The sequence below is a fragment of the Euleptes europaea genome, chromosome 4 (assembly GCF_029931775.1).
Source record: "Euleptes europaea isolate rEulEur1 chromosome 4, rEulEur1.hap1, whole genome shotgun sequence".
Classification (NCBI taxonomy): Eukaryota; Metazoa; Chordata; class Lepidosauria; order Squamata; family Sphaerodactylidae; genus Euleptes; species Euleptes europaea.
This window is the reverse complement of record NC_079315.1, coordinates 122,774,946-122,843,529: the sequence shown is the minus strand read 5'-3', so window position 1 is coordinate 122,843,529 and position 68,584 is coordinate 122,774,946. Positions and strand designations below refer to the sequence as shown.

The following is a 68,584-nucleotide window of genomic DNA, read 5'->3' as shown; positions in this document are numbered from 1 at the left end:
TGGCAGGATTGTTGTGTGAGCCCGCCTTCTCTTCTGTCCTCTCCAGGCGCTTGGCATCTATGCGACGCTGAGCAAGTCTCCGGTAGTGAAGCAGGGGGAGTCCACAGCCCCCCTTACTCCCCGGGCAGAGCAGCCCTCCAGCACGGAGCACCCAGAGCCTGAGCAGCCGCACTCCAGCTGACCGAGGAGCCTTCAGGGACCATGAAGAACCCTCTCCGCTGGTGCCTGCACCCCTGTTCAGCCCCCTCCTCCCAGTTTCTTTTTAATGTGGATTTAATCATGTAATAAAAGGAAATGGCCTGACATCAGCTGCCTGGTCTGGTGCGGTGCTAATCCAGCGGGAGGTGTAACAGGCAGAGGAGTTTCCATGGGTGTGGTTGTGGAATCAGAGCACTCTTCAAGGGAGGTGGAGAATACCTGTGGTGGGGCTTATGGTGTCACAAAAAGCAGGATCTTGCCTCTAAGAGGCACGGGGGCAGTTCAGGGGGTGGGGGAGAGCCCAGCTGGGCTGTGGTAGGTGACCTCCCAAGGTCTGTCTGCTGTAGCAGAGGGGCATATTGGAAGGGAGGAACATTTCACTGTTCCTTGCAGTGAAATGTGAACATCTTCGAAGCCCAAGGAAGAGGAGAGGAGCCAGAAATCCTAACAGGAAGTGTATGTGGGGGGGGGGGGAGAGACTCACTGGAAATGAACCCACTGAGAGAAAGCTGATCTGTTTGTATGTTTGCAATAAATGGTTACTGAAAAGTCACAGAGTCTCTGGCATTCATCTGACGCTCCCACCCCGCTTCCTGCACTCCCCCGTCTGCCCCTTCCTTGTTTGCTGGGGGCTTTACAGGAGCATGGAAGCCAAACAGGGTCTTGCCCCTCTCCCCGCCCCCCCTCCCCGGTCTCAGGCTTGTCAGTGGGGAGAGACCCTGGCCACGGCTGCCTTTGGCCTTGGTGGGAGTAGGCGTATACACACCAAATGGGGCTGTATAAGCAATACATGTGTTTAACTGGCTTATGCTGTATGAATAATAAATCTGATCCTGAACCACCAAATGGGGTGGTGGGCTTTCTCCTGCTTTCCCCTGTCCCTTGCTGTTTGTGTGTGTTGGCGTGGCGGGGGGGAGTTCTCCTGGGGTTCTGAGATTACAGAACACATTCAGCGGCCTGATAGGGAACCAGACCCTTGGTCCATCAAGGTCGCCTTCACCTACCAAGACTGGCAGCAGCTCTCCTGGGTCTCAGGCGGAGGAGGTCTTCCACGTCACCGACTGCCTGGTCCTTTTTAAGTGGAGATGACGGGGTCTGAACCTGGGACCTTTTAGAAATATTAAGATGTTAAATCGATTATTGTGATACGTTTAATAGCTTACATTTTAATATTAGTATTTTATCTAATTTTGTAATTATTAGTTTTGCAGTTCTATTAAGTCAGATAATTTTATGTATTAACTTGTGGCTGGTCAAACACACCGTATCAATACATACATACATACAACCTGCCACCTTGTGCATTGCAATGAGAGGCTCTACCACGGCCCCCTGCTCCTGGGTGTGTGTGTTGGGGGGGTGGAGAGGGTCTAAATAAGCATCCCATTATTGTTGCAAACCGCCTTGGACCGAGAAGAAAGGTGGCATAGAAATGGTTTAACAAGTATCGCTTTACTCTGCTCTGGTTAGACCTTAACTAGAGTACTGTGTTCAGTTTTGGGCATCACAATTTAAAAAAGATGTAGACAAGCTGGAACGTGTCCAGATGAAGGCAACAAAAATGGTGAGGGGTCTGGAGACCGTCCTATGAGGAAAGGTTGAAGGAGCTGGGTATGTTTAGCCTGAAGAGGAGAAGACTGAGAGGGGATAGGATAACCATGTTCAAGTACTTGAAGGGCTGTCATATAGAGGAGGGTGCCGAGTTGTTTTCTGTTGCCCGAGAAGGTTGGACCAGAACCAACGGGTTGAAATTAAATCCAAAGTGTTTCCGTCTAGACATTAGGAAGAATTTTCTAACAGTCGGAGTGGTTCCTCAGTGGAACAGGCTTCCTCGGGAGGTGGTCCGCTCTCCTTCCTTGGAGGTTTCTAAGAAGAGGCTGGATGGCCATCTGTCAGCAAGGCTGATTCTGTGACCTTAGGCAGATGATGAGAGGGAGGGGCACCGTGGCCACCTTCTGGGCATGGAGTAGGGGTCACTGGGTGTGTGTGGGGGGGAGGTAGTGGTGAATGTCCTGCATTGTGCAGGGGGGATGGACTAGATGACCCTGGTGGCCCCTTCCAACACTATGGTTCAATGATTCTAAGTCAACGAGCGAAAGGGCGGCGGAGTGCGCAGGCGCCTCCCCGGGCGGGGTGCGGCGCGGCCTCCGTCCTGGCGGGGGCGCTCTCGCTTCCTGGCCCGCCCTTCCGCTTCCGGTCCCGGGGTGTGTGCGCGTGTGTGCGTGAGGGCAGCCGCGGAGCGGAGCGGGTCGCGGGCGGCATGGCGGGCCGGCCGGCGCTGGCCGTGGCGGCGTGGGCGGCGCTGGGGGCGTGGGCGGCGCTGGGGCTCTTCGCGCGCGGCTTCCTCCTCACGCGGGTGGAGCTGCCCGAGCGCAGCGCCTGCCGGAGCCCGCCGGGACCCCCGCCCGCCCAACACCCCCCCCACGGGCCGGGCTGCTGGCTGCCGCGCCGCTTCGCCCGGGCCGTGCTGGTGCTCGTCGACGCGCTGCGCTTCGACTTCGCCCGCTACCGGGAGGGGGAGGGGGAGGGGGAGGGGGAGGGGGTCCCGGGGCCGCCGCCCTTCCGCAACCGGCTGCCGGTGCTGCGGCGCCTGTCGGCCGGGCCTCCGCCGTGGCGGGGCCGCCTGTTCCGCTTCCGGGCCGACGCGCCCACCACCACCATGCAGCGCATCAAGGGCCTCACCACCGGCTCGCTGCCCACCTTCGTCGACGCCGGCAGCAACTTCGCCTCGCCCGCCATCCGCGAGGACAACCTCCTCCGCCAGCTGGCCGCCAACGGTGCGGGACCCCCGGGGGGGGCGAGGGGGCGGTTTGGGGGGGCCTCCCGGGGCCGGGCCGCTCTCTCGCTGGCTGGCGCCTGACCTGGCTTGTCTCCCCTCCGCCCCGCAGGCAAGAGGGTGGTCTTCATGGGCGACGACACCTGGGACGGGCTCTTCCCGGGCGCCTTCTCCCAGGCCCGCTTCTTCCCCTCCTTCAACGTGAAGGACCTGCACACGGTGGACGACGGCATCCTGCGGCACCTGTACCCCACAGGTGAGCGGAGGGGAGGGGGCTCAGGCCCCCGGTGCTGCGCTCGCAAGCTCCGCAGGCGGGGTCCCAGGGGGCAGCAGCCCTGCTGGTCTGCAGGGCAAGAGCTGGATTCGAGTCCAGGAACACTTCGGAGGTCCTGCTGACGAAGGGGGCTCTCTCGAAAGCTGGCGCCCAAACACCTGGTCGCTCTCTAAGGTGCTCCTGCACCTGGATCCACAGGCCAAGTCAGCTGCCTCTGATGGAGAGCTGTGCAGGCCTCGCCCCACCGCCTGCCTGCCTGGTGGAGAGCGGCCGAGGAAGGAAGGTTACCTTGAGAACAACCTTGAAGAGCCTCATTTCCTGGATCACTTTAGGCTCCAGATTGGCTATAGTCCTGGCCTGCAAACCGCGCTGTCGGACGACTGGCAGTTAAACACAGGCTCTTTCTGCATGCCTGTGAACTTTACTGTGGGCTTCTCAACTTCCAGATTGAGCACCAAACAAACACGCATCCTGCACTCATCACAGGGCTGACGGTGGATGATAGCATCAGTATAAAGCAAGGCAGCCACAGAAACACGCTACAAATAAACAGTTGAAAATGTCAGATACAAATATAAGCACACAAAATTTGAAAGTGCATCCGTAAGCAAAACAAATTGCCCTTAATAGCAGCAGTGATGTTTTGGAACTAGCGACACACAGAGAAAAAGAGAAAATGTAGTCAGAACAATCCTGGGTGACACAGAAAGCAATTAAAAGACAGAGTTCTCGATCCTAACAGCTTTTCTGCAGGTACAAATAGTGGAGAAGGGTCCTCTTTTGACACCCCCCCCATGCTCTTCTAGGGATCAAAAAGCTAGTTCTTCTCCAACCTGTCCTTTTGTGTGTGTGTTGGGGGAGGAAATGCTCAGAGGAACCCAACTAGGTGCTGAGATTTCTGATGTGCTTTCGGTTTTGACAGAATCCAAGGAAGTGTCATTCTCCTTTTAATAGCCACATCTACAACAGGTGGCCGCCACAGGTTCCATTTATACCCCACTTGTCAGCAGAGAGGGCTTCCCACACACTCCTCAGACCAAATTGGTGCTCTGGTTTGATTCAGATTTTTCTTACAAACCTGAAAGAAGACCAGAGTGTGTAATTTAAGGCGCGCCATCTAGTATAAGCTGCTAAACCAAGGGTGTCAAATATAAGGCACTTGGATCACCCGCCCCCAAAGTCAGGAACAGTGGGGGAGGGGATGTACGCACTGGGCTCGCCAGTCAACGAAGCCACCCCCTGCTCATGATCTGGACTGGCAAGCACGCTGCCGGCTAGCCAGCCAAGAAAGCTGCCTCCCGATCTGGGCTGGCGAGCATGCTGCGGGCTCGCCAGCCAAGGAAGCCACCCCCCCCCATTCTTCATCTGGGCTGGCGGGCATGCTGCAGGCTGGCACACATGGCCATCCATGCCTGACCAAATGACATTTATGTCATATCCGTCCCTCGTAACAAATGAGTTTGACACCCCTGTGCTAAACTATCGCAAGTGGGTTTTTAAAATTATTTTGGCAAGTGTTATATTCTCACAGTGGATTTTTGTGTGTGGGACACAAAATGGCCATCTGTCAGCGATGCTGATTCTATGACCTTAGGCAGATTATGAGAGGGAGGAAACCTTGGCCATCTTCTGGGCATGGAATAGAAGTCACTGGAGGTGTGTGTGGGGGAGGTAGTTGTGGATTTCCTGCATTGTGCAGGGGATTGGACTAGATGACCCTGGTGGTCCCTTGCAACTCTAGGATTCTATGAAATGGAATGCAATGCTGCCTCTCCTAATACAGTCCCCAGGGACAGCCTAGCTGGGCCTCCTGGCTGCTCATGTGGGGAGGAGTCCCCCCTCCTCCTCCCCCCTGACCCGTGCAGCTTCAAAGACTGCTGTTTTTTGAATGACACAGAAGGGAGGGGGGGGGGACCTGGCCTGTTTCAGTCTCTCCTCTCCCCCCACCTCTCCCCATTGATGAGACTCATACAGCTTCAGGGAGGGGTGGTGGTGAGATAGCCGCCCCTGTCCTCTGGCTGCTCCTCCTGCACAAAAAGGCTCTTCCTCATGCTTTCTCCTTGCCTTTGTCCTGTGACACAGTGGATGGTGGCGAGTGGGACCTGCTGATTGCTCACTTCTTGGGCGTGGATCACTGTGGCCATAAACATGGGCCAGATCACCCAGAAATGGCCAAGAAGCTCTCCCAGATGGACATGATGCTCAGGTGGGTTGTGTTTTGGGGTGGGGGGCATGTTCCCCAAAAGCCCCGCTGCTTTTATTCCAACCATTTATACCATCACCTTTCACTACATCTCTCCTAATAGCTTGAGCTGGTGCCAGTTAGGTGCTCCTCCCCCCTTCCACTGACTCTCCCTGCGCCAGGGTGGATTAGGCTGTGCAGGGGCCTGTGAGCAGGATCTTCTTGGTCAGATGGACTCTGTATATCCCGGAGGTGCCCATGCGCCTGGTCCCTGGAAGGGATGTCTTGTGTTTGTATGGAGAATGGGGGGGGGTGATGGTGGGTGTTCTTTTGTTCACTTTGTTCTCTTCTGCTGGCTTCAGCTGCTCTGGACGCTGCTACCGTCCCGCTGGCCAGGTGCTGGGATCCTTGTGGTCTCTTAGGGCCCCTGAGCAGCTGCCCCAGCTGATGGGGGTAAAGCTTCCCGTGGAGCAGCAGCTCAGGTACCCTTGGGTAGGGTCCTCGTCTAAAAACTCAGCCCTCTTCAGGTTGCTTGAATAGGGAGCTGATTTGCCTCCGGTCACCCATGCAGGGGCTGACCTTGGTCGCTCATGGCCACATCTTCCAAGCGCTGCACTGTGGGAAACGGAGGAGGCGAACGAGTTCCAGGGTTCCGTGATGGAGCGTGTCTTTTGCACGCCAGAGGTCCCAGGTGCCTTTCCCAGCAGCGCCTCCTGTTCCAGGATCTCTGGTAGCCGGGCTGGGAAAGATACTTTTGCCTGGCACCATGGAGACTGTCAGCCGGTTGGAGTAGACAGTTCCGAGTTCGATGGATCGAGGGTCGGAGTCAGTGTCAAGCGACACCCTGGGCTCATTTTGCCTCCTGGAACATGCGGATCAGTTCACTCCAGAACTGGCATATGGTGTGTGAGCCCGACTGCTTTAGCCGCTAGATCGAGACCAAAAAATGCGCCCCCAAAATGCTCTGATGTGCCAAGTATGGATACCACCAGGCGTCCACCCCAGCTGTGGGATTGGTGCGGGCGGCTAGTGCAGGGCAGTAGCTGAAGTCCGGCTTTGTTGATGGACAGGTCCTTGGTTGACCACCTGGCGAATGACACGCTGCTCATTGTGGCAGGGGACCATGGCATGACGAGCACCGGGGACCACGGCGGAGACAGTGAGGAGGAGGTCAACGCGGCCCTCTTTGTCTACAGCAAAGCCCCGCTGTTCCAGAACCCTCCCCCTGAGGTAAGCAGAGGGGCGGAGGCAGCGCATGCCTTTGAGCTGCTCTGCAAGGGAATCTTCGCACTCCCTGGTCTCATGACACCTTTTGGGGTGATGCAGACAACCAGTTCCAGAACAGCACTGGACTAAGGTGTGGAAGACCCTGGTTCAAATCCCCACTCATGCCACAGAAGCTCACTGGGTGGCCTTGGGCCAGTCACACACTCTCAGCCTAGTCGACCTCACAGGGTTGTTGCGATGATAGAATGGAGGAGAGAACAGTGTAAACAGATTTGGGTCTTCCTTGGGGAGAAAGGTGGGTAAGGGCTCTTTGCCTGTGTCCTTTACCTGGGACAAACAAGAATTACTCTTGGGGAAGGAGCAGGTGGGGCGGAGGATGCACACTCACTCGCTCCCCGGCCCCATGCTCTCGATTGCTTTTGCTGTCCTTTAAGCCTGGGTAGTGCACACGCAGCGCTCTCTGGCTGGGGGAAAAGGTCTAGTGGTTGGGGAGTGCTGAGGCTGAATGTTGAGCCTGATGCTTCCTGAGGGTTTCCTGTGGGCTGTGCTCTCCCCCCCTCCGGCACAGTTGAGGGTTGCCTCCTGGATTTTGAAAGTCTACTCTGCCGCATTCCTTTGCACGTTCCTTCTTCTCTCCCCCCCCCCCCCCAGGAACCAGAGACTGTCCCACAGGTAAACCTGGTTCCCACGCTGGCCTTGCTGCTCGGTGTGCCGATTCCTTACAGCAGCATTGGAGAGGTGATGGCGGACCTCTTTGCGGTGGAGGGGGATGCTGCCTCCTCAGGCCTGGCCCAGCTGGCAGCATACAGCGTCAATGCCCGTCAGGTGAGTGCCACTGCCTCCTCCATTCCGCTCTTTGCCCAGTAGCCTCGAGGAGCCGAGGTACTGGTTTTCCTTCATGTGGAAGAGAGATTCCCTCGGTGTGACGTGCTTTCAGTTCTCAGATGCTGATTGGTGCTCAATCCACCCACAATGCATCACTGCTTTGGAATCTGATCAGAATTCTTTTGAGAAAGGTCCTGTTGAAGCATCTCCACCCCTTAATTCAGACTTTGGCTGCCGGGATGTTGGCTGATCTGCTCCGGGGTTCCTGCCTTAAGGGTGCCTTTTTCGGGGCATGTGGTGACTTCCGTGCTTTGCCTTCGCAGGTCAACCGCTTCCTGCGCTCCTACTTGCTGGCTGCTCAGGACCTCTCGGCAGAGAAGCTGCAGCGCCTCCAGGACCAGTTTTCTTCCACAGTGGAGGACTACGAGAGGCTCCTGGCGCAGGCCAGCCCTCCGGCGCTGTCGGAGGTGGAGCGCCTCCAGAGCCGCTTCCGGCGGTACCTGCGAGAGGCCCGGGCCGTGTGCGAGGAGTCCTGGGCCCGCTTCCAGCCCGCCTGCATGGTGGCCGGCTGTGCGCTCCTGGCCTCCTCCTGCCTGCTGTGCTGCGTGGCCTCCCAGGCGGCCTCCACCTTGAGCTTCTCCTATCGACATCTCCTCTGCTACCCTCTGCTGTGGGGACTGGCGGGGGCGGCTGTGCTGGGCCTGGCTCACCTCTGGGGCTGGGCTGGAGCGGACGTCATCTTGGTGTCTGCCTGGGGAGCAGCGGCGTCCCAGTGTGGGTTCTTCTGGCACTGCTGGGCGAGGCGACCCTGGAGGTCCTGCTCTGCCGGCACCCGTCCTTTATCCGGAGGTGCCAGCCTGAGGCAGAAACTGTGGGCGTGGGCGGGCCCGGCTCTCCCCTTTAGCATCCTCCTGATTCGCTGTGGGGCGATGCTCTCGGATAGTTTTGTGATGGCCGAAGCCCAGGTGGCTCCTTTTCTGCTCTCCTCCTTGGCGCTCCTGCTGGTCGTGCAGCTCCATTGGGAAGGGAGGCTGGAGGACTCGTCCTTGTCCCGGCGGCTGCTTGGCATGCTGGCCGTCGTCCTCGCCTGTGCACGCCTCTCGGGGCTCTTCCGGCAGTGCCGCGAGGAAACCCCCCAGTGCAGCTCCTCGCCCCTTCTGGCCCCTCTGTCCAGCTTGCAGGACCCGCGAGCCAAGAACTTCTACTACGTGCTTTGTTTGGCCGTGCTGGTGGGGCTGGCGTGGGGGGTGCGTGCCTGGCTGCGCCACTATGGCAACCTGAACAGCCCCAGCGCCCCGGTGCTCTTTGTGCGCTGGGGCTTCCCCCTGCTGGCCATCTGCATCGGCGGCTACTGGGCCGTCACCTCTGGGGCCGAGGAGGCCCTGGCGAAAGCCCACCCATGGGTGCAGCTGGCCCTGGTTGGTTTCCCACGGGGCGCCTTCGTCCTGGTGGCCGCTGGGCTGGTCCTGGTCCTTTGGGACCCCGTGACGGTCTTTGCGAAGGACAGCCGCCGGGAGGCAGCCGTGATGGGGGGGCCCATCCTGCTCCCCAGCTCCCAGGAGGAGCTCCGGCAGGTCATCCCGCAGCTCTACCGCCGGATGCAGGAGTCCCTGAAGAACCGGCTGGACGAGGCCAAGACTGGGGGCCGGGCTGCCGTGGCCGCCTATGGACTGGGCAGCGTCTACTCAGCCGCCCTGCTCATCTGCGTGGCCCTGCTGGCCTTCTTCCTGCTGGTGCTGCATGGCGAGCGGCTCAGCCTGGCCTTCCTGCTGCTCTTCCTGGAGGCCTTCGCCTTGCTGGAGATGCGCGCCTGTGCTGTGGCCCTGACTGCGCAGGCCGGTGAGCCAAGGGGCTGCAGGGGAGGGAGGGGGCTTTTTGGCAGAGCCGGGGCTTGGCACTGCTGGGTGCTGGGTGGTGGGCCTGCCCCAAGCCCCCTGTCCTCGTCTCAAAGCGCCCCACGCTTAGACAACAAGCCAGCTTCATGGGGCGGGGCTGCAAAGGCTGAACGGCATGGAGGGGAAGGCATGGAGAGGGGACTGGAAGCACAGATGGCTGGCGGGGCTCAGACCTCAGGGTCAGGTGGAGGCAGGGGGCTGCAGGGGGAAGGGTCTCGGTGGAATGGACGATTGAATTTGTGCCTGAGTCAGGTGATTTACTTTAAGATCAGTTGCATGAACGTTTCTTTAGCTGAACCCAGGGCAATATCTGAGGTCTGTGAAGGTAGCCTTCTTTTGAATAGAATTTGACTCTGACAGCGCAGGGTGATTTGTAGTGGTCCAGCCCTTGAGCGCTCATCAGAGCGAGCAGAAATATTTTTAGATAATTAGCTTTGTTGACACAAAGTTGAACCCTTTTTATTAAGAAAGCAAGCAATAAAATACTACTGTAAGGAATCAGCACGCAGAATCAGCAAAGGGAAAACTTCCGAGAAACAAACCAGGTATTATTTTGGATCATTATTTACCTCTGTAACAGGTAAAAGATCTCACTAAGTAAAGACAAGTCAGCTTTCAGGTCCTGTGTTTAAAAACAGCCCCTTGCATGAGAGATGCTTAGCCAATGAAAGGTCTCCATTCACAGAAAACGTATTAACTTTCCCCAAGAACAAAATATGTTTACAAGCTTGTAGCAGAGAACAAAGAATTATCAAAACTTTGCAGGTACATATAATACTTTTCTTTCTTTACCATTCTTCTAATTTTGATAATTTGAACTAAAGCTAATCCTAGACACAAATCAAATGAAGCTTAGCCATTCAAATCGACTCCCATTCAGACTTAGGAAAGTTCCCTGCAGGCATGGCCATTTCAAGATGAAAAATAATGAGGCTGTAAAATTGTTACCTTGCGTAGCAAAGAAAAGACTTGAGAACACGCAAGAAGCATTTCTTAATGAGCTTGCGATTAAAACTGCCTTTAAGAATACACGGATCATTTAAAAAATGTGTTGTAATAAAAATCATAGTATTGGACTGCATAGGGAGAGCTTTTTCCTCAAGGCGCTGTCAAAGTCAGGGGTGAAGAGTAACCTGGCCTCTTTTGCTGCTGAGCTAATCCCAACCGTATCTTTACTCTGCCTGATTTGTGGGAGGCGGGGGCTGCATCCCTGTTGCTCTGGTGCCTGTTGCATCCCTGATGGTACATGAACAGCAGCTGTAGTCCTGGGTGTCAGAGCAGCTCCACAGAGGCAGATCCTGGGACGGTGGGCGTTGTGGGCCCTGTTCTGGTTCCAGGAGGCAGGTGCAAACCCCTTCACAACCCAGAGAGTGTCGTCCTGCATTACGTCTTCCCCCAGGGGTGGGGGTGCCGAACATCACAGCAGGTTGTCTCTGCCTTCCCTGTAGTGGGTGGGGGCTTAGCCACTGGGCTGCCCCTGGAGAACTGGCTGTGAAGGAGCTGTGTGGTGTGGGGTTGGCGTCTGCAGTGCTTCCTCACCATGGTTTTCTTCCATTCCCCCATTCAGATCCCTTCACTGTGCCATGGGAAGCCCTCATCGGCTGGTCTCTGGCCGCTGCCCAGTTCTTCTACGCCACAGGCCACCAGCCCGTCTTCCCTGCCATCCACTGGAATGCAGCCTTTGTGGGGTTCCAGCAGGGGCACGCCACCAACCTGATGCCAGCTCTCCTGGTTGGGGCCAACACCTTCGCCTCACACATCCTCTTTGCAGGTGAGTTGTCTGAGAAGACATAGGGGTTGGCTTTCATAGTTCCATGGACTGGGACATGAGGTCTGTTGAGTGCCTGAAGCAGGTAGGGACTGGGGGATGCTGAGTTTGGTCCCGAGGCTAAGAGGCGGGGCTCCTTCCTGGCCTGCGTGGCTGGTGAGCCCAAGAGCGGGATTGGGAGGGGGGTGCTGCACTCCGCAGGTTACTTCCTGGTCCCCTGACCGTTGAGGGGATGCTTGTAGATGTGCTCATGTGGCAGAGATTCTGGAAGTGCCTGTATCATCCCAAGTAGTGGGCAAATGAGGCCTGTGTTTAAGTGTTAAGCTTGTCCCCGGGACCCTGCCTGGGAAGGGAATGTCCCAGGGGGAGCCAGAAGGAGGGGCCATCTCTGCAAACCCCCAGGGGGACGTGTACACTTGCTTGTTTAGAGCACTGCCAGTTGAAGCGTGTGGGGAGACGTGCCCTTTGCCGCTCGCCTTTCTTGGCCTGTGGCGTCTTGTATCTGGAGTCCCGAGAGCTTCCTGTGACCCCCTCCTTCTCTTGAGGTAGTTGGCTGCCCCCTGCTTCTGCTGTGGCCCTTCGTCTGTGAGAGGCCCCCTGGCTCCAGAAGCAGGACGCCGGAGAGCGGGACGGAGAGCGGCGAGCGGCTGATGGAGATGAGGCTGCGGGAAGCTCCAGAGCGGTTTTCGGCAGCGCTGCTGCAGCTGGGGCTGAAGTACCTGCTCGTTCTGGGGCTTCAGGTACGCCAAGCCAGCCGTGCCCGCGTTGCCCTGGTTCTGCAGCACTTCTGGAAACTTGCTGCTTGCTTGTGGCCTGCACTGCCGTGCCAGCGGGCTTTTTGGGAGGACTGCTAAATGCATCCCACATGCCATCCACAGCCAGGCTGGGGAGAGCTTTCTTTTGCTGCTGTTATCTGAGGCCTGTAGGTTCTCTTGGACTTGGCATTGCAAACTGCGACTAGCAGTTTAGTGAGCAGCTCACCCAGTCTTGGAAGATATGCAGGATTGTGTGACCTGGAACAACATCCCTGCCACTGGGGAACATCATCGGGGATTGCGGGCTGCAGTAGTCAGGTTCTGTCTTCCTGGCAGGTGGGGGCCCGGGCAGCACGTGCTTGTGTGGGAGCTCTTTCTCGGTGGAAGCCCTGCCGGCGGCACCACCCCCTTTGTTGTGGTGCCGCCACAGGCTGTGCCATCAAATGCCCAGGTGGGTTTGTGTCCCAGAGGAATCTTGCCGCTGTGCTACATAAGCCAGGGGTTCTGGCTTTAGGTGAAACAATCACAGCCCAGCTTACGGATACGACTGAACATTTATATCATGTGTTCAGCGTTCAAAGCACTTCACATACTTACCTTGTTGTGATCCTTCCAGCTGCCCTGTGAAAGGTAGATCAGCATCATATGGCAGAGGAGTGCTGAGAATGGCCTGCCCAAGGTGGCTCAGTGGATCCATGGCAGAGGTGGGAGATGAGAACTGAGCAGCTCCTGGAGTTCCTTCTCACAGCCATTCTGCTGCTCTGGGCCCTGCAGGGGTGCTGGAGAGATTTCCGCCCCTCTGCCAAAGAGGATAAGGGGAGGAGCGGCTGTTTTCTGAGGGAGGTCTCATTTGTTGCATGAGCTGAATAGTGTAGCTATGAAGATGGCACTAAACAGCATACAGTAGTGTTTATCCCACAGGGAGTCTGATGAAGGAAACCTTCGTCCTTATAAAGGACACCATACTCAGTCTCTCAGTCCAGACAAGTGCAGTGGATTGGGTGTAAAGCCGATTCAGGAACAGGTGCATAACCGGGTCAGGGTGGAGTTGAACTCCCCCCTGAAAGAGCAAGAGTGTAATTGGGTAGTGGCACAGAATTCTCGGTCGCTGGAGAAACAGCTGGTGGGAGTGGGAAGGAGAGCCCCTTTTCTAGCTGAGGTTGGTGTGCCAGCTGTGGCTTTCTTGGAGAAAGTGGCCCTGGTCACTGTCACTCAAGCCTTGGTAATATCCTGATGGGGCTGCTGCAACCTCTGTTACGTGGGGCTTCCCTTGAAGGCAGTCTGGACACGTCAGCTGTTTCAAAATGCAGCTGCCAGAATGCTGACTGGGACTTGCTGCAATGAACCTGTTAAGCCAGTCCTAGACCAGCTACGCAGGTTCTCAGGATGTTTCTAGGCTCCATCTGGAGGGCTGGTTTTGCCCTGTGGAGCCATTCATGGTGTTGGCCCAGGGGAGTTGCCTCCACCCCCATGTGTTTCTGCCTGTCCTCTGAGGTCTATGGAGGGAACTCTGCCAAGGGGGGCTGCTTGGTTGGGGCTCCGTGTGCAGCCGCTCCTCTGCCCCATAGAGCTCCATCGTGCGCCACCTAAAGACCGGCCTCTTCTGGAGTGACTTTGTGCTGCGGTTTGGTCCCCGGCATTTATTATTTGGTTGAAGAATTACTAATTTTAGGCTGTCTGTTTTAATTCTCGTGTAGACTTTGGTTTTATGCATTGTTGTGCATTGCTTTTTCTTTTTACTTGTAAGTTGCTTTGGGCACATTTATTGTGGAAAGGCAGCTTGTTTAGTGGCAAAATAAAGAGAGAAATCCACCCTTTGGCAGTGTTCGATGCGCCCCCTTCCCAGAGACAGCTGGGCCACCAGATGCAGTTTTCTCATTGCTGACTCCTCTCGTTTCCAACAGATGCTGGCTTGTGTCTTGGCGGCCATGATCCTCAGAAGGCATCTCATGGTGTGGAAGGTGTTTGCCCCAAAGTAAGTTTCCAGCCAAAGATCTGGGGCCAGAGTGTGTGCGTGCCGGGGGGAGGGGGGCTGGCCTTACATGCAGAATCCAGACTTGCAGCATGGACAGTTACACACTGTGCAGGCATGGGTGCGCTTTTATTTTATGTTTTAGCATAACTGAGGCTGCTTTTTCTAGACACATGGGGATGGGTACAGGAGCTCTGTGGAACACTGAATGTTCTCCCAGTGGATTTCTTGCATTGAAACCAGGGGGTTGGACTAGATGACCCTCTGAGGCCCCTCAGACTCTGTGACTTCAGCCTTTGCCTACTAGAAGTCCAGCCGGTACCTCCGATTTCTGAGATCCCGCTAACCATTGATCCCCCGCATTTGTCACATTCACCTTCATTGCTGCTCTGTTCTTTTTGTTATTGAAGTTGCACAAGGACCAAAATCCACGGTTGTCCCAAAGGCACAACCCTGGAGCTCCCTTCATTCAAAGAGATACACATGAACACGTGAAGTGGCCTTATACTGAAACAGACCCTCGGTCCACCAAAGTCAGTGTTGTCTACTCAGACCGGCAGCGGCTCCCCAGAGTCTCAGGCAGAGGTCTTTCACATCACCTACTTTCCTGGTCCCTTTAACTGGAGATGCCCCTGGGGATTGAACCTGGGATCTTCTGCATGCCAAGAAGAGGCTCTATACCACTGAGCCACGGCCCCTCCCCAGATACAAGAAGCCGAGCCCCAGGGAGTCAGACTCAGGCCTTGTTCTTTCGGCTCTCCACCCCCGGAGAGCAGGCAGAGGCCTGGCGCTGGACCAGGACTTCCTGCCTGCAGAGGGAGGGGGGCCTTCACCCACCTTCAGCCACTGCCTCTCTTCCCCTTCCAGGTTTCTCTTCGAGGCGCTGGGCTTTGTGGTGAGCAGCTTCTTCCTCCTGTTGGGCATCGGCCTGGTGATGCGCGTGGACTGCGCCATCAGCCTGTGGTTCAAGCAGGTCATCCTGGCTCAGCCGAGGTAGCGGGAGGAGAGAGAGCCCTGCGGAGGGATACCGGAGCCACCAGGAACAAGGATTCACCTGGCTGCCTTGTGTTGACCAGGAAGGAGCTCAGCTGTATTCTGCCCCATCCGAGGCAGCCTGTGGGACTTGGGCTCCCCATTGCCAGCAGCCTATGAGCCAGCAGCCTGTGAGACTGGGCCAAGGCTCCACTCTTGTGGAGGGGGATCCATCAGATACTCTGGAGGGGCCTCGTGTGCTGCTCATGTTCTGTGGGAATTGCTGTGAGAGGGCCTTTTGTGTCACTCGGCCAGGCCGGAAGTGTGACTGGTGTGGGTGAAGAAATACAGGGGTCCAAAGTGAGCGCTCTCATCTCTGTGTGCGTTGCTGGGACGCCGGTCCTTGCCCCCCCCCCCCACTGACCACCTTGGGTTCCTTCATGAGGCGCGAGCTGCTGCGAGGGGAGGTTGGCTGGATGGTTCGTGTGTCTGTTGGGAAAGATTGTGCCGGAGGCAGCCGGGCTCCAGGGCACATCACTCCTCTCTCCACTGCTGGCCTTCAAATACTTCAGGCAAGCAAACCTCCCCCCTCCCCCAAAAAATCTTGCTTGATTTGCTCTTTGGGTGCTAAGAACAGACTGTGTTTGTGACAGTCGTTCTGGGTGAGTAGCTGTGTTGGTCTGCAGTAGAAGAGAAAGGTTCGAGTCCATGAGCACCTCAGAGACTGCCAAGATTTCCAGGGGGCGAGGGTCTTTCGGGTGCTACCGGACTCAAATCTTGCTTACGATAGGTGATTGTGCACTTCTGCGGGGCGGGGGCTTAATAGCCACGTGGCTTCTAATTGTGCCCAGGGGTGGGGGTGCTGAGACCTCTGCAGGAAACGCATTGTTGCTGGACCGAGCAGCACGCCTTCTGGGGAGGCCTCTTGGCAGTTGCGTGCAGACCGGTGCTGCCCAACCTCTGCTCAGGACTGCCGTCTGAGTTGGCTCCCGTGTGTCCTGTTGTTGAGCCTTTGCTCAATTTCAGGACTGAACTTCATTTTCCTGCCATTTCTGGCTTTGAAAAAAAAAACTCTTGTGTTTATTTCAGAGCTCAGTCTGGGGTAGCCCTCTGGATGCGGCTCCACCTCCCTTGGTTCTGTGGGGCCTGAGAAAGCCAAAACCGGACAGGAAGGGGGTCTCCCATGCAGTGGGAATGTCGGGAGCTACCACAGGCACGCAGGGCCCTCTGTAACTGGCTGGCTGAGTCCCAGCGGCTGTTATTCCTGCAGGGTTGTTGTCCGGGATGGCCCCCTCCACAAGGAGGCCAGGCTTCCCTGCTGCCGGCGAGTGAGTCCTGCCTTGCTGGCCGCTCTGGGCTGCGAGGGGTGGCTGAGATAAGACCCCCAGCCCTGCTTCTCTGGGTGGCCCAGGAAGCACCATGGATGGCTCCTGTGGCCTGGGCAGCCCCAGGGGGGAGGCATGGCCGCCAACCCACCAGCCTTTCTGGCAGTCCAGAGAGGAACCTGCCTCTTCCCTGGCTCTGTCGAGGCCCTAGCTAAAGACACACGTGCAAATGCTGCTCCTCCCTTTGAAGGCGGGGGTGGTTTGGAGGCTGGCTCGGCTGCCCCCTCCCCACGTGGCCTTTCTGTGGAACAGAAATGAATCTGATTTGGAAGAACAGAGAGGTGCCGGGGTGGGGGGGGACTTGTGGAGAGCGACACCTCCCCGGTGGGATCTTGCTGGGCCATTTCGGGAGCAGCTTTGCACGGGCCCCGTGGGACCTTTAGAGACCTCCTCTCAGCTGGATTTTGCTCCCTTGCAGCAGCTCATCCATGGACAGGGGCTATTTTGAGCGGGGGGTGGGGGCTGGCACCCCTGAATGCTGCTGGGCTAGCTGGGAACTGTCTGAGCTCTCATCTTGCAGGATTCCCAGAAGATGGGCTCCCCCTGGCCAGGCCTGGCTGCTCCTCCCCTTTCATTAGCTTTGCCGGCTACTAGCTGCTCCGTGGAGGTGAGCTGAACGCTGCCGGTCTTCCTCTTCTGGCTTTGCAGGCACGTTTTTATAGCACCTTGAGAAAACGGGCAGCGAATGACTCCAGCACAGCAGGTCGATGCAGCCACTGTGATGTTCCGCGAAGGTTAGAAAAAGTCTGTAGTTCCTGCCAGGATACTTTTGCTTAGGGGTGGAGGGTGTAGCTGTTCGGCCAAGAGATTTTGGTCCAGATGGCCTTCCCAGCCTGACTTGTTCTCTTCTCTGCTGTGTCTTTCTCCCTATGTAATGCTAGCGAGGGGCCAGGGTGGGAAGGAGGTGTGTCCTGCTGCTTCCCTAGTCCAGGGGCTTTGGCGCTTCTGCCTCTCTTTGCAAAGAACTGGTGCCTTAACATTTCTCCTGAGTTGGGGGCTGCCCTCAGACAGCAGCGCAGCTCAAGGCTCTGTCCTCACCAGGACCCCTTGCAGTGTTGTGGTGGGTCTTTGGGCAGACCTCCGTGCCTCACGCATGGCTGCTTTGTGGCCTTCCCTAACAGCAACGCCACTCTCGAGCAAGTGCGAGATCGGTTGGCTCTTTTCGTAGATCTCTCCTAAATGAGGCCGACGGAGAGCAATTGCCTTACGCAAGCTCTGAGCTTGACGTTAATCCATTTTCATGTCAGAGGGCTCTAGTGCTTGCTTTCTGAGGCCGTCATCTCTGTTACTCCCTGAAAAAAGCAGGAGCTCCGCTGAGGCGACGGAGGGTGGAGTAGACCCCGTGTTGCTTGATCGCTGCCCTAGAGCTGGTGTGGGCATGGGGCTGAAGCGAAGTCATTCAGGAGGTCTCGTGTTCAACCGTTGCTTGTGCAGTGAACTCACCTCATGGCCTTCCACAAGCCACCCTCTCAGTGCCCCCCAATGCATTATGAGGGGTAATACTGACCTACCTTTTAAGGTTGTCGTAAGGGTTGCCGCATAATCAAATGCAAGTGCTTTGAACACTTGAAAGTGCTACCTAGATGCTAAGTATGGTAAAAACTGTTTTGTTTTTGCTAGTGAACGGGCATGTCTCTGCTCATGCCACCATGTTTATTTATTTGAAATATTTATATATCAGCCAGGCAGCCGGGGACCCAGGGTGGTCAAAAACAATATAAGCAATTTAATAAAACAAAACATTAAAAAGTAAAACTACCATCTCCTCTGGTACCCAAATGGATGCATGCCAAATAATGAGAAGGATCCTGGATGGTTGTGTTAATCTTTATTTTAACAAACAACAAAGAATCTAGTTTTTACTTTTTATGCCAAGCTGATTTCCTTGGAGAAAGAGGAGCTTTTGGAAGCTGCTTCTTCTGTCCTCAGATTCTAGAATGGAATTGTGTGCAGCAGAGCAGAAAACTCAGGGTGAAAATTCACAAATGTTTTTTTGTAGCTGTTGTCCTTCGGGAAGAAATGGATGGTTCTCACCATCGTGAGTGCGTTGTTTTGGGTGATCTCCCTTCCCCTTGCAAGGGCGTGCTCTTTCCCACCCACCCTTCATCTGGTGTTGCTGCCCCTTTGGGTCTTCTGCGCTTTACTCTGGGGATTTCCGTGTTTGAGTTTGTTGTGCCTTTCTCTTGTTTGCTTGGTTTGTTGCCAAAGATTCTGGTTCCGGGCCTTCCCTGCTTGGTGATTCGACTTCTGACGTGCTGTTTGACTCTTCTGGGCATCTGTTAATTTCTGATCCAGACTTCTCCGTAAACGTCTGCTACACTCTTCTGTTGCTGCACCAACAACAGCCGCGTGCCTCTTGGAGGAGTGTAGCAAACTGTGGCCTGAGCTATGAAGAAGGCAGGGAGACACCTTGAGCAACGTGGCAGAAGATGCGTGCCATATCTGTTGAGCCCAGTGGGAGGCCTGTGGGGAGGGGGCTACGGCAGCAGAGCAAACACATTCAAAGCTGCCTGAGCTGAGTGGTGTCCAGCAGCATTATTTAGGGTCCTTTGAACATTCATGACTCCAAAGGTGGAGTGTCCAAACACTAGTGATCTGGTTTTTAGCTGGAGACCCTTCTGCTGGTAAAATCTCTCAGATCTGAAGTGGCTTAGAAGCCTATCTGGGAACCGACTCAGCTGGGTAGGGGGTCTCCTGTGCACCTTCTGCTCCTTGCCTTTTGGATGGCTTCCTCCTGCTGCCCCTGATCAGTGGTGATGCAAGATCTGAGCAAGGCTGTCAAAGATAGGACATTTTGGAGCACTTTGATTCCTTGGGTCGCCATGAGTCGGAAGCGACTTGACGGCACTTAACACATCCTGATACATGCCAGGCTTGACTACTGTGGCACACTGATATGTGGGGCTGACCTTGAAGCCTACCCAGAAACTGCGCTTGGTTCAAAATATGACTGGCTGTCTTCTGATAGGGACAGATCGGCAAGGACATGCAATACCCATAGTTAAAGCTTTGCACTGGCTGCCTGCTTGTTTCTGGGTCTAGTTCAATTTAACTTTTAAAGCTGTTCATGACTGGTTGGGGGTACATGCTTGAAGGACGAATGCCTCTGCATCCCCTGTGCCCTTCCCATGAGGGTCTCCTTACCCCCCTTTCAATCTGTGTGGACTGCCCCCACCCAACCTTGGCCATTTTCTGTGGCAACTTTGGCACAGCTAAGTAGCCTGGTGGGAGCCACGCATCCTGCCCCAGGCTTAAAGTGGAGCTCTTCCTTTGAGCCTTTAGTTAGACGAGACAGGTTGTTTCTGTGAAATCTGGTGGCCCACTTACAGCCCTGGCAGCTAGGGTCTCTCCTGGGGGTGTTTAGTCTCTTCTGCTCTTTTTAGTGATGTTCTGAGCAAGCATTAAGAGATTACTACTTGGAAGCTGGAGTTTGGCAAGTCGCCTTGGGTTCCCTTTGAGGGAAGACTGCTTAAAAACTCATTAAAATGAATACGTTTTCTTGGGGAGGGACTTATCTCAAGCTGCCTGAAGCAGGCTGTTGCCTTCCTCTGCTCACGCCACAACAAAACTTTATGGTCTTTTTACTTACTTGCTTTTTAAATTGATTTATAGGGGTCTCAAAACTGCGGCTCCAGAGCCGCATTCGGCTCTTTGGCCCGTTGAGTGCGGCTCTCCGAACTTGGTTCGGAGCCCCTGCTCTTGCGCCCGCTCACGCTGGCAGCCGGGCTGTGGAGCCAGCGCGCCTGAGAGAGAGAGAGAGCGGGCGAGCGGGCGCGCTGTCTCCCCCCACCCTTTCCCTCAATGGTTGGGAGGCTAAAGCCTCCCCTCCCCTCTAGCCGCGTGATTGCTGGGCGGGCGGTTCCTGCCCCCCCCGCCTATCAGCTGTTGGGCGGGGCGGGCTTCCTTTGGTAGACCTGGCCTCCGGCTGAGTCCCACTAGCTTTCTTGGCAGTAGACCTGGACTCCGAGGAGGGGAAAAAGTCCCCCTTCAGAGGCCAGGTCTACCAATTGGCTTCTATGGGACTCCGGAGGCCAGGTCTACTGCCAAGAAAGCCAATGGGTAGACCTGGCCTCCCAATGGGACTCAGCCGGAGGCCAGGTCTACCAATAGGCTTTTATGGTGATAGACCAGGCCTCCAGACGAGGACTCTGGACGGGGAGGGGGAAATGGCAGGGACTTACAATTTAATTTTTATCAATAAATAAGATCACTATTAAGTATGATATCAAGTTTTATTCAGTGTTAAGACTTAAAACTTTAATTAAAGTTTATTAAGTTGTCGCGCCTCCCCGCCGTCGCCTTTGGGGTCTCTGCCCTGGAGGAGAGCCTGACTGGAGGAGCCTCCTTGGCCTCAGACCAGTCCGAGGGGAATCAGAACTTGTCTCCCCCTCGGAGGCAGCCAGGTTGCTCTGGGTCAGCTCAGCCCCTGCCACCTAGTGCTGCTGCTCCTCCCTGGCCCAGGCTCCTCTCTGGCCTTATATCCCCTCCAGGCCAGAGAGGCCCCGCCCCTTCCTCCCTAAGGCCCGCCCCAGAGTTCCCAAATAAGGGCCGAAGTCGGGCCACGTGGCTGGCCTTGAGGCTGCGAGCCGGCGCGCTTTCTCCTGCCCCGCCCGCGCCCGTCCGAGGCTCAGCTGTTGAGCGGGGCGGGGTGTAGGCGCGCGGGCCGTTCCTGCCGCGGCCGGCGCTGCGGCTGGGCGACCCTGGGCGTCCTCTCCGGTGGGCCCTGGAGAGGAAACCAGGGCGGAGATTCCGCCGACATGTCTGCCGTCGGCGGGGCGGACCACCTCGCCCTCGGGCCCCCTCCCTCCACCGGTGAGTGTGGACCCTTCTCCCGGGGGGGGGGGAAGGCTTCGGACGGCCCGGGCGACTCTGGGAGGGGCTCGCCCCGGGACATAAGTTAATAAACAGTGTACCTACCTATATAGTTTAAGTTTAAGAAATTTGGCTCTCAAAAGAAATCTCAATCGTTGTACTGTTGATATTTGGCTCTTTTGACTAATGAGTTTGCCGACCCCTGATTTATACAATTATGAGTATTAATAGACATGTTCTGAGTAGGAGAGGGTTAATTAATTTAATAAAAATGTTAATGTTTCATCATTCTAGTAAGTGGGGGGGCACCGTTCTTATTCTTTGGGCCTTGACATTTCTTGAAGGAGAGGGGGTGGGGGGGCCTTGGGGCTAATGAGTACTGAGGAGAAGCAGGCAGCCTGGAAAACTCCATGGTTTTTGAGGGAGGGGGGCTGGCACCAGTTCAGGGCTGGACTCTACACAGATGCACCGTTGCAGTCCCTGTCAAGGCTCTGTGTTGCCCAGACTGCTTATCCAAGATCAGAGGCTAGCACGGCCTTGTTTGTATCATTCGGAATGGGCCCCTGTCATACACAGGGGAGCCTGGTAACCCTTGACCAGGGGAAGTGCAGATGTTCCTTCCCTCCATCAGTTGCCAATCATGCCCCGGCCCCTGTGCTCCTCACTCTTCCAGCTCCTTGTAGGGGGGCAGGATCCACCCCTACAGCTTCGGGTGTCTTTCTGTTGTTTTTCTCCTGCTCTTCTGGCTCCTGGGTGCAGAAGGTCTTGTCAGAACATTTGCTTTGAAAACAGCTCCCACACTCTAGCCAAGAAGGGTGCTTTTTTTTTTCTGTGAGGGCAAGTTGTCATTGTTTAAAATGTACAGATAACAAAGGGGAGAATTTAAGACTTTGAAATAATTTGCATGAACAGGAAACAGAACATAACAGGAAATCAGTTCACTTTTAGAAACATTATAGCAGTTAAATATAGTCACTTACAATTGTAGCTGTCAAAAAAGTGAGAAAGGGGTTCCAAGTTGCCAGAAACGAAGGCTTTAACTGTCCTCCATCTTTTAGACTATATTTGCGTTATTTGTAGTCCGTCTCTCTCACTGGGACTCAAGGCAGATTATATAGAGTGAGTCAATACAATCAACAGGTTGGGGCACCCAATAAATAATGCAATAGAATTTGGATAATAGAAATCTGGAACCAAGCATTAAATATTATATCGACACATTAAATGATGCAACCATTACATACTAGGATCTTACTTAACAGCAACAGACAGTACAAACTGTGCACAGTAGTATAGTCCACAGTCTCTAACCCTTTACCCAAGTAATTTTCTGAACAATTTTGTTACAATACAACCCTATTACCCATGGTAGAAAAGCTGTTTTAAATAACTGAGATGAATAATTTCACATATTTTTAGAAGAGTTGGTTTTAATATGTCGACTTTCTCTACCACTTATGGGAGAATCAAACTGTCTTACAATCATTTTCCCTTCCCCTCCCCACAACAGACACCCTGTGAGGTGGGTGGGGCTGAGAGAGTGTGACTAGCCCAAAGTCACGCAGCTGGCTTTGTGTAGGAGTGGGGAAACCAACCTGGTTCACTAGATTAGCGCCTTGTTGCTCATGTGGAGTGGGGAATCAAACCCGCTTCTCCAGATCAGAGTCTACCGCTCCAAACCACCGCTCTTAACCACTACACCATGCTGGCTTTTAGAAGTTTGGCTCTTTGCTAAACCTTGATAATGTTTTGGTGCTCATATTTACTGCAAGTTTCCAATTGTGTGCTAGCCTAGTACAATTTTGGCTGCCAACCTAGGATCTAAAACAATGCTCACATGCTGTTTCTTTTTAACTTTTTCTGGTACGAGACTCCAAAGAATAATTTCGCACTTCTTGGAAAATGAGGAATCAGCATACAAATATGAGCTGGTATTACTTTTCCCGAAAGCTTTGCATAGTTAGACCAGGGTGGGTTTAGAATGCCCAGTCGTCTCGGTCTTCCTGGATGGCCCAAGACAAGGGGGTTGTGGCCCAGCTCAGTGTTAGCCCCTCACCAGCAAGAGGGGAAGGCAGGTCTAGTCTACAGAGTCAGTGCAGGAAAGGCGCGCAAAGCAGCCGGGCCGCGTGGAAGCGCCGCTGTGCGTTCCCGCCTTCTGGTCCCATCCGGGGCGCCGTACCCGGCGCTGGCGCTTGATTTTGCCGCCAATCCGCGGCTGCCCTGGCAACCGGCGCGCCCGGCCAATGAGGCGACAGCCCCGGGGGGAGCGCAGCCTATCAGAACGCGGCGCCGGGAGGGGGCGGGGCGGCCCCCCTAGTTCCGGCGTCATGGCGGCGGCGGCGGGGGGCTGCCTGAGCCTCTGGCGGGAGGAGAACGACGGGCTGGTCCGGCGCTGGCGGAGCCGCCCCTGCAGGGTAGGCGCGGCCTCTGCCCCGAGGAGCGCGCCTGGCGTCGGGGGGCCGGGAGGGTCGCGGGGCTTGGCTGGGCGCTCCTTCCCGCCGGGCCGGGCCGGGCCGGGCGGTGGGGCGGGGGCGGCCCCGCGCAGCAGCAGCCCCGGGCACGCGGAGCTGCCGCGGCGCCCTGACCCCCGACTCTCGTGCGTGCAGGCTGCGGAGGCTTCCGGATTAGAGACCCGCCGAGCCTTCAGCAAACTGCTGCAGAAGATCCAAGGTAGCGCCGCAGGGCCTCCGCCGGTGGGCAGTGGGCGGTGACGTGCAGGATGGGGAGGGGCCGTGGCTCAGTGGTGGAGCCTCCGCTGGTCATGCAGGAGGTCCCAGGTTCAGTCCCCCCCGGTTGAAGGGACCGGGCAAGAGGGTGACGCGAAAGACCCCTTTCTGCCTGAGACCCTGGAGAGCCGCTGCCAGACCGAGTAGACAACGCTGGCCTAGATGGACCAAGGGTCCTGATTCAGTAGAAGGCCGCTTCAGGTGTTCATGAGACCCCCAGAGCTGCGGGGTTAGATCGGTGGCCCACCTAGACCAGCATCCTGTTCTGCACTGGGGCGAGTAAAGAGGGCACAGAGACCAAGGCCGCCTTCCCCTGATGTTGCCTCTCGTGGCGCTCGGCTGCCTCTGTATATGGAGGTCACCGTGGTTGGTACCCACTGATATTATGTATTATTGTTATGGTTAAGCTCAAGACCTTTGGTCAAAGGAGCTAGTAAATAAATGGAAATGGTACCCACTGATGCATCTATCCCCAAGGTATCGGTCTAATCCCCTGTTAAACCCATCTGTCCTCAGTATCATTCCTATACCCACTGTCATGCTGTAGAAATGAGAATCCCAAACCTTATAAATGATCCTGCACTGGGACTGTTGGCCCCAGAGCCAACCAGAGGGGTCGCGATCTCGCACGTGGTTCTGAGCCTCAAGACCTCTCTACTCTCTCGCCTCGAGACGTGGTGAGAAATGTAGACTTTGTTGCACCAGTTGGGAACAGTAACCACAATGCTAATAATTAAGCGTTCATGTCAATGGAACGTTACCTCAAAGTCCCAAACAGTACCATTTAGTTTCAGAACAAGGAACTTTACAAAAATGAGAGGAATAGTTAAAAGGAAGCTGAAAGGGAAACACAAAAGAGTCAAATCCCTAGAGAATGCTTGGAAGCTATTTAAAAACACACTAATTGAAGCCCAGGTGGAATGCATTCCTCAGGTTAGAGAAGCGCTCCCAAGTCTACAAGAATGCCTGCATGGTTAACAATACAAGTCAAGGAAGCCATAAAAAGCAAAATGCTTTTTTTTTTAAAGTGGAATTCTTCCCCAATAAATCAAACAGCAGGGACCATAGGCTCTGGCAAAAGAAATGCAAGTCAATAATTAGGCATACAAAAGAAAATTTGAGGAACAGGTTGCTAAAAGAAACAAGACAATCTAAATAACAATTTCTGTAAATATATCCAGAGCCAAGATACCAGCCAGAGAATGAAAGGATTGCTAAAGGAAGATGGCAGAGAAGCTCAATTAATTTTTCACTTATGTGCTCACTGTGGAAAGCGTGGGGCATATACCCATGCCATGGCCACTGTTTTCAGGAAGGGTCTGAAAAACAAAGTCAAATTGTGGTGACAAGAGATGCAATTCTAGACCTACAGGGGAAATTAGAAATCAGTAAGTCTCCGGGTCCTGATGGCATACACTCAGGAGTTCTTAGGGAACTCAAAAGTGAGATTTTTGATCTACTAACCCATATATGTAACCTATCACTAAATTCAGCCACTGTACCAGTGGCAAATACGATCTTGGCCTGCATTAACAAGTATAGTGTCCAGATCACGTGAAGTGATGGTATCACTTTACTCTGCTCTGGTTAGACCTCACCTAGAGTATTGTGTTCAGTTTTGGGCACCACAATTTAAGAAAGATGTAGATAAGCTAGAACGTGTCCAGAGGAGGGCAACAAAGATGGTGAGGGGTCTGGAGACCGTCCTATGAGGAAAGATTGAAGGAGCTGGGTATGTTTAGCCTGAAGAGGAGAAGACTGAGGGGATATGATAACCATCTTCAAGTACTTGAAGGGCTGTCATAGAGAGCAGGGTGCCAAGTTGTTTTCTGTTGCCCCAGAAGGTCAGATCAGAACCAGTGGGTTAAAATTAAATCAGAAGAGTTTCCGTCTAGACATTAGGAAGAATTTTCTAACAGAGTGGTTCCTCAGTGGAACAGGCTTCCTCGGGAGGTGGTAAGCTCTGCTTCCCTGGAGGTTTTAAAGCAGAGGCTAGATGGCCATCTGTCAGCAATGCTGATTCTATGACCATAGGCAGATCGTGAGAGGGAGGGCACCTTGGACATCTTCTGGGCATGTAGTAGGGGTCACTGGGTGTGTGTGTGGGGGAGGTAGTGGTGAATTTCCTGCATTGTGCAGGGGGTTGGACTAGATGACCCTGCTGGGTCCTTCCAACTCTATGATTCTACCAGAAGACTGGAGAGTAGCAAATGTTACACTGATTCTTTAAAAAGGGTCCAGAGGGGAAACAAGCTATTATAGGCCAATTAGCCCAGGCAAATTAGCAGAAACTGTAATCAGAATTATTAGGCAACCAGAGGAACAAAGCCTGCTGAGGAAAAATCAGCCTGGCTTCTGCACAGGGAAGTCCTGCCTCACCTACCTTGTGGAGTTCTTTGAGAAAGTGAACAAACATGTAGGTAACAGTTACCCAGTAAACATGATATACTTGGACTTTCGAAAAGCTTCTGACAAGATACCTCACCAAAGACTCCTGAGTAAACTTAGAAGACATGGGATGAAGGGACAGATTCTCTTATGGACTAAAAATTGCTTAAACAACAGAAAGCAAAAGAGTAGGAATAAATGGACTTCCAGCGGAGGAAAGTAAGTAGTGGGGACCTTTTGAGGCCCCTTCTAGGCACTCACGCCGGTCTTGGTCTGTGTCATTACAGGGCTCCCAGCGGTGCTTCCTGCTCTGCCGCTGGAGTTGACCATCCTCTGCAACTCCTTGCTCTTTGATATTGGTCTGTCCAGTGAGTCCAGCGAGCAGTTGTTGGCAAGGATAGACCATGGGCTCAACAGGGGTAAGGTTTACACCTCATACTTTCTGAAGAACAGGACTGTGGGTGTCTGGCAGGATGGCGCTTTCTTCAGAGAAGTTGCCATGCAGGGCCTGAAGGGGGGACCTCCTTTAGTGTCAACTTCTGTCTGTTGCAGCAGATGCAGCTGTGGTCCTTGTGTGCACAGCAGGTGCTGGAACATTACATTTTGCTACCCCCCCCCCCCAAGCAGACCTCAGCAGGCTTCTTTGTCCCTCTCTCCTAGTTCTGGAGGCTCATGCCGTTTCCGGACAAGGGCTCACCTCAGAGGACCGCTGGCAGAAGGTGCTCCAGCAGGGAGTCCCTGAAGAGCTGCAAGGCCCTCTGCATCAATTGGCTGCCCTGCAGGGCTTGCTTTGGTTGGCAGCAAACCACCTGAGAGCTGCGGAAGGCCTCTTTCAACATCTCTGCAGTGCTGAGGTAGCTGAGCTCCATTCTGGGCCTGCCTCGCCCCTCAGTCCAGGTGTTGCTCAGTCCCTTCCTTCCTTCTGGAGGGAGCTTTGCTTTCACAGCTTGGAACATTCAGCAGACCCTCGGGCTTCTTTATTCTTCCTGCAATGGACTATTAACTGAAAACTACTTAAGGTGCGGGAAGGCCCTTTCTCCAAGCCTCTGGCCACATGACACGCTCAATGCCACCCTGAGGGCCTGAGACTGGAGGAAGACTTATCTTGAAAGGCTGGGGGCACACAAAGAAGCCCCATGCTTAAGCAGCTGCCTCTGTTAAGCCGGGTTGCTGGCACAGAGTGCAGGTGAGTCCCCCCATTCCTGGGGGCCTCCAGTGGCCCTGTCTCTTGGCTGCCCTGCGGTTGACCTAAAATGTGGGAGGTGGGGAACTGGAGTGGTTCAAGAATTCTGCTGGTGTTGAGGGTGACACAGGACTAAGGTGGTTCCTTTCTCAGAACCCAGGGCTGCCTTCGCACAATGGTTGTGAGGATAAGCTCCTTTCCCTGCTCCAAGGATGGCATCCATCTGACTTGGGAGAATCTGACCCCCTCGTGCTGCAGAGAGCCAGGGACTTAAAAGACGTTCTGTGGACTTCTGCTGCTTTCCTGCAAGGTGTGACTGGAATTGCTTTTCTGTTTATATTTGTGTATTTAGTATATTTTTATGCTTCATAGTCCTGCTCAAGGCAACTTACAATAAAAACACAGTATTAAAACAAGCTATTGGACATAAGCAGCATAAAAGCAATCTACAGAACAGAAGCAGACTAAAAAAAAACTAAGATTTTTAAAAACCCTGTGTAAAAAGATGTGTTTTTGCTTGACACCTAAAAGAAAGTAAAGTCGATGCCAGGCAAGCCTCAAGGAGAAGGGCATTGTAAAGATGTGGTGCCACCACAGAATATGAGGGGGCACAGAGAGCAGAACTTGAGAGATCTTAACTGGCAGTGTGGATAATATTGGGAGGAGGTGGTCCTTCATAGAATCATAGAGTTGGAAGAGACCACCAAGTTTATTTATTCCTACCCCCTGCACAATGCAGGAAGTTCACAACTACTTCCCCCTCCACCCACCCAGTGACCCCTACTCCATGCCCAGAATATTGGGCGGGGGGAACCCTCCAGGATCCCTGGCCAATCTGGCCTGGAGGAAAATTGCTTCCTGACCCCAAAGTGGTGATCAGCATTGCCCTCCCTCTCATGACCTGCCTAAGTTCACAGAACCAGCCTTGCTGTCAGATGGTCATCTAGCCTCTGCTTAAAAACCTCCAAAGAAGTACATAAGAACATAAGAAAGGCCCTGATGGATCAGACCAAGGCCCATCAAGTCCAGCAGTCTGTTCTCACAGTGGCCAACCAGGTGCCTCTAGGAAGCCACTAACAAGACCAGTGCAGCAGCACCATCCTGCCTGTGTTCCACCGCACCCAAAATAATAGGCATGCTCCTCTGATACTAGAGAGGATAGGTATGCAGCATGACTAGTATCCATTGTAACTAACAGCCATGAATACCCCTCTCCCCCATGAATATGTCTACTCCCCTCTTAAAGCCCTTCAAGCTGGCAGCCATCACCACATCCTGGGGCAGGGAGTTCCACAATGTAACTATGCGTTGTGTGAAAAAATACTTCCTTTTATCTGTTTTGAATCTCTCACCCTCCAGCTTTAGCAGATGACCCCGTATTCTAGTATTATGATCTAGTATTATGGGAGAGGGAGAAAAACTTCTCCCTGTCCACTCTCTCCAAACCATGCATAATTTTATAGACCTCTATCATGTCTCCCCTCAGCCTCCTTTCCAAGCTAAACAGCCCTAAGCGTCTTAACCGCTCCCCATAGGACAGTTGCTCTAGTACCCTAAGTAGAACCCACCACCTCCCGAGGAAGACTCGGGATGGCCTTTTTAACAGGGCAAGGAAGCCAGGAGTGCCACTTTCTATGTGGCAGCTGCTGTGCTCAGAGGTGTGCTCCTGGGTATGACAGTGGGATGTGGGCAAGTGAATAATTTATTCCCCTGACAGGATCTGGCAAGCCCCATTTAGTAATTTCTGATGGCTAACTGGTGAAACTGAGGTCTAGTTCACAGATGGGTGTGCAGGTCGTAGGAGGGCTGCTGGGGGAGAATCGCATTGTGCCACACAAATAGAAAACAAGAGTGGGTGGAAGTTTTGCCCCTGTTGTGCTTGTTTTGTGTTTGCATGGTGGGCTTTTTAATGCAAAAGACCATTATAAGCAGGAATCCGCCACCTGGCCCTTTGTTTGGCCATCTCCTTCTCTTGCATGCAGGACCCAAGCCTGAGTCGGCCCATTGGTTGTCTTTGGGGGTTTCTAGCACCGGGCTCTCGGAAGGCCGCTGCTCCAACTTGGCAAGGCAGGGTGGGGCTCATGCTTCAGTCTTGCCTCTTTCCTCCAGGCTTTCAGGAACTGGATGCCGGCAACCCCTCTGCGGCTCTTGCCTTTCTCCAAAAAGCTGCCACCGGGCTGTGTCCAAAGAGAGTCCTGGCCCAGATCTTCACATTAATGGGATGCTGCAACCTGAAAATGGTATGGAGACCATTTGTGCGAGAGAGTGTGCGCACAACGGATGACAGCAGAAGAGGAACTGAGAGGCAGGGTTAATAGGACAAAACAGTCATGCGCCCAAGGCTAGCTGGCTCTCAGCATGGGATTGCCAGCGATGCAGATCTGGAGATGGAAAGACCAAGTGTCTTTCTGCAAAGTGCAGTCGAAGCAGCTTCCTGGCCCTGCTTCTCTTTTCCCTCCTCCTCCTCGTCCCCCCCCCCCCGCTGTGCTTTTTATGCAGTGTGCAGAGGCCACCCAGCCGGGCTCAGTTTGTTATTAAGTAAGGTGGAGGGGAGAAGCGATATTCTCCCCTTGGGTTCCTTCAGAAGAACCAAAAGGGCAGCATTTTCTCATAAGTGTAAAGAGTGCTTTTTCTTGTTTTTGTAATTTGTCCCTGTAAAGAAAAAATCTGTCCTGCAAACTGCCTGAATGATCCAAAAAATCAGGATATTATTCCTGTCTCATAAATAGATTTTTCTTAAGTTATCAGAGTGGGAAACTACCTACAAATATTCGTCCAGCTTTATTAATAAACATGCTACCTGTTGTGTCCTTCCTCCAAGGAGGTCAGGGCAGCATAGAGGTTCTTCCTTCCTTCACTTCATCTCACTGCAACTCCACGGGAGTGCCTGGCCCCAGGTCACCCACTGAGGAGTGCAGGGCCTGGATCACGCTGGTCCTAATTCATCATTCTGCGTACTGCACTACAGTAGCTCTGAAATATGGCAAAAGTGTTGCAAGGGAGAAGGGAAGGGGGTTTGGGGGGGATGGCATCCTGCAACACTCTCCTGGACCCTGCGGGATGCCCCCATTAGATCCCAGCAGCGACCGTACATTCTCCTTCCCTGCAGGGGAAGCCACAGACGGCGGTACAGTGTCTGAAACGAGCTCTGCAGGTGGATGCCTCCTTCCTCCCTGCCCTCTACCAAGCAGCTTTGTTGTATCGCCACCTGGGATTCATGGAGGCAGAGCTGGAGGCCTTGGCGTTGCTTTATCAGGTCTGATTGGCTGCTTTTCTGGCTCGATACAATATAGTCCCAGGCTACAAGGACTCTTCTGTTGGCTCCATCCAGAGAGGGGATCCCTGGCTGCTCGTGCCCCCGGCCATGCCTGATCCTGATCCTAGGAGTGGGCAGCAGTTGAGTCAGCTGGAGCCATCCCTTTGCTGGGCCCGGGTTCTCCTTGGATGAAGGGCAGGAGCAGTTTACAAGCTAATCCTCCGGCCAGAGGTGGAAGGGTGGGGGCTGTAGCCATCCTGGCTGATGGTGAGCAGAGGTTCTCCCCTGTCTAGGCCCTGGATGGCCCAACACAGACGGCTGCTGAATCCCTCAGTCCATCCTCCCTCGTCGGAGTGGAGCTCCTCATCTGCACGCCACGGCTTCGTACTTGCTTTGGCCGGAACTCTCTGTCAGAAGTGAAGTACCTTCTGGCTCAGAGGTGCCTCCAGGCAGGAAGGTGTGTGTCCCTTCCTCTTATAGAAGACTCCACTGTTTCTTTCTTGGGAGTGGAGAGAACTCTTCTGTTGAGTCTCAAATAGCTCACTGGACAGTTTGTGGGTGGATGGGGAAATGGCATCCCAGCTTTGGAAGTCAAGTGGCAGTCGGGAGGGGGGCATGCTAAAGGCAATGGAAGAACTGCACATTGCACAGCCCCCCATATCAGGGTGGTCCATAGGGCAGCTTCCATCCCCCTCTTCTTTTTCCGGCAGGGCGAGGGAGGCAGCCGAGCACTACCTGGACCTCTTGGCTCTGTGGCAGGAGGGGCCTCTTCACCAGGTGGGTGCCTGGCAGCTGTTCAGTCTTTGGGGCACGCTTTGAATCTCCTTTGCTCTCCTGCTGTCCTCCCACCTAATTCAGAGAGGGTCTCTTGGGGTTCTTCAGGCTGCTTGCTAGCTTGGCCCTAAATACCTGGGCATGTTGGATTCAGTGTCTGAGGTAGGTATCACTAGGACCAGATAGGTTCTCCAGAACTGGATCCTCCCTCTCTGGAGAAATGTGCTCTAATCTCTGTAGTGCTGGCTTTAACTCTAAGGCCCAACAGTCTGGGGGATGGGTGGGGGACGCGCTAAAGGGGTAGCTGCTCCAATCTGGCTGTCTTCATCATAGTCCCTGTTCCACTTGAAAATGTGCTATGCGACCCCTATGGAAGGGCCTTTTTGGTTGTGGCACCTTGCCTGTAGAGTGCCCTGAATTCGTTCCTTCCCCCGGAACTAGATTTGTAATTTCAGTATCACTCTAAAACTTTATTTTCCCAGTCATTTTAACTGACTTTGTGCTGATTCTATTACCTTAGGCAGTTCATGAGAGGGAGGGCATCTTGGCCATTTTCTGGGCATGGAGTAGGGGTCGCTGGGGGTGTGTATGGGAGGTGGTTGTGAATTTGCTGTGTGGTGCATGGGGTTGGATTAGATGACCCTTGTGGTCCCTTCCAACTCTATGATTCTATTTTTCTCTGTGTTCTGCTGTTCTTCTGTTTTTCGTATTAGCTGCCATCTTATGCTGTGCTCTTTTTGTCTGTTCTTGTAAGATATTTAATGGGTCTGTTGTTGATTTTAGTGCTTCCTGCTTCCCAGTTTTTCACTCTATTTAATTTTATTGCTTTACTGTTTTCAAGTGTGGGTTTTTTTTTCCTTGGAAGCCACCTTGTGTGAGTTTTTAGAGAGTTGTTGTATAAAAAGACTTGAACAGTGTGGAGGATAATACCAAATTCTCCCTTCTCCCCAGGGACTTCTGTGTGGCGAACTGGCCTTGCCTAGGATCCCAGAGGTGTTTCTGGAGGCTGCGTCCGCCCTGGAGGAGACGGCCAGGCACCGAGATGCCATTGCCGTCTGTGAGGAGGTGGTCACCCAGACAAGCAAGCTGATCCCTAAAAGTCTGCGGATTGACGTAGGCTCGAGCCCCCCAGAGGACAGCCGGGGGCCGCCCGCGTCCTCGCTGACACAGCAGGAGCGGGAGAGACTGCATTGCGCTCTTTGGCGGGCCGCTGCCTACCTGCTGCAGGGCTGTGCGTGGGCAAGACTAGGAGAAGCCAAGGAAGCCGTTGGCCTCTTGAGCAGGTGAGCTGGTCTATGAGCACCCAGCCGGACAAGTTGCCCACCAGGTGCAAACCCCCCCTTCCTTCTCAGCCATGTGTTTCCCCTGTCTGTCCCAGCAAGCATCCTGTCAGAATGTTTGTTAGTTCCTGAGTATTACTTCCCCCTTCCCCCACTCTAAAAACTGCCCTGAGGCAGCCTTCCTTGGTAACTGAATAGTTCTCGTGCTGATTCTCCTTGCCTCCCTGCTCAGGGCCCACCCCATTCCTCGGCCATTGAGTCCCCCTGCTTCCAATTCTGAACTTCTCTTTTCAGGCTCCAAAGGTATTAAGCACACACACACAGTGAGACCCTCAAGACCTTGGTTCCAGATGTGTGTTTCTAGACTGGGGTAGTCTGGTTAAAGGCCAGGAGGAAATGCACCCCCTGCCCAGGTCTCTCTAGCCCTCTTCTGGGGGTGGTAAATATTTGGATACTTCTTCAGAGCCTGGTGCTGGTGAGGTTATTCTGACAGCTCTGAAATGGTTACAAAGCAGAACAGAGGTCCGGTGGCACCTTAAAGACTAAAATTTATCTCAATATGAGCTTTTTTGAGTCACAGCTCATTTTTTTCAATATGTGAAGGTGGAAATCACACAGAATTCTTATGGGCAAGATTATAGGGTGGGAGATCATATTGAAATAAACTTTGTTATTCTCTTAGGTACCCATGCGCCTTTTATTTTGTGGAGCTCTGAAGTGACCCTGCTTTAATCTCCCCCCCCCCCCCAGGTGCCTTCATGATCTCCTGAGGATCCAGTTTGTAAACACAGGTAGGGACGAAGGTTGGCTGCCTGTTCCTCCTTCCCTCCCTCCCTCCCGGCTGGGGAGGCTACTTGAGCTGAGGAGAGCCTCTCTCGCAGGAGGAGCCGGAGCCTCGGTCACTGCCAGAAAGTAGGAATGGGTCAGGCCTCCTTTTCTCATTGCTGCTCAGAGGTCCCCTTTCAAGGCCAAAAGTGCGGAGAGCCCAGCCTGGTCCTTGGACAGCCTGGGGTGAAAGGATCTTGATCCTTCAGAGTTCCTGCTCTTTTTTTCCTTTACCGTTTAGACGAGCTTGGGCTCCTTTTTTTACCTTTGCTGTACTCTGACTGCACAAAGTTTTTAGGGGAAACATGTTCTGTGTTGTGGCTTTTGCTGGACCCTGACTGTGGGGTGGACTTCCAGTGACAGACCCCTTTCCCCCCCACTCCGGGCAGGCAGCCACAGCACTGAAGAGGAGCCTGCCCTGTTCGCTCCATCGGAAGCCAAGGTGCTTCCCCGAATCAGGCAGCTGGCTCTGACTGTCCGAGGAGCGGAGTTCCTGGAGCTGGGGAGAGACAAAGAAGCCTTGATGGATTTCCAGCACAGTTTGCACTTCTGCCCAGGTACCCTACCCCTGGGGGGTGGTTGTCTGCAAATAGGGCAGAGGGAATTCTTGGCCACAGAGCGTCGGACAGTCGGGTGGTGGTGGGGGCCTTGTGCGTGCCTCATAACAAGCAGAATCACCAGTTAACAGCAGCATATTGGAGCACTTCTGCAATGTTGAGCATGCAGATTCTTAGCACAGAATCAGGGCCAGGTCTGACTGATCTCAACAGTCATGGGATAAGGCTGCATTTGGAATCCTGTGCCCAGTTCTGGTCACCATGTTTCAAGATGGATGTTGAAGGGCTGGGTAAAGGGCACTATGATTTGACCCCTGGTACTCTGGGCCCTCGTCTAGCCCAGACCAGCTCAGGTGGCTCCTCCTTGGTGTGTTGCAGAGAGCCCTGCTGCCCACTGGTATCTGCTGCACACCCTCTGGAAACTGGACAGAAGGCAGGAAGCACTGGCGCATTGGCAGAAGTTCCGCATGAACCCTGCGTTGACGGAGGGGGAGGATGAAAGGTACACGTTTGTTGCTGAGCCTCTCTTTGCACTCTGTACACAACAGCTGTACTCAAGCAGGGCCAATTTGAGTAAAAAGTGCCTTCTGACTGCCAGAAGAATTCTGTCCGAATTACTGCCCAGAGCTGGCTGACTTCATGTTCACCCTTGCTGCCTGGGAAGGTCCTGGCAATTCTGGGGGGAATCCAAGCTGAGGGGGCCATTACTCTGGGGGGAGAGGGACTGGGAGGTTGAAACCTCCTGTGATCTGCCACAGCTATCTTAGATCCTTGGTCAAAACTATTAAAACGTTTCCAGGTTTTCCACTCTACCCCCCACCCCGGCCCTCTGCATTGTCTTGGATGATTTTCAGCCTATCAAATCTGGGTTTGATGTTGGATTCCAGAGTTTTAACTTCAGGGACAGACAGATTCCACTCCACCTTGGGCTGGTTTGTCTGCTTCCTTCATCTGTGATCCAGGAAGGAGGATAGCAGGGACCGCCTCAAGCTAGATGGGGACCCAGGAATCCTGGCCTTCAGCTCCACTGCTGGATGACCCTGGGTTTAAAACTATGTGGAAAGGATGCTAGGATACATGTGCTCCCTTCGCTCTTGACGGAATGGTCATCCCTGCTCTTTAAACCCCAAGAAGCGGGTGTAAGATTTTGAGCATCCACCCCCTGATTTATTTCCACCAAAGGAAAACAAGGGATATTGGATGTTCTGGTGTCTCTAGCTTAATTTAAAGGCAGCTACCTGGAGGATTTGGACAAGGGCTGAGTGGAGCGTTTGGGTGGGGGTTAATCCTTCCTCCCCTGCCTTCTTGCAGGATTAAATGCCCCGTCACTTTGTGCTGAGAGCAGTTCCAGCTAGCAAGGGGGAGCTTTGTCTCTGGGAGGGTGGGGTGTGTGTGAATACCTCAGAATTGCAGCCCTGATCGTTTTCCCTATCCCCTGGCTGCTTTTCAAGAAAATTGGTCAGGAAAGCTAACCTAGTTTTTCTCTTACTGAATTGGATGGAAGGTAGGTTCAGGATTTCTGTCCACACTGCCCTAAGGATGCCATTGGCAGTAGATGTATGACCCCTTGTTTCCGTCCCTCTAAAGATCCGTGGCCTCATCCCTCCCAGCATCTTCAGAGACCAGGCAGAGCTGGGGTGGGGAGTTCGGGGGGCCGGAGTGCCGATGTCATGTCTGGCATTTTCTGCCTCGGACCCCTAGTGGAGCCCAAATCCTCCCTCAGTCTGCATTTGCCTGCTGTCATAGCCACTGATGAACCACTGCCTTGGCTTTGTTTCAGACCCTGCCCGCAGTACTTGCGTCTGTGTATGAAGTGGGTGAGGTTTCCTCACACGGAATCCCTGGCCAAGAACCTGGAGACTTGTTTGGGGGAGAGCAGGCAGGAGGCCTAGCATTGCTGTGTGACCCTTTCCGGCTTTCCTTTCTGGCATGTGGACTTCTTCCTGCGGGGCTTTTCTCAGACTCCCTTCGTCATTGGAAAATGGGGACACGTCAGTCTGAGGCCAGGGCATGTAACATAGGTAGCATTTTTCCTAAGACTGGTGTGGGGGGGAGGGATCGCTTAAGCCATGCCTTATTGTGCAGCAGCTGTAAAATGAAAAGGCATCAGGGAGAAGTCTGGCTGTGTTTGGGTGCTTCTGCATTGAGGGGCAGACCAATGGATTATTTCCTTCTTATCTTCCTGCTGTTTGTCATCTCAGAGGCAGAAGGGTTTTTCCCCCATCTGATTTTTGGGCCGCTTCCTCTTGGGGCCATGGGTGGGAGATGGTTCAGAATAGATAAGTGGGGGGTGTAGAGCTTGCTCCTACCTCAAAAGCCTTTTGTCAGAGTCGATGAGCTCTTCTCACCTTATTAAAGTATTTAAGAATGCTTCAGTCTCCAGTGTTTTATTTTCAGAGGGGGGTGTTTCTTGACTTTCTCCAAGGCTTTGTTCCCTTAATTGCTTGGTGTCCAACAACTGTGAAGTTGTGTCTTCCTAATCCATAACAACAATAAAAAGGGAAGAGCCCTGTTCCGGGGGTGGGGGGGAGTCAGGCTGTTGCTTCGGACTAGCAGGAGCTGCAGCCTGGCCCAGAGATCCTGGAGCCGCAGAGCCAGCCGTGCCGTTTCCCTGGCCTCCATCAGAATGCAGCCCTTCCCCCTGCATGCTATAGCACTAAATTTCTGGGGTGGCTGGACAGCAAAAGCACCAATCCTGATGATGCATCCTGACAACTCTCCAGGGAAAACATTGAGCCACAGGTGCTAACAGTGATGAAGGATGGTGCATCCTTCCTGTTAGCAGATGCCCGAGTCTGGATGCTGCAGCCCAGCTTCAGAGGCTGGGGGTGGGGCATGTCCCCGTCACGAGGATCATGAGAGGGAGGGCACCTTGGCCGACATCTGGGCATGGAGTAGGGGTCACTGGTGGTGTGAGGGGTCACTGTAGTTGTGAATTTCCTGCATTCTGCAGGGGGTTGGACTAGATGGCCCTGGTGGTCCCTTCCAACTCTATGATTCTATGCCAGCCTTGCATACAATGCAGGACTACCTCATGGGATTTGCTTCTACAAGTGGTGGTGGGGTTTCTGCTCAGATGGCCCTTAAGGGACTGAGGGAGGCTGAACATTAGCCATGACTGCTCGGGGGCCCGTTGCAAGGTTAAGCCATTATCCCTCTTTATGTGTGTTTTCTGGAACGTCATGCTAGTCCCTGTTGGCTAAAGCATGTGGACAGTGCTGGACCTACGGGGCAGGGGTGGTAAATCTCTCACACGGAGGAGTAACAGTTCTGCCTGTTCCTGCAGAGAGGGTGCTGAATGAATGATTCTTGGGGCACGCCTTCCATGATGGGAAAAAGAAGGGAGCCCCCCAGGAACGACAGACACAAAGTCCCCTGCGTCTTTTCATGCAGACTGAACGTGCAAAGGGGCTCCGGCTAGGAGGCGCCCTTTATTTTGCCACACTACGCCGACCCACCACCCTCAGCCGCAGCTCTGCGCAGGCGCCAAGGTGGCGCTGCGCACTTCCCTGAGGCACGTGCCCAGGCGACACGCTCCCCTCCGTCCGTCCGTCCGTCCCCACGCAGGCGCAGAGGAAGGCCGGTGGGAGCTCGCCCCCCTCCACAGGGCCCCTGAGATGCCAATCATCGACCTGGCAATTTCCGATTCGCTCCAGCGAGCCCACTGCTCTTTTCAGCGAGGCCCAATCAGTGCCCCGTCGCTAGGCAGAAAACAGATGAAGGCCGGTCTCTCCCGCAATCAATTTTCTCTTCCCATTGGAGGATTTTTCCCATTGGCCCTTTCGTCGCCGGGTGAATCTGCATCCCGGATGCCCCCCGTCTCGCCATTAGTCGAAGCCGGGAGGACGTTCCGCCCTTCCCCTTGCCATTGGTCGCGGGGGGGAAGAGCCCGCGCTGTTTTTTTTTCCGATTGGCCGAGGCGCCACTTGTTGCCAGGCAGAGTGCGGCCTAGCGCGCCGGGCGGAGCGTCACCCCCGATGAGTCGGCGCTGATCTGTGAGGGGAAACCCAGCGAGCGGCGCGAGAAGGAGAGGAGCGGAGCGAGCGAGGCAGGCCGGCCCCCCACCCAACCACCCCGGGACACGAACCGACACCGCTCACGCCGAGCCCGGCCCTGCCCGCCATGGCCTCGGGAAGCGAGTGAGTCGCCGGCCTCAGGGGAGACGCGCCTCAGGGGCCCCGCCGCGGCGGTTGCTGGGTCACGCCCCTCCCCCCTCCGCAAATTGGGCCCCTTCGCCCCCCCCCGCCGGCTCTTTCGCCACCCCCCCCCGCGCGGCCTGTCAGGGGAGGGGAGGGGGCTCCGGTCTCCCCCCTTCTTTTCCGAGCGCGGCCGCCGGGGGTGGGGTGGGGTGGTTGGAGGGAGCTGGGGGCCCGGCGAGCTCGGTGTGTGTGTGGCGGCCGGCCCTGGTATCTCCCCCCGCCGTGACTCGGCAGATCCCGAGCAGGAAGCGAGCCGGGCGAGGATCCTCCCAGGCCCGACCGGGCCTGGGAGGATCCTCGCCCGGCTCGCTTCCTGCTCGGGATCTGCCGAGTCACGGCGGGGGGAGAAGGCCTCGCCGCCGCCCGCCCGCCCGCCTGCCTGGCCGAGGGAGGGAGGGGGGCACGCGGCCAGGGCCCGGCACCGGCACGATGGCGGTGCGGCCTGCGAAGCCGGCGGGCCCTGTTTCGCTCGGGGGCTCAGCCGGGCCTGCTGGGCCCACCAAGCCCCCTTCCTCGGCTCCTACGGACTTACAGGCCTTTTCGAAGGGGCCCTTGGTATTTTTATCTCCTGCGGTCTGGCCCCAGCTGGCAACTGCCCTGAGGTCAGAGGGAGCCTTTTCCAGCAAACGACTGTATTTTATAGGTTAACCTATTTTATATTATTAACCTATTAACCTATTTTATAGGTTCCTGGAGGTCCGTCCTCCCCCCCCCCCCCGCTCGGTGTGTGTGTGTGTGTTCTTTTCCTCGTGTTCTGTTTTTCCTCCCCCCTCTTATCCACTAGTCCAGCAGCACCTCACACACCGACAAGATCCCCGGGGGAGGGGGGGTGTCGGAGCTTCCGAGATCCAGAGATCCCTTCGTCAGAGCTTTGACCCTCGAAAGCGTTTATAACCCCCCCCCCCAAAAAAAATCTCGTCGCCCTGACCTGGATGGCCCAGGCTAGCCTGATCTCCTCAGCTCTCAGAAGCTAAGCAGGGTGGGTCCTGGTTAGTATTTGGATGGGAGACCACCAAGGAAGTCCAGGGTTGTTGTGCAGAGGAAGGCACTGGCAAACCACCTCTGTTAGTCTCTTGCCTTGAAAACCCCCCAAAAAGGGGTCGCCATAAGTCGGCTGCGACTTGACGGCATTTTACACACACACACACACAATCTCGTCGGTCTCTGTGGCTCCCCTGGACTCCCAGGATTCTCCCTTGAAGCTGCCTTATACTGAGTCAGACCCTTGAGGGTCCATCAGAGTCTATATTGTCTATTCAGACCGGCAGCGGCTCTCCAGGGTCTCAGGCAGGGGTCTTTCACATCACTTTCTTGCCTGGTCCCTTTTACCTGGGGATGCCGGGGATTGAACCTGGGACCTTCCGCGTGCCAAATAGAGGCTCTGTCACTGAGCCACGGCCCCTCCCCCGGCTACAGAGCCACACAGCCCCACTCTGAAACTGAAACTCTCCTCTCATCATGGCATTGAGTCGGCCCGCGTCTGCACGACTCTTGATGAAATCCATAAATGTGGGGTAAATCCAAGCATTGCTGTTGTCACCAGGAGGTCTCCTTTTGCTGATGATTGGGTCCATTTCTTTTATGTGGTTTCAGCTCATGATTGAGCTGCTGACATTGCTGATCCTTGTGGGATTGGTATTTGCATCAGAATATTAAAACTCACATTGGGCATCTCTCACTGCTGTTCAGTAAAACTGTGTCTGTCCTATTGCACCTGCTCCACTTAGGAAAACAGGTCCTGCCTTATGGGAGTAAATTGCCACTGAGCAAATTAAATGTTAGTTGCTAATGAACTTGGGCTCAGAGTGTAATGTCAGCAGCAGCCATCTTGTGTGAAATATTGTGAGAATATTTCATAGGCTAATTGCAGTAATAACTCAGCACTGTACAGTAAACCCTGATCTTAGAAAACTTTAGAGTTGGTTTTTTGGTTGTTTTTATATATATATATATATATATATGCCAACTTCACTACCACTTAAGGAAGAATTAAACCAACTTACGTTCACCTTCCCTTCCCCACAACAGACATCCTGTGAGGTAGGTAGGACTGAGAGATGGTGACTTGCCCAAGGTCGCCCAGCTGGCTTCATGTGTAGGAGTGGGGAAACCAACCCAGTTTGCCAGATTAGCATCCACCACTCATATGGAGGGGTGGAGAATCAAACCCAGTTTTCGAGATCAGAGACCACCGCTCCAAACCACCACTCTTGACCATGCTGGCTCTTTAGAGAAGAACTCTAAACCAAGATCACATAAGGATACTTCTTGCATCATATGAAACTTAAGCTTTTTATAATGTTTCTTAAACCTCACTGGTTGGTATTTATTTCATTTTTATCCCGCCTTTCTCCCCAGTGAGTACCCAAACTGAGTTAACATGATTTTCCTGTCCTCTGTTTTATCATCGTAACTACTCTGATATCTAGGTTAGGCAGAGAGTGTGTGAGTGGTCACCCATCAAGCTTCCATGGCAGGGTGGGGATTCAAACTTGGGTCTCGCAGATCCTAATTTGACCCTCTAACCACTACACTGGTATGAAAAAGTACTGGTTGTCTTTGAAGAAAAGAAGAAAAATGGTGTTTTAAAGCTACAGGCATAGAAGGCTTTAAAAGGGTACTAGATAAATGTATGGGAAGTAGGTCTCTTAGTGGCTATTAGCCATGGTGACCTCCGTGGTTAGAGGCAGTAAACCTCTGAATGTCCGGGCTAGAATACCAGAATCTGGAGCTGGTCTGCTCCCTGTTGTTGGACCTCTAGAAGAACTGGTTGGCCTCTGTGTGAAACTGGATGGACCACTGGTCTGATCCATCAAGGCTCTTCTTAGGTACATACATTGTTAACTAAAATTTTACCATTCTTAGACTTTTCATTACAGTTGCACTTGCAAACAAAGTTTTAAATAAGAATGGGATCGCTTTTGGGAGTGCCTGGAATTTCAAGAACCACCCTTCTTTAAAAATTAGCAAGGGTTGCTGATAAGGGAAGCAAATTGACCTGAGAAAGGTAGGCTTGGGGGAAGTGTTAGAAGACCTTTCTCTCCCTCACTCCCCATCCCTAGAATCTCACACAGACTTAGTTCAGCTCCAGTCACAATGCTTTTTATGCCTCATGAGTTTTGCTTGTATTTTCTTGAGGCCTGCTATCTAAACCCAGTTCTGTTTTCTGGGATAGGAGGCTGTCAGCCTGCTTGAATGTGAAGATGTTACAATGACACACACCAACATTGCTGTACTGCAGTTTGTTAGTGGTGGTGGAGGTGGAAAGTGCCATCAAGTCACAGCTGAGTTATGGTGACCCCTTAGGGTTTTCAAGGCAAGAGACATACAGAGGTGGTTTGCCATTGCCTGCCTCTGCATAGCAACCCTAGACTTCTCATCCAAATGCTAACAGGGCTGACCCTGCTTAGCTTCTGAGATCTGATGAGATTGGGCTAGCCTGGGCAATACAAGTCAGGCCAAAGTTAGTGATTGGGTTCAAAGAGATGCATGTGCCTCTGACACGGAAGTAGGTGCTGTGTATTTACTGGGAGGAATGGCTTATTTGCATCCTTGAGATCAATCTATTGCTTTACTGAATTGTGTGTCTCTGGGAATGCCCTGATCTCGATCAGCCATGCAGGTAATGGGATCTCCAACCTCTCATTCTCAAGTCTCATTTTCTTTTGTCCTGGTCTTTGCGAATAACAATCAGAAGAGAAGCAAACTCCTCTCTGAACATTGTTGCCTAAAGAATTCCTGAAGGTTCCCACACATTCATACCCAAGGCCAATGGCTTCTTTCTCCTGTCATCTGAATGTTCTTCCTCCTGTCATCTGAATGTTCTTCCTCCTTCTGACTTTTCAGTTCTTGGATGACATGGGAGACGCCGGCCTTGTTACTTGGAGAGCACAGGTGTCATTTCTTGGGCTACTGTCTTCTATTTTTAATGCATTTACTGTAGCCTGAAAGGAGTTTCGCCTGAGTAGCTGCAAGGCATGTCTCCTGTTTTCTCTTACCTGCTCACAGATAGAACTACAGTGAGGTATCTTCTGGAGCAGGGCTGTGTGCCCCAACGTGTTAACTTTTATTTGGTTTACTTACTTACTTATTTATTATATTTATATCTCGCCCTTCCCCCACCTAGGCAGGGCTCAGGGCAACTTGCAACATAAAATAAGCACAGATTCAACCATTCATAAATAAATAACAATGATAAGATATAATTTGATAAATAAATAACAGATCTAGACAAATCTAAAAACCAATGCAGAAGTTATAGTGCCTAAAAATTTTCACAACATCCCCCTATACATAAAATTATGGATTTAAAACTGACAACATATATGGGTTAACCTATCATTCTCTTCCTGGCAACTTGCTATGTCTAGTCTCCTTGGAGCAGCTATTCAGTTGACAAAGATACGTAAATGCAAGGGGCCCTCTTCGTTCTGAAGAAGAAGAGTTGGTTTTTATATGCCGACTTTCTCTACCACTTAAGGCAGAATCAAACTGGCTTACAATCACCTTCCCTTCCCCTTCCACAACAGACACCCTGTGAGTTAGGTGGGGCTGAGAGAACTCTTAATAGAACTCTTTAAACTCACTTTGCACAGTACTTTCAGAGCAATCACAAGGGGGGGAGGAAAGGGGATAGGAGCTGTGGTGACCCCCTTGCTGACGTTAGTGCCCCTGGCGCTGGCTAAACTGGCACAAATGTCAGCGCGGGGCCACTTACACTGGCTCTGGGGAGCAGCACAAGGCTTGAGTGCTGGAGCAGCATTGCCAGCAGCATTTTCCCAGTGCAGGGGCTCATGCTGGTGCTGAAGGAGATATTCCTTGGGGCGGACCTGACTTTAGTCAGCTCCCTAAGCCATTTTGCCCTTGGAACACCCCCCCCCCTTTTTGCAGGCATCAACTTGCGCTTGCAAAATTGCTGGTGCAGCCCCAAGAAACCCTATGGAGCGGTTTCACAGGGTTTTCTACAAAATAGCCTTTTTGGCTTGCTGCTCCTGACAGCAAGGTGCTCAAGGAGGTGGCGCAGCTGCTTCATCCCCGGATGCTCCCTAAACACCTCCCCCCACTCAGGATTGCGCTGTTAGTGTGTGTTAGATAGAGACGGCCCTATTAAGCCTCATAGTTGTACAGTGGCAAGCTGTGTACAGGACTTTATCTCAAGATCCTGTGAGCTGCTCTTTGTTGAATGCCTCTTTTGCTTTGTATAGGAATGCTGTAATTGCCTTTCAAACAGGTTAGCTTAAGAGAGCCATACAGGGTGTGGCTCTGTGTCTCCTAGACTCCCAACAATTCTTTTCTCTTCTCGCAGTTCCAAAGCTGATGACTTATCAACTGCCATTCTGAAGCAGAAGAACAGGCCCAATCGGTTAATTGTTGATGAAGCAATTAACGAGGACAACAGTGTTGTGTCACTGTCCCAGGTATGTTCCGGATAACAGTAAAGAGCTACATAGCCAATATTTGCAATTTGTTGGTCCCTTTTACATTGAAAATTGTCATTGTGCTCCAATACAAGGGGCTGTGTCTGGTATCTCTCCAGAATAACAGCCTGGTCACTTTGTGACCCAGGATGCTAGACTAGATGGACCACTGATCTGATCTAGCAGGACTGCTCTTGTTTTTGTGAGGAACTAGGTGCTATACTAGTAGCACACTCAGGTCTCAGGATGACATAGAATGGTTGCAGTGAAGGATTCTATCTTAATATCTACTGGTAGCTGGGCTGTAGCAGGGATCTTAACTTTCGTGGCTCGTTCAAGGTAGCCCATGTCAAGATGTAGTACTCCTTAGATTGGGGCTGGAAGAGGTTAGAAGGCTATTAAGTCTTACAACCTTGTCTCGAAGTAGGATTCTCTGTACATGAGGCCCCGCACATGAGCTCATGCAACCTGATCGTGTGCATGTTGACTCAAAAGCAAGAGCCTGTCCGAAGAAAGCGTGTGTGGGTTTGTAGCCTGACCACAATTTGAGAGAATCGGTGAACCCCCACTGTATTTGCAACGGCCAAAGAAAACCCTCTTCCAGGTGCCTGCCTGAACCTCTGCTACGTATGTTTTAATTTGTTAGATACCCCAGCGGCCCTTATGTGCAGAAAGGCAGGGTGTAATTTTGTAAAATAAATAAGTCTGGTTCCCAGAGGAATGCCTCTTGGGCTAACCTCCAGGTGAGCCTCTCCCTGAGAACAAGCCCTACTGAATTCTTACTCCTTCGCATTGTGGTTTGAGGCCGTCTGGTGTTCGGTATAACAGCTCCTCTGCATTTGACCAAATTTGGGAATAACATCAACATGCTTTTGCCCCCCTTCCCAAAGTCACCAAAAATACTAAGTAAAAACAGGCACCTTTTCAAACTAGGATATCTTATTTAGTCTCTCTCAAGACCTGGTTCTGAGTATACATTATCTTGTATTCCTTGTCCTTCTCTAGGTTTGTTTTTATCTTGATTCTCCCCCCCCCCTTTTTTTTTTTTTAAACTGGTGCATTGCTAGCTGCTGGTCAGTATTCAGATGGGCAGGATTTGAAGCATTGGCTACCTGGGAAACTCGGGGTGTGTTGGATACCTGCTTTCACACGGTTGTTTTTCACAGGCCAAAATGGATGAACTGCAGCTGTTCCGGGGAGACACAGTCCTGCTGAAAGGGAAGAAGAGGAGAGAGGCAGTGTGTATCGTCCTGTCCGATGACACCTGCTCCGATGAAAAGATCCGCATGAACCGGGTCGTGCGCAACAACCTGAGGGTGCGCCTTGGAGATGTGATCAGGTGAGGGCTACATGTCCAAAATGTCTCGTTAATTTGACCAGTAAACACAATAGCAGATTTTTGGGAGAAGCATTTGTCTTGTATTGAGTAGGGCTCATACTTTCGGGAGAGTTTAGACTGTATGATATTCCTTTTTTTTGCTGTACGATATTGTTACAGCCTTTGGTTTGGGCTTAGGTTCAAAAATGTTGATAAATTTAATGAGTTATTTATTATTAAGAAAAGGGTATTGATTTGCCCCAGTTTATGTGTAGAATAAAATCTCTGGGCAAAACAGAGGAGGTGGTCTCCCAAAGCATCTGCATCTTACTGGGAGAGAGGGAGTGTAGCGTAGGACTCCTGAAGCAAGGGATACTCTGGCTGTCATCTGTTAGGCAGCTAATAGCAAATGCTGTGATATAAATCACCCAAGATTCGGCTAGTAATATGAGGCGCTTTTCTGCAGTAGCCCTGTTTCGCTCCTGTCTTTGAGGCTTAGAAGGAGTAGTCAGTCTGGGTGGCCATGGTGTAGCATAGGGAGTTCTGCAATAAGAGACTGGGTGGTATGTTTGCCCTGCTTTCTTCATCAAGGCCTGGAAGTTAGATGTGGCTTTAGCTGCCAAGCACTGGAGAGGAACTTTCCCAACAGTGCCTGGGTCACAGGGAACTCTCTTGCTTTTCAGCATCCAGCCTTGTCCAGATGTCAAGTACGGCAAACGCATCCATGTGCTGCCCATTGATGATACAGTGGAAGGGATCACAGGGAACCTGTTTGAGGTCTATCTGAAGCCGTACTTCTTGGAAGCATACAGACCAATCCGAAAAGGTAAAGGCGCCAAAACAAGCAGGTGGCTGTGGATCAAAGCCACAGAATCTCCCCTTGTATTGCTAGTGGACTCTGGTTCCTTTGGCTAAGGGCACTTACCAGACAAAGAAAAAAGAAACCCTTTGGCTTCCTGGCATCTGTGATGAGCTGTGGTCGTGCTGGTCACTAGACTAGTCATCACTATTGGGAGCGGGTACCAGGAGGTTGCGTTTATTGCTTGTTTTGCTTTTTGCTGTACGTGAGAGTAGGCCTGCTGGATCACACAAATGGTCCATCGAGTTCAGCATCCTGTTTCCATCAGTGTTCCTGAGAGGCCCACAAGCACTGCCTGAATACAACAGCCGTCACCTGCTGACACCTCTCTAGTATCTGATCATCAGGGGCAACCTGTCTCTGATCCCAGAGGCCCGCTTTGACTAGAATGGCTAATGCCAGAAAGAGACCTTCTTCACCCCCGTAACTCTGTCCAGCTTCCTTTTAAATCCATCTCAATTCACAGCTCTTGCCACATCTTGTCAGCTGCACATTTTGCGCAGTAGTTCTTCCTTTGGTCTGTCTTGAATAGAGATATAAAATCTCTGGAAAGCTTGAAGCCATAGGAAAAAAACTGGTCCCCAACTAGAGATGTAAAATTTCCAGACATTTTTTAAGCCATGGGAGGGAAAAGGTTTTTTTCCAGGGTGTTTTTTTTTGGGGGGGGGGACACAGAAATTTGGGGGAAATTTTAAATATATGCAGTACTTATTGTTAAACCAAAACTTATTTTACTGCTTTTAACATAAAATGCATCATAAATAACTTAGCATATAAAATTGCAACATTTGACATATTTATGGGATTTAAAAGTTATGAATGCCTTAGTTTTCTGTAAGCAAAACTAAATATACTCAGTGGTTCAGAGGAAACTGCAAGCTGGTGCATCTATGTTATCTTAGCACGTGTACCTTAATTTTTGCTATGTGGTTAGAGAGACTTCAGTCCTAAATGGAACTTTCCGTTTTCCTCTGAGGCATTGGTGCAGTTTCTGCCTCTCCTTCTGGTTTTTTCTTCCCCTAGCAAGGTAGGGCAATAAAATCCTTGTTACCTAATCTGTGGGTAAATTTGTCACAATAGTTTGAGAGAGTGGTGAAAATCAGGTCAAAAGGACAACAGAAGGCATGCAGCAGTGGAAAAGCAATGAGAGCCCTGCGAAGATGAGGAATCCTTCTAGGTGCAGAAATGCATCTTGGATTTAAGAGCTCTCTGTGTCTACGGCATGGCCATCTTGTCTTTAAAAGCTTTTCCCTTTCTAAAAGAAAATATTTCATGGTAGTTTTTTCAATACTCCCCAATATTTCCGATTTATCCATTGGAAAAGACCTTGGGGAAAAACTGGACATTATTCCCCTCCCCCTCAATTCATTTTTCCCCAGGCCTTCACATCTCGACCCACCCCGGGAAAACAGAAATTTGGAGAGAAAAATTATATATATGCAATATTAAAATTAAACTATTTTCATTGATTGAAAAGCATCCATTGTTTATAATTTAATTAGTGTGTAAGGCTGTACTATTTGGCACATTTAAGGAATTTATTAAAAGTACAAATATCTTCATTTCCTATGAGAAAAATTGCCAGAATACCCAGTACTTGAGAAACAGCTGCAAACTGCTGCACCCTATGCTACCATAGCACATTTGTCTTTAATTTTTGCTATCTGAGAGGTAGGAAAAAATACAGGTTGAAGGTAGAGAACAAATTATGTGGTAAAACAAAGAAAAGTGTATTATTTGGACAGAGACTTTCTCATAGAGTCATAGTAGGTAGGACTGCCAGCATGTTTGGCTATTAAAAAAGGTAAAGGTCCCCTGTGCAAGCACCGGGTCATTCCTGACCCATGGGGCGACGTCACATCCCGACGTTTCCTAGGCAGACTTTGTTTGCGGGGTGGTTTGCCAGTGCCTTCCCCAGTCATCTTCCGTTTACCCCCAGCAAGCTGGGAACTCATTTGACTGGCCTCGTAAGGATGGAAGGCTGAGTCAACCTTGAGCCGGCTACCTGAAACCAACTTCCGTTGGGATCAAACTCAGGTCACGAACAGAGTTAGGACTGCAATACTGCAGCTTACCACTCTGTGCCACAGGGCTCCTTTGGCTATTAAGCTAAACTTTATAATATTTAAAATATTAAACTCTTTATGAACGAATGAATGAATTTATTTACAGCAGTAGCCAGCACAACTCATCCAATTACAACCTGCTAAACTCTTTAATAATGTGTGGTTATTAAACACATTATATAATATTAATCATTACTGAAGTTATTTACATTTAAACCAACAAACCTTGGAAATATTGTATACATCTACAGTATAAGAGTGGTGTTTTTTTTTTTTTTTGCAGTGCTCACCAAAAGTTCCTAATTTTTCTGGTGGGAAAATTGAAAACCCTCCTCAGACTTTGTCATGCTGTACAATGAGTAAAATGCTTTGTAAGACAAAGTTCTTCTCACTCCAAAAGAGAAAATATTTTGTGGGAGGTTGTTTTCAGTAATCCCCAAAATGCCACAATTTTTCCTTTGGACAAAGTCCTCAGACATTTTCATGCTGTAAGTTCTGAGTCTTTGCCTTAAGAAGCATTTCATTTATTCTAAAGGAGAAAATAGTTTTTTTCAGTGTTCTCCCAAATTTTCCAGTTTTTCTGTAGACCTCTGTCATGGCATGCGTCAGTCTTTTTTGATGACCAGAACTGGACATAGCATTCCAAACGTTTGGATGCACCAAAGACAAAAAAAGGATACTCCTGTATGCTTGCTGGGGGTAAAGGGAAGATGACTGGGGAAGGCACTGGCAAACCACCCCGTAAACAAAGTCTGCCTAGGAAACGTCGAGATGTGACGTCACCCCATGGGTCAGGAATGACCCGTTGCTTGCTCAGGGGACCTTTACCTGTAAGGGTAGTCTTATGCTGAGCCCTTTCCCTCGTGGTTCCTAGCATGGAATTTTTACTTGTTCCCCTTTGCAGCATTATCAGCTTCCTTTCGCTTATGGCTGTAACATTGGCAGTTCCTTTGCCCTCTGGGGAATTCCCTGGGCTGCCTGTGTTGCTGGCTGTATGTTGCACCATGATTTGTATAGTTCTGAGCATGTCAGGCAGCCTGTAGCCATCCCCTAGTCCTGGAGATTGCTGTGTAACCCCAGAGAGCTCTTTAGGAGTTGGGAGGGGGTTGTCTTCTCCCTTATTAAACCGCTGATAATTTTAGGTGACATCTTCCTGGTGCGTGGAGGGATGCGCGCTGTGGAGTTCAAAGTGGTGGAGACCGACCCCAGCCCTTACTGCATAGTAGCTCCAGACACTGTCATTCATTGCGAGGGAGAGCCGATCAAACGTGAGGTGAGTGGAGGAGGCTAGATTTCTCTGTTTTGGGGTCAGCCATAAAGAGATGTGTGGATGGCAGAATATTCTTCAGGTTGGCAGGAGCTTGAAGCCTCTTTGAGATGGAAAACAGAGCCTCTGGCCATCTCAGCCGCCTACCAGGTTCTCAGCCGCGATGGGAATTTCTCCTCTACAGCACCAAGTCTGTATAGCTTTGGTGGGGAAGTGGACGGGATTGTAGAGTGAGAAGATGTGGCCTTTGGATGCCTCAGTTTATCGTGGGTGCTGGGGCAGATGACTCTCGCTGTTGCTGATAGCCAGTGGCTGTTTCTTCCTTTCCAGAGAGGGACCTTGTCAGTTCTGAATGAGAGGGAAATGCTCGGTAGGCTGGAGGGAAAGGCATGCTTGGAACGGGGGGGGGGGGGTCATCCAGGTTGATGACTGAACCCACCCATGCACTCGTTGTCTGTTCCCTCGCAGGATGAAGAGGAGTCCCTGAATGAAGTGGGCTATGATGATATTGGCGGCTGTCGCAAGCAGCTGGCTCAGATTAAAGAGATGGTGGAGCTTCCCCTCAGGCACCCCGCTCTCTTCAAGGCCATTGGCGTGAAGGTAGGCATCTCACCCGGGAGAGCCAGCTAGGCCAGAAACCCGTTTGCTGATCCTTCCGAGGACTGGAATTGTGTTCCCCATTGGTGGAAGATGTGCCCCAAATACAGCAAGTGGTTCTCTTGTAAGCACTAGCTCTATGTGCCATGTGGGATTTGCTGCACAGGAGCCAGCAGTGTGGACTGCCCTGTGGTGCTGGTCAGATAAGGGCTCCAGGAACCCTGGCTGGGCATCCGTGCTGATACCTGATCTAGATGCCAAACCAGTAACTTGTGTTTCTCCAGCCTCCCCGTGGGATCCTGCTGTACGGTCCGCCAGGTACAGGGAAGACCCTGATTGCTCGAGCAGTTGCTAATGAGACTGGGGCGTTCTTCTTCCTCATTAATGGTGAGTTCCGGGTGGGTGGAAGTTTTCTGTGGAGTGTTTGACCGGCATGTGTGGTTCAGGTTAGCAGAAGGCAGCTCAGTAGGTGGTGTCTGACCAACACATCCATTTATCATGTGCTTGTGAAAAGTTGCTTGTGAGACCAGGCTCCAAATGTTCAGTTTTCAGTGAGGAATACTATCCTTGCTAAAGCTCCATATAAGGTTTTGTCTTTTTAAACTGGGTGGAGTCAAGCCTGATCGTACGTTTCTGTTATGTTGTTCTGGGCAGTGTTTGGCATAGCTGAAGAACGTGCAGTTCCTAGGAAGCTTGCAATGGAAAGCTCCCTTTCTTTTAGCATGTATGAGATGGTTCATGAGCAAAGGAAGAGCGCCCTTGCTGCATTGCCTCTCCTCTGGGGAACTGGTTTAGTTTCACCTTGCTTTGATGTTGCTTTCAAAGGTGGTTTTATAAAATCCTAGATGAAGCCTTGGACTGGCGATTGCCAAAAAGGGTTGCATTGGCTTTTCAGCCTGGCAGCTGACTAGCTGTTGTCTCTTCAGTTGTGTTTCTGCGTCCCTGCCCTCCCTCAGGGAAGCAGTTTTGCCCTTCTCTTGGGCATCTGCTTGCTCATGAAATGCTTTTCCCTGCTCCATTGTCTGTAGAGAGACCATCTCCTTGGGAACCTCGATTACTGTAAGGTGCTTAAAGAGAGCATTCAGATCTGTGCATTGCAGACAGTCGCAGGTGATGAGAGGATGATCAGTCTTTTCTGTTGAATCTTCTGTGTTAAGTCAAAAGCTAATGCAATCTTGGAGTGTGTCAACAGAGGCATAACATCCAAATTTCAAGATGTCAATAGTTCCGCTGTACGCAGCATTGGTCAGGCCACACCTAGAGTATTGTGTGCAGGTCTGGAGGCCTCACTTCAAAAAGTATGTGGACAGAACGGAGCGGGTGCAGAGGAGAGCGACTTGGATTATCAGGGACCTGGAGACTAAGCCTTATGAGGAAAGACTTAGGAATATTCAGTCTGGAGAAGAGGGGGTTGAGGGGGGACATGATTGCTCTCTTGAGGTATTTGAAGGGCTGTCACTTAGAGGAGGGCAAGGAGCTGTTGCTGTTGGCAGCAGAGGAGAGGACTCACAAGAATGCGTATGAATTGCGGGCGGAAAGGTACTGGTTGGATATTAGGAAAAAGTGTTTTACAATAAGAGTTGTTGGACGGTGGAATCATCTACCTAGGGAGGTGGTGAGCTCCCCCTCACTGGCAGTCTTTAAGTAGAGGCTGGACAAGCACTTGTCAGGGATGCTCTAGGCTGATCCTGCATTAATCTGGGGGTTGGACTAGAAGGCCTGATTGGCCCCTTCCCACTCTATGATTTAAAAATAATTTTATTAGATCCTTCTCCTTTTGAGTTGTAACTGATTCAGCCGATCTGCAGGAACTCAATAAAAATGTTTTCAGGATTTTTTTTGGGGGGGGGGGCAGATCCAAGGAGATGCAGCACAGAGAGGCGTTACCAGACTGACACGGCTGTGTCAGTGAGGCTTTAGGAATGTTTTTCTTGGCAGTGCTGCTTCCACTTCCTAGAAAAAGTGAGGCCACATTTATTGTTAGTTACTTGCTTCTTCCCACCTGAACGTGGTGTGGTTTCCCACAGGTCCCGAAATCATGAGCAAGCTGGCGGGTGAGTCTGAGAGCAACCTGCGAAAGGCCTTCGAGGAAGCTGAGAAGAACGCTCCTGCCATCATCTTCATCGATGAGTTGGATGCCATTGCTCCAAAGAGAGAGAAGGTGAGCGTTCTCCCGGCTTGTGGGGACTGCAGCTGTGGAGAGAGCAGCACCATCAGTCAGGGCTAGTGAAAAACTGCATATCAGAATCATAAGCCAAGTCGGGTTGTTTTTTTTAGTAAGTAGAAATAGCTCAGGTTACAGCAAAAAAAGTTTGTTTTTTAACCTCGTAAAATCAGGGTGATTCCCCAGTAGGCAACATCAGCGTAAATTTTCAAATTGCCAGTAATTGTTTGCCTAGTCGTCTCTGCCTATCTAGTCCATCTTTATCCCATCCTTCCTCCAAGGAGCTCAGGGTGGTGCCTGTGCTTTCATTTTATCCTGTCACATGAAGCTGCCATCTACAGATTTTGTAACTCAATCAAAAAACAGCACGCGGCTTAACTTTTATCAAACACAAAGTGTATTGTGCCAAAGAATTCAAAACAGCAGTATCAAAGAGCATGAAAAACAACTACCTATCTAACTAATTACATGCAACCTGACAAACTTAGATACATTATCTACAGATTTTGAGCCCTGGTTTGTCAGTCAGCAGTCTGACAGGCAGCACTTCTCCAGGGTCTCCGGTGGAGTCTTTCTCATCATTTACTGCCTGAGGCCTTTAACTGGAGGTGCTGGGGATTAATCCCGGGACCTTCTGGACACGAAGTAGATGCTCTGCTGCTGAACCATGGCCAGCCCTCTCACAACACTGAGGAATGTCTGGCTCAAGACCACCCAGTGAGCTTTATTGTCAAGTTGGGGTTTCAACCCAGGTTTCCCAGATCCTAGTCTGCCACTACACTGCTGGCTGGTGTACTTGATAGAGCCAAATCCTGCAGCCTGGGCCTGTTGCGTGGGTGACTTCACTATGCAGTGAACCTTTGGAGTAAGGAGGAAAGTTGTGCACCAACCCAAACACATCCTGGACTAAAGGTCAGCCCACACCTTGCCCCAGCCTGGCTTGTCTGCTGTTCTTTTCTGCGCTGAAGTCCAGCCCCGGATCCCTGATCTAACCTGAAATGACTCTTTTGTCTTCCCTTTCTTCCACTTCTGAATGTTAAGATTATTTCTTGTGGTTTCATGAGGCCCGCCCCAGCCATGTGTCTTTTGCCCTTGCCTAGAAAATCTTTGCACCATTGTATGTTCTTTCCACAGACGCATGGCGAGGTAGAGCGGCGCATTGTGTCTCAGTTGTTGACGCTGATGGATGGCCTGAAACAGCGAGCGCATGTGATTGTAATGGCTGCCACTAACAGACCGAACAGCATTGATCCAGCGCTACGGCGATTTGGTAATTGGCCTTGCTCTGGGGAGATGGTTGATATGTGCTGGGCTGATCTTTAGCTAGCTTTTCTTCCTACTCACAGCATTCTTTGAGTGACTTAGTCATGCAGATCTGCTGTAAGACACAAAGCCTGCAGGCAGAGGGGGCAGCCTCTTGTCCAAGTATTTGTTGTCCACAGAATGGAAGGGAAGATGGAGGCACACAGAGAGCACTGAGGCCTCTAGTCACTGTCTGTGGCTTGGCAATTGGGCCAGCAGCGCAAAAGGAGGAAAAACTAACCACTGACAATGAAAAATGTATCAAAAGTCTATAATGTTACATCGGAGAAATATATACACCAAGGTACGGGAAAATCCAATGGCTACTCTCAAGAAAACATAAATAAAAGGATGATGTCACTAAAAGGCAGCCCCGAAGTCAGCTGCCTCCTTGCACTGAGTGAGCCTGTTGGAGAGAAACTGGGGTCTTCTGTCTTCATTCGGTTGGTGCCTAAGATGTGCAAGACAGAAAGATGAACATGTAATATTTGAAGAAAAGAATAACATTAATCTGAAGAAGATAGCTTGAAACATCTTGCTGGCAGCCATAATATGTGTTCTTCATTAAGCTTTCAGCTTTTTGGTATGTGGCTGACTTTCCGTGATGTCATTCTCTCATTTGTTTTTTCTTGCAAGTAGTCAGTGGATTTTTTGTATCTTGGTGCATATATTTCTTCTGTGTAATTGTATGTTTTCTGAATAGACTTGAGCTATCCTTTCAGCATTGGTTACTTCTTGCCTTTAGAATAATAAGCATATAATCGATGAGCAATATTTTCCACTTTTATTAAATCACATTAGAAGAATGGACCCTACACATGAGATGGGCAGTGAGTAACATACCATTCGTCTGTAACTTGTTTGATTGGGTCTTGATACCTGTGTGTGTTGATTTCCCTTGACCTATAGAGTGGGTTTGAGAGCCTAGATAAATAGGTGTGAATGTTTGGGGTAGGGCTTCCTTTCCTGTATGTACGAACAGAACTGACTTGCTGCATTTGCCTTGGTGTCCCACAGGTCGCTTTGACAGGGAGGTGGATATTGGCATTCCTGACGCTACTGGTCGCCTGGAGATCTTGCAGATCCACACCAAGAACATGAAGTTGGCTGATGATGTAGATCTAGAGCAGGTGAGAAAATGCCCTTTGTGTCAAAATAAGAATTACCTCAAGCAGGAGGTCAGCTTGATGCAGGGAACACCTGTCTCAAGGTAACACCTTCTTCACCAAGAGTGAGGCTTGGGACAGATTTGCCCGAAGATGGCAGAGTGCGGAACGTCAGAACTGTGCATTTGGCTCTTTCAGTGTGACAGTTTATACCCACATACTCTGCCCTGGTATAGATTACATTGGAATTAAGGGCATACCTGTATGTAGATTGTCTTGTCCAGTTTTCTGAAGGGATTCATGTAAAGATGCGCCCACTGCCCAAGAAAATTAATAGCTCTTCACAATTACAACATCTCTGGAAGAACCACATTCTTTCCTTCACTCTGTTCTGCCGTAAGGTATTCAGTGGTGGGAGGAAGAGGTCAGACCTTACTACTGATGCTGATAGGTGAGAACATAGAGCTGTGTGATGCAGCTGCAGTCCTTAGGAAGGGGGGACTTGTGTAATATATTACTGCCGGAAACATACTAAGCACTTCTAAGTACAATAGCCAGAGTGGTGTCGTGTTTAGGAGCAGTGGACTCTAATCTAGAGAAGCAGCTTTGATTCCCTGCTCCTCCACTTGAAGCCAGCTGGGTGACCTTGGGCTAGTCACAGTTCTCTTAGAGCTCTCTCAGCCTCACCTGCCTCACAAAGTGTCTGTTGTGGGGAGAAGAGGGAAAGGAGATTGTAAGCCGGTTTGATTCTCCTTAAAAGGTAGAGAAAATTGATGTATAAAAACCAACTCCTCTTCTTCAATTAGGGGGTGTGTGTTTCAGGCAGAGCAGTCAGGCTCCTCTTTTCCCACGGAAGAAAGGCTTGGTGCGCTTGCTTATCCTTGTCTTGGCTGTGTTGCTTCAGGTGGCCAATGAGACTCATGGCCACGTTGGTGCAGATTTGGCTGCCCTGTGCTCGGAGGCAGCCCTGCAGGCCATCCGGAAGAAGATGGACCTCATTGACCTGGAGGATGAGACCATCGATGCTGAAGTGATGAACTCGCTGGCTGTGACCATGGATGACTTCAGGGTAAGCCAGATGCATCTGGGTTCTTCTTTGTTTGCATGGAGGGTTGCATTGAGAGAACATGTGCCTTGAATGTCGAGGGGGGCTCTCTCCCTTTTTTCTTGCCAATTCCAGTGGGCCCTGAGCCAGAGCAACCCCTCAGCTTTACGTGAGACTGTTGTGGAGGTGCCACAGGTGACCTGGCAGGACATTGGAGGCTTAGAAGACGTCAAGCGAGAACTCCAGGAGCTTGTACAGGTGAGGGCTGCTGGTGCCAGCGCGAGCGGAGTTGATGGCCTGTTGTAAAAATCAGGAGCAGGTTTTAGTTTTGCAAGCCTCCTGATAAGGGCAGCTGTTACTGTGAACGTTGATTACTTTATGAATGACTTCGACACAAGAAGCTTAGAGTGCAATGTTTATTGAATTCTTCCCATTCTGTTCATGCAGTGATTTCTGGAGCCCCCTGATTTCCTGTTGCCTATTTGCCTCCCCACTTCCTGGCCCCTTCCACTCCCTTCTCAAGGGTCTTTCTGTTTGCCTTCTTTCAGCTTATTCATGCTCCTCCTTTTTTACTTTTTCTCACATTTTGCTTTCTCTTCTTCCCCCTGTAAATAAGCTTAACAAAGACACTTTTGAATCAGGTGTTCTGTATTTAAAGTGATCCCAAGGCAGACATTTTGGAGTGGCGCCTGCTGCCCCCAGGCTCAGCAAAGTTGGGACCCTCAGCGTTGGCGGGTGGTTATAAATGGACTCTAGTGTGGCAGAAGCTGTCAGGAGAACTGGATAGCCAAATCTCTCTAAGCTTGATTGTGGAGGTGTGGAATGGCAGGGAGGAGGTTTGTGACATTCTTGGCAGCTTCGTGTTTCTCGTTTCAGTCTGTTAAAATGCCTGCCAAATCTACAATCTTAGTCAGTTTGTCGTGTAACCTGTAGGCTTGGTTTGATTCCTTTCCCAGCAAAAATAGCTGTCTGCTTAGTCAATTTGTAGAAGCTGTGAGGCTGGCAAGTCCTGGGGGTAGTGCCCTAATGACAGGCTTCAAAATGATGGGCATCAATAGGTGGAATTGTCTGTGCATAGAACATTTTTTCCAGCCGCAGGGTTGTTTTTATGGCTTTTGTGTCCATGGTATGTGTTTGCATTTGGCATGGAATTTCTTAGGTGCTACTTCATTATTAGATCCTTTCCCCACCTGACAGGCCCCTTGCCATGGTGGCTATCTTGGGGCCGAGAGCAACCATGGCTTCCGCTGAAGGAGAGGTATAAGAAACATGGTACTGATAGGGGAAGAGGTCTTCCTTTGGCCAGGTGCTGTGCCCCTCTGTCCCTCTGTCCTCAAGCTTTACTTGCTGCCAAGTAGTCCCAAGCCCATCTCAGTTGGGCACAGTCCTGGTTGACGAGGATCTCTCTTGAAGCAGGAAAGCAGCTTAGAAATATAAGTAAATGAACTCCTTCTTTCCTCAGTATCCAGTAGAGCATCCTGACAAATTCCTCAAGTTTGGCATGACTCCCTCCAAAGGGGTGCTGTTCTATGGGCCTCCTGGCTGCGGGAAGACGCTGCTAGCCAAAGCCATTGCCAATGAATGCCAGGCCAACTTCATCTCTATCAAGGGCCCAGAGCTGCTGACTATGTGGTTTGGAGAGTCAGAAGCCAACGTGCGCGAGATTTTTGACAAGGTACGTTTCAATATGCTACCTCTTGACTTTCCTGGGGAGCTGCTCCTTGCAGCAGAATTCTAGTGCTAAATCAGACTAGGTGACTTCTGTGGATGGGTCTCAGTTTCCACTGGCAGCATGTTCCTAATTGGAATCTCAGAAGCGTGCCACACTGGTGGCATCAGCAATATTCATCAGCAATATTGAGACTGCTAATCACAGAGAGTCTGTTTGGTGATTTATAGAGAATTGCAGTATCTATAGACCAGTGCATGGATTGGCCAGCTTTCCATTTCCTCAAGCTATCTGTGCCCTTGTTGTTCAGACTGCTCCTGTTCAGCTGTTGCAGGTACTGACCTGGCTAACCGCCATCGTTGTGTGTTCCCTCCCCCAGCTCCGTATGCTTTAGAGCCAAGATTAAATATTATGTTTTGGCTTGAGTGGCAAGCGTGCCTTTTTAGCGACAGAGCCAGTCGCAGTGAAGAACACCCAGGATGACGCCTCTTAACCAGGCACAAGGGTACTTCAGCAGCTTCAACACTTGGCTAGGAAATGCTGCTGAGGGTATCCAGAGACAGTAAGCAGGTCCTCTGACAAGCAGGAGTGGGAAGAAACGCTGTTGGCCTGTAGCCAGAATGGTTTGACCAGCTGAAGGTGGCAGTACGTGAAGGCCAATTTCACTTCTGTTGCATGATCAGTGTGGCAGTTTTATTGTCATCCCTTTCCCCAATGACCCTCAGCATGGGATTGTCTTTCACCACTACCACGCACTTTCATAGAGCAATCTGCTACAACCCCAGGATCTTCCCTGGTCAGTCACTGCTATTTGAAGCCCTGTTACAGTATATCACTTTTTCTTTTCTTTTGGCTGCCATGGAGTCACTGCTGTGACTTATGCTGACCCCTGTAGGGTTTTCAAGGCAAGAGGCGTTCAGAGGTGGTTTGTCGTTGGCTGCCTCTGCGTAGCAACCCTTTACCTCCTTGGTAGTCTCCCATCCAAGTACTTTCCAGGGCCTGACCCTGCTTAGCTTCCAAGATCTGATGAGATCAGGCTCGCCTGGGCTGTTCCGGTCAGAACATAATATGGCACAAATACTTGTAAAAGTGTTTGATTTTTGCTGATCTGCTACCAATTGCACTTTTGAGTTGGTTCTGCTATCGTTTTCAGTGTCATGGAATATAAAGCCAGATCACTGCCCTGCCTGTCCGTGAGCAGAGGCGGGGAGCTCCCTCCCTCGTGTCTCAGATTGTGCTGTTGTGGGTGATCTTTGGGCCTGTTTGGTTTCCTTTAGACTTGTAGAGATGGATGCTGCCCTCTTGTGGCTATTAAATCTACAAATACCTTAAATTACATCTGATAAGTATATGCAGAGGGATGTATGCCAGGGAGTGGGAGAAGATGCCTGATTCAAACAGCAGAACCTCTTTTATCCTCTTGGGGCAGTTTTAATGCTGGTATTTATTTAGTCCTTATATCCCTCAAACATTAGATTTACGCTGCTCAAGATCAATGGATCAAGAAGCTTCTAAGGGGTAAAGGAAAGGTTAAAGGATATTTGTTTATTTACATTATTTATCATCTGCCTTTCATGTTGAGACTCAGGATGGATAAAGAAATCAGAAAAGTTTTGTTGAGTCCTGGCACCTTCACAATTCTCTTTTGAGTTGCTCAAGCAGGGGAAAGCAGTTGTTCCACTTATCAGATGGGGAAGTGTGTGCAGTTCCAGCTCTTTCTTAAAATATTCCTGCTTTTCCACCCGAAGGGACACAAAGTAGATTACAGCAAAATCATGCATAGTTTTAGGGATTGGCTGTCATCAATATGTGGATGATACACAGCTGTGTATGTCCTGATCCAGATATTCTGGTGATGCAGCCGAGGTCCTAAATGGCTGCCTGGCTGCTGTGGTTAAATAGCTAAGAGCGAAAAAATTCAAACTAACTCATGGAAAGGCAGAGGTCATGCTGCTTGGGAAGTTGGAGATCTGGAAGGACATGATGGCTCCCCACTTTTGATGGGGTTCAGCTGACCCTTGCCGACTCAGTTAAGAGCCTCAGGGTTATGCTGGACCCAGCATTATTGCTGGAGAAACAGGTTAATGCAGTGGCAAAAATAGGCTTTCTTCCAACTCAGCCTAGCTTGAAAAATGGTCCCTTGCCTTGATACGGCTGGTCTGGCCACTTGGATCCATGCCATGGTACATCGAGACTAGACTACTGCAATGCGCTGTGCATTGGTCTCCCCTCAGAATTGATTCAGAAACTTTAGTTGGTGCAGAATGCCGTCACTCAGCTATTATCGGGAGCTAGATGGAGCATGCATGTTACTCCCATTCTGCAGTCACTTCACTGGCTGCCCATCAGTTACTGGGCTCAATTTAAGGTATTAGCTATGACGTTGGACCCTCGTATCTCTGAGAATGTCTCTCCCCCTGTGCTCCACCATAACAGCTTTGCTCATCTGACCAGGGTCTTCTGCAGGTGCCAACCTGCAAATGGGCAAAATCAACCAGTGCCCGTACATGTGCCTTCTCTGTTTTGGCCCCTACCTAGTGGAACGGTCTGCCTGAGGAGGTCAGAAGGCTCCCACTCGCCTGGCTTTCCACAAACTGTGCAAAACTTAATTATTCAGGAGGGCTTTTCTACTCGGGCAATAGGGTAGCACTGCACAAAATGATTCACAAAGTTACTTGCACAGATTATTGGGGGCTGTGGTCTATAGTTGGATCCTATACAATTTTGCATCATTTAATGTGTCATTTTAGCATTTATGCTTCGGTTCAGTTCTGTTTTTTAGGCTTCTGGTTGGTCCTGCATCCCAAATCCTATCCCATTGTTTATTGAATGTCCCATCCTATTGATTGTATTGACTAGCTCTGTGCAATCTATCTTGAGTCCCAGTGAGAAAGGCAGACTATAAATAATGTAAATAAGTAAATAAATATAATCATGTGCAATAGGAAAAAATACAATTGAAGTAAAACAAAATAAGTAGAATATATCTTGGGCCAGTCCTGGATCTAATGCGCAAATCATCTAAGGCCACAGAGTCTGTGCCTCTGGCCATATGTCAGGTTGATACCTGGAGACAGGAAGAGCACCCAAGAGCTCAGCTTCAGATGTTAGTCGCTGGCAGGAAGGTTTCTTCCAGTCTGCCCTTCCTGCTTACAGAGCCTCTGGCCGTGGCCTAACTTTATACCTGGAGACACTTCTTAGTTTCTTCAAATCTGCGTGGCGTGTCCTTTAGACTTGTCCGCTGTATGGGGACTTTTCACTCTGCTGCATTGAAGGCAAGTACCATCTATCGCCTTAGCGCTGGTGAGTGTAGGGAGTTAGCTGAGTGGTCTGGTAGAGGATAAAGCAGCCTGCCCACCTGGCCTGCAGACGTTCCCTGGGTGAGAGCTGCATGGAATCTTTAACCCTGTAGAAGACTCGGTGTGATGAAGTAGCCCTCCTGTGTCAGGGACTCCCCCAAAAGAGCTTGTCCGTGTGGCCAGAAATGCCAGCAGCCACTTAGCATCCCTGCGGAAGGCTCCCTGATTGTGAGTCCTAAGCTGTCCTTCCTCCCCCTGCACAGGCCCGCCAAGCAGCCCCCTGTGTGCTGTTCTTTGATGAGCTGGACTCCATTGCCAAGGCCCGCGGTGGGAACATCGGAGATGGCGGCGGTGCCGCAGACAGAGTCATCAACCAGATCCTGACAGAGATGGACGGCATGTCGACCAAGAAGAATGTCTTCATCATTGGTGCCACCAACCGGCCGGACATCATCGACCCCGCCATCCTGCGGCCTGGACGCCTCGACCAGCTGATCTACATTCCCCTGCCAGATGAGAAATCCCGCGTGGCCATCCTCAAGGCCAACCTGCGGAAATCACCTGTAGCAAAGGCAAGTTTGCGCTGACAGGGATGCGTGTATTGTTTCTGGGGAAAGCCAGTGGGTGTTCAGATGAAAGGGGCAGCAGCTATGTTTAGAGGAGAGCTGGCTCCGAGTCAGCTGTAGCTTGCAGGCCAGACTTTTGCCACAAGGAAACTTCACTGGGCCCCTAGAGGCCCTGTCCGTGTTTGACATGAGACGAAAAGAAAATTGCCCAGTTTGGGTTGTTGGGAGGAGCGTTCTTTCTTCTGCTAGAGTGCCTCGTTTGCCTTCATCTGCAGTGCTTTGCTGTGCAGGAACACCCTCCACAACTGGGAAAATGTTTACTTCCAGTTGGTGTTAACTGAAATGTAAACATTTCTGAAAGTTTAAGGCCATGGAGAAAAACGTGGGCTTTTTTTTTGTTTCAGAAAACAATAGAAATTAGGGCGGGCTTAACGACCTGAGTTCGATCCCGACGGAAGTCGGTTTCAGGTAGCCGGCTCAAGGTTGACTCTGGCCCTCCATCCTTCCGAGGTCGGTGAAATGAGTACCCAGCTTACTGGGGGTAAAGGGAAGATGACTGGGGAAGGCAATGGCAAACCACCCCGCAAACAAAGTCTGCCTTGGAAACGTCGGGATGTGACGTCACCCCATGGGTCAGGAATGACCCGGTGCTTGCACAGGGGACCTTTACCTTTTTAAAATATATGTGGTACTCATTAGCTCTTAAAAAAATGTACTGTTTGGCATATTCTATTTAAAAGTGTAAATGCCGTGGTTTTCTACAAGGAAAGTAGGCCCAAGTGCAAATTGCTGCACTCTCCGCTACCTTAGCATATGTGTCTCAGTGTAGTGTAGGTAGGAAAATAAAAACTGGAAATAGAGAACAAAACCTTGTAGTACAGTTGTAGAATGAGCAGCATATTTCGCTTTAGAGTTAAACTGTACAAGAAGCTTCTTTTCTCTTCCCCCTGCCCCAAGCAGCAAGTGAGGGAGTGGGAGGGCTCCCAGCTGGTCCTTTAAACTGTCAAGGGGGTAGACCTGGCCTCCAGAGCTCAGAGTCCACTCTTCCCATTGGAAATAATGGCCCTTGGACATTGAAAGCTCCATTTCACTATGGACAAGCTGTGGATGAAAAGCTTCTCAGCCTGATTCTGGATATTTCTGATACTTACCAGGAGAAAAATATCAGTATTGGAAAATATCAGGAAAGCCTTTGACAGTATCAAATATTGTTGATCTGATATAAGCATTATCAAGCATTGTACTGGGTTATTAATATCCGGCTGCACACCCCTGAAGGGCATTCCACACAATCTGAAAGAGAAAACCTCTCATAGGAGTTTTTCTGATGTTACTGAAATTTCTGGTTTTTCTGTTTTGAAAAGTTGTCTGGGGGAGGGGGAGAGAAGACAATGCTTTCCCCCAAATTTTACACACACACTCACTCATTCACACTGTCTGCTAACTTCATTCTACATCCTAATCATACTTGAGGAGGTTAGTGAATATAACAAAATTTGGCTCTGGTTCCTGGAAGGGGAAAATAGACTTACTGCCATGTAAAATGCCAAAGGTGGTCCTCCTGGTGGCTCTCTTCCCCCCCCCCCCATACTCAAGGCCAGTGACCCCTTAGCTGGAGCAGAGTTGAGTGCTGTTCATGCAAGGAGACAGAAAAGGTCTTCGGGCACTCTGGAGGCTGAAGCGCCCGTTTCGTGTGGAGTGGCTTCAGTTGAGTGGACAAGCTTAGAACCAGATGAACTTTGCCTTGTAATGGGGCCCCAGAGGGGGAGCTCCTGGGCCCTGCCCTCCCTTGTGCTTTCTTTCACTGGCTCTGCAGCCCTTCCCCGCCGCTGTCACAAACCAAAGGCCGAGCAGACTGCTGAGTGAGGAGCCTGCCTAAATGCTCACCATGCAACTACTTGAACTTGTTGCTGGTTGGTCAGCTGGCCTGCTGATCTCTCAGATTGTTGGTGACCTACAGGAAGGCTGTGCCTCTTAGTGCTATCACAGGAGAGCTTAATCTTGCTTGTTCTGTTGGCTGAGAAAGGATGTGTGATGCGGAGCCTCCCTTGTTTACTCAGGATGTGGATTTGGATTTCCTGGCTAAAATGACCAATGGCTTCTCGGGAGCCGACCTCACAGAGATTTGCCAGCGAGCCTGCAAGTTGGCCATCCGGGAGGCGATTGAGAGCGAGATCAAGCGGGAACGAGAGAGGCAGACCAACCCTTCGGCCATGGTGAGTGTCTGTGTGCAGCAGGTAGACTGGACCAGTGGGGATTTGGTCATGTGGCTTGGGGCTGCGGTGGTACCTAGTGGTGAGAGCTGTGATTTTGCTGGTCTAGGAAGTGGAAGAGGATGACCCAGTGCCTGAGATCCGGCGTGATCACTTTGAGGAGGCCATGCGCTTTGCCCGACGCTCAGTCAGCGACAACGATATCCGCAAATACGAGATGTTTGCACAGACTCTACAGCAGAGCCGGGGCTTCGGCAGCTTCAGGTAACCAGGGAGGCCTGCCAGGCAGCTCTGAGGACCTCTTCCCAGGGGGCTCTTTCTGTCCTGGCTGCAGCTATTCTCCAACAAACACCTGCCATCATTGTGAGCTTGTGGAGAAGTGTCATGGAAATCTGAACTCATGGTGCTTTGCTGCCTTGCACAACTGCGGTCTGTCAGGCACTGGGCAGAGGCAGAGTGTTCCTTGTCCCACAATCTTATAGTGGACAACAAAATGGACAGAGCAGGGAGGGTTGGCTAGGGATTGACACTGAGTGACAGGGGCAGACTGCAGAGTGGTGACATTTTTGTGCCAGGATGCCACATTGGGTGGCAGTCCTCCCTCTGCTTCCAATATCTCCTTGCTCTTTTTTTCGCCAGTGCTGAGCACTGCTGGTGCCCTGCTCTCACCTAGGTCTCCTTCAGGCTGCACATATTCTCTTTTTTATGGCTCCTTGCCCTCATAAGAGGGTGGGAAGCTTGTATAGGGGGTGAGGATGGGAGCCAGTTTACCCTCCCCGGGTTTTGTACCTGCCCCTTCAAAGTGACGGCTGTAACAGGGTGAGAAATGGGGGGGGGGGGGCTAGGAGGCACTTCTTCAGTTGAGGACCTCCTGTGTTGCATTCTTCACCCCGCACTCTTTACCATGGAATTGTGCTGATGCTCACTGATGATCTCTAATTGCCCCTCTTCTCTTCGCTGCTCCTTGCAGATTCCCATCAGGTAACCAAGGTGGTGCTGGGCCAAGCCAAGGCACAGGAGGCAGCGGCGGTGGGAACGTTTACAGTGAAGACAACGACGACGATCTCTATGGTTAAAGTGCTGCCCCGGTGGACCAAACTCCAAACAGGCCACGTTGTACAGGGCAATTCCAGTGGTCGGTGGACTCCCGGCTTCTTCATTCCTCGGTCAGACCCATGTAGCTGCACGTCAGGCTCTGTCTGCTGCACATACAAGGCAGTTGGTTGGTTGGTTTGGAAGGCAGAGAGGCAGTTAATGAGGAAGGGAACTGACTCAACTTCTGGGAAATTTCTGTTCTAGTTTATGGCAGAATCAGCAGCTTTAGCAACGGGTACAACAGTAGCCTGTAAAAAATAATTTAAAAACCCATAAAAATAAAAAAAAATCCCATAACTTCAAGATGGTCTCACCTTCCTTCCTTATAGCTCCTTTTCAGCAGATGCTCTTGTTCCTCCTGGCCTTTGGCAAACTGGCCTTCTGCACTTGCTGCAAACACTGTGCTTGTGCTTCCCCTGTAGGTCATACAGAACTTTCAAGGAGTGCCTCGATTCCTTCTTCCTACAACCCTCAACTGTACAAAAGTCCCCATTACTGTGGGGAGAAACCCGGTCCCCCTTGTTGGTGGGAGGGAAATCCCACCCCCTCTGCTTACATGAGCATTCCTAGAGGGAAACACAGTCACATGTCTGGATAGAGAAAGAAAAGACCGGTCAGGTCCAGGTTTCCATGGGAGCTGCATTGTGGTTGGCTGGTCCTTCTTCCCTCCAGCACTCCCAGAGAGTAAACACGAGCTTCTAGTATTGTGCACACCCGTTCTAAAAGAGTGGCCTTGGATTTCCATTCCTGTCTGCGTCTCCTCAACAGTCTGGGTCAATAATACTTGCCACTTCTGTTCTTTAAAGCATTCAAAGCTATTCTTCATTCATCAGCAGTTATCTCAGTCACCCTGTGTAAGGACATTAGGTATCCCCTGATACCGATTGGGGGGAGAGGTTGAAAAAAATGGCTTGCCAGAGGATGTCCAGAGAGCTCCCAACAGAGGGGCTGTGGCTCAGTGGGAGAGCATCTGCTTGGTGTGCAGAAGGTCCCAGGTTCAGTCCCCAGCAGCATCTCCAGCTAAAAGGAACAGGTTATCGGTGAGGTGAAAGACCTCTTCTGACATTGGAGACTCACTGCCAATCAGAGTAGAGGACAGTGACCTTGATTGACCAAGAGTCTGATCCAGTATAAGGCAGTTTCATGTGACTTCTGTGCTAGTTCTCAGATCACTAAGGAAAGTGAGATTTGGCTTCTGAGGGCTGCTAAACAGTGCAGAGTTCAGTTGGTTGAGAATCTCAGATTTCATTAAAAAGAGTTCTAACCCACACAGCTGTGCAAATATACTGACAGCGTGTGGACAGTCCCTGTTAAAAGTTAGGGGGGGATGGCTCAGTAAGAAGATGTGATCCATTCTATGACTAGCTAAATATCCCGGGTCCAGCTCCATGCAGTTGCCCAAGGTAGGGTGTTTTCAGGGATTGACTGCAGTTAGTAAAAGATGGGGAGCACCACGGCCCTACTTTTCACTTTCTGCAGGAAGAACTTACTAACTGCAGCTCTTGCGGAATAACCAGCAAACTTAAGTCAGGCACCAGCTGGAGCTGTTGACGTTCACTGGAGGAATGATTCACCAGGAACTTTAGCATAGAATTCGTATGTACTCTGAGAGAGCTTGAATAGGAGAAGTTCCCAGTGGAGTGTGCCGCCCATAAAGGATAAACTGCAGAGCTCAGAACTGCACAACAAATGAACAGCATAGGACTCAATGAGTCCTCGCCATCTGTACACAAAACCCTGTTTTAAAGGTTGCTGGAATACTTAGAAAAGGCCTTAATTTTTGCAGAATGCAATTTTGAAGCAGGAGCTACTTGCAATTAATAAGCCGTATTTGCACTCTCATTATCTTCTGGCATAGGTTCCCCTTTCTATGTTCCCCATTTTCTGTCATTCCGTGGCTGAATTCCGCCTCCAGACCAATTATAATTTTACAGGCTCCGCTGTAATCTTCTAGGAACAGGGCTTGGTGTTTGTGTTTTTGTTTGTGTCTTTACAATAGTTCTTTCCCCAAAGAACTCCCAGAGTGGAACAGCTGGTGCCTCCTTCCTTGTTACTTGTGCTTCAGAGGCCAAACTAGAATTATGGTGTAGAGACGGCCTCAGCGGAGTGACGGTGCCTCATTAGAAGTGGGCCTGAGCGTGACATCTGGGTTGGCAGAAGGCGTACCAAAAGGCCAGCAGAACTGGATACCTGAGTCTCTGGTGACTCCCTTGCAGGCAAGGACTTGGCTACCCTGTCATGGCAGCTGGCAGCGGGCATGGAGCTGAAGCACCATGAAGCATTGGGGTTTGGTTTTGCTGCTCACCCACTGGCAATGGGCATGGAGCTGAAGCACCATGAAGCATTGGGGGTTGGTTTCAATGCACTGGCGTCAGATTCTTCAACTTGATGGCTCACCCACGATGGGTAGCCATGTTAGCATGTCTGTAGCAGTAGAAAAGAACAAGAGTCCAGTAGCGTCTTGAAGACTAACAAAATTTCTGGCAGGATAGGAGCTTTCGTGAGTCACAGCCCGCTTCTTCAGATACCACTTTATGAATTTTTATGCATTTCACATAGCATAAAAATTCATGTCACTCTTATGGCTGCAGCCCAACTCACATGAAAGATTAAATATTGAACTTCTTTGTATGCATGAGTGCCACCCCTTGGCTAACGTGCCGTGAGGCTAGGAGGGCGTGGGTGTGGCTGCTCCTGCAGCTGGGGTCCTGCTGCTTCCGGTGCCATTCCTGGGGCAGGTTCTCCTTCTCCCCCCATAAAACATGGTTGTGGCTGCTAAGTGGAGCAGCAGTGGCGTTAGCATTGTTTTCTAACCCTGTTAACTACAGCTGGGGGTGAGGGTGGACATGGGGGGAGGGGTGATACTGCCTTATCCGGTGGCTGTGCCATCTCTGTGTGCCAACCTTCCGTTTCCCTAATACCTGTCCTGCTCTGCTTGAACAGAAAGCACAGTCTCTAAATTGAGGGTGGTCCTCATTGCAGAGAATATCTGCTTTATATTCCTTTTCTGTGTCACGTTTTCAATATTGTATCCATCTCAAAATGGTCCTACTAGGAAAAGTCCCGACAGTTCACAAGGTCTCATTTCTCCTTCAAACGGAAGAAAATAAGGTCTTTGTTTTATTTTCTCTGGGTTGAGAACATAAGAGTGCCGCTGCACCAGACCCATCTAGTCCCACATTCTGTTTCAAACAGCCAACCAGTTGCCCTGGAAGGCTGACAGGGCAGAGAGATTGAGGCCTTCCCCTGACGCTGCCCCACGGCACTGGGAGCCAGAGGTTGGCTGCCTCTGTATACTGAGGCTTTTTTCTGTCACTATGGCTAGTAGCCATTGGATAGGCCTGTCCCCTATGAATAACCCCTTTTTAAAGCTGCCTACGCTTCTGACCATGACTTTTGTCCCCCGGCAGTGAATTCCACACTTTTAAGTACTCATTGAGTAAAGAAACGTTTCCTTTTGTCGGTCCTGCTCTTAATGCCCACCCATTTCATTAGGTTCTAGTCTTACAGAAGGAGCCCTCTGTTAAGAGACTCTGCACGAGACGGTTTTGGAGGCTCTGCTTGTGAAAACAGCAATTGGCCAAAGAGATCGCCAGGGTTTATGTTAGAGAAACTTCTCTGCCTCTAACACTGATAATCCAATGTGTAGGGAGTGAGTTCTGTTCTCTGAACTATTAACCAGCAAACCAGACAGAACACCTGTAGAAATTTTATCGAAAAAAATAAAAATTCCTTTTATTAAGCAAGATAGGGGAAAAAGTAAAAGCATAAAAGAATTAAACCCACAATTACTGTGGAAATGAATGTTAAAATTATCCGTGTTCCTGGCATTGCCCAATCATATTATAGCTAATGATAGTCTTAAATCAGGTTTCAGATTTTGTCTCACTGCTTTCAAGGATTATAAAAAAAGCACAGGTTTTCCAAGAATCTTATTCATTCTGAGATTTCCAGTCATAGAAATCTGATTTGCTTGTCAGAAGAGTGCTTATTTATAGAAAAATATCAGTCTTTCTCTTAAGTTTGGTTTCTCACAATCATGAGTGTTACTACTCTGAAGATGCCTGCCACAGTTGCTGGCGAAACGTCAGGAAAGAAAATTCCAAGACCACGGTTACACAGCCCGGATAACCTACAAGAACCAATGAACTCTGACCGTGAAAGCCTTCGACAATAAATCATGAGGTTATTTCTAGATACCAGTTTTCAACTAAATAAGAGATAAGCAACATAAGTGCAAGAGTTCTAGCAAGATAAGGCCAAACACAACTCTTAAAAAGCAACTAATCTAGCCTTTTTCTATAACTGTTCCAACTAGCAGTCCAATATAAAGATAGATCGAAGCAACAGAATTCAAGGACAGTTGAACCCG

The 68,584-nt window shown here is 51.1% G+C and overlaps 4 protein-coding genes across 4 annotated transcripts in view; all 4 read left to right on the top strand.

Annotated features, from left to right (window-relative positions):
- Positions 1-181, top strand: part of STOML2 (stomatin like 2) — a 10,925-nt gene extending 10,744 nt beyond the window's left edge. The window contains exon 9 of the mRNA XM_056849100.1: positions 47-181. Coding sequence (XP_056705078.1) covers positions 47-181 — 135 coding nt within the window. The remainder of the gene's footprint in view (positions 1-46) is intronic.
- A 2,277-nt stretch (positions 182-2,458) lies between these two features.
- On the top strand, positions 2,459-14,869 carry PIGO (phosphatidylinositol glycan anchor biosynthesis class O). The gene is made up of 10 exons (XM_056848557.1): positions 2,459-2,975; positions 3,087-3,230; positions 5,331-5,454; positions 6,501-6,660; positions 7,309-7,482; positions 7,806-9,321; positions 10,945-11,148; positions 11,695-11,885; positions 13,805-13,875; positions 14,740-14,869. Exons 1-10 carry the CDS (start codon positions 2,459-2,461, stop codon positions 14,867-14,869), a joined length of 3,231 nt encoding a protein of 1,076 aa, XP_056704535.1.
- An 8,499-nt stretch (positions 14,870-23,368) lies between these two features.
- Positions 23,369-36,067, top strand: FANCG (FA complementation group G). Its single transcript, XM_056849099.1, has 13 exons — positions 23,369-23,711; positions 26,443-26,574; positions 26,816-27,054; positions 27,531-27,648; positions 29,448-29,578; positions 30,448-30,594; positions 30,888-31,051; positions 31,305-31,371; positions 32,320-32,651; positions 33,399-33,439; positions 33,863-34,030; positions 34,409-34,532; positions 35,811-36,067. The coding sequence occupies exons 1-13, from the start codon at positions 23,369-23,371 to the stop codon at positions 35,920-35,922; spliced, it is 2,118 nt and encodes a 705-aa protein (XP_056705077.1). The 3' UTR covers positions 35,923-36,067.
- Positions 36,068-38,152: 2,085 nt separating this feature from the next.
- Positions 38,153-64,485, top strand: VCP (valosin containing protein). The gene is made up of 17 exons (XM_056847993.1): positions 38,153-38,169; positions 43,535-43,646; positions 44,813-44,985; positions 45,648-45,790; positions 49,032-49,162; positions 49,625-49,756; positions 50,038-50,140; positions 51,781-51,914; positions 53,052-53,187; positions 54,237-54,349; positions 55,230-55,394; positions 55,506-55,628; positions 56,833-57,045; positions 60,602-60,910; positions 62,965-63,120; positions 63,227-63,381; positions 64,088-64,485. Exons 1-17 carry the CDS (start codon positions 38,153-38,155, stop codon positions 64,191-64,193), a joined length of 2,421 nt encoding a protein of 806 aa, XP_056703971.1. The 3' UTR covers positions 64,194-64,485.
- Positions 64,486-68,584: the final 4,099 nt, after the last annotated feature.

Coding starts and splice junctions, on each gene's coding strand:
- PIGO (XM_056848557.1), top strand. CDS start 2,459: ATGGCGGGCCGGCCGGCGCTGGCCGTGGCGGCGTGGGCGGCGCTGGGG. Junction 11,149..11,694: donor CTCACACATCCTCTTTGCAG/GTGAGTTGTCTG, acceptor CTCTTGAGGTAG/TTGGCTGCCCCCTGCTTCTG. Junction 13,876..14,739: donor TGGAAGGTGTTTGCCCCAAA/GTAAGTTTCCAG, acceptor TTCCCCTTCCAG/GTTTCTCTTCGAGGCGCTGG.
- VCP (XM_056847993.1), top strand. Junction 45,791..49,031: donor ATACAGACCAATCCGAAAAG/GTAAAGGCGCCA, acceptor TGATAATTTTAG/GTGACATCTTCCTGGTGCGT. Junction 63,121..63,226: donor AGACCAACCCTTCGGCCATG/GTGAGTGTCTGT, acceptor TTGCTGGTCTAG/GAAGTGGAAGAGGATGACCC.
- FANCG (XM_056849099.1), top strand. CDS start 23,369: ATGGCGGCGGCGGCGGGGGGCTGCCTGAGCCTCTGGCGGGAGGAGAAC. Junction 31,052..31,304: donor AGGTGCCTCCAGGCAGGAAG/GTGTGTGTCCCT, acceptor TTTTTCCGGCAG/GGCGAGGGAGGCAGCCGAGC. Junction 31,372..32,319: donor AGGAGGGGCCTCTTCACCAG/GTGGGTGCCTGG, acceptor CCTTCTCCCCAG/GGACTTCTGTGTGGCGAACT.